Source organism: Palaemon carinicauda, unplaced genomic scaffold (genome assembly GCF_036898095.1).
Source record: "Palaemon carinicauda isolate YSFRI2023 unplaced genomic scaffold, ASM3689809v2 scaffold674, whole genome shotgun sequence".
Taxonomy (NCBI): Eukaryota; Metazoa; Arthropoda; class Malacostraca; order Decapoda; family Palaemonidae; genus Palaemon; species Palaemon carinicauda.
In genome coordinates this window covers 22104-90000 of record NW_027171954.1, presented here as the reverse complement: position 1 = coordinate 90000, position 67897 = coordinate 22104, and the positions used below count along the sequence as shown (strand labels likewise).

General features: G+C 42.1%; 1 long non-coding RNA gene across 1 annotated transcript; it reads right to left on the bottom strand.

Annotated features, from left to right (window-relative positions):
• Positions 1–11474: 11474 nt before the first annotated feature.
• LOC137637351 (uncharacterized) lies at positions 11475–39440 on the bottom strand. Its single transcript, XR_011043582.1, has 3 exons — positions 39039–39440; positions 13905–14007; positions 11475–13081 (listed from the first exon to the last, which is right to left on the bottom strand). It is a non-coding gene; the product is annotated as an uncharacterized lncRNA (long non-coding RNA).
• Between the last annotated feature and the right edge of the window lie 28457 nt (positions 39441–67897).

Sequence of the window (67897 nt, the reverse complement as noted above, 5' to 3'; positions counted from 1 at the left end):
GTTTCCTGTTCCTCGATAGTCACAAGGTGCAGGGCTCTGCAATTTCTAGAAAGTTCATTGTCAATAGTTACCTCGTATATAAAAATTTGATAAGTATCAAATTGTATCCTAAGTAGCAGTAATAAAATAATGTTTAAAAAGCCCTATACATAAACTACCAATGAGTTAAATGGAAGTATAAGTTACATAAAGCATCGAAATTTTAAATGTTAGGGATTAGATTTGTGAATTAATACGAACGAAAACGTAAATAAGGTTATATTAAACAAGCATGGGAGAGAATTTGGTACTAATACTGAATATATGGAGACGGATTGGTAATAAATACACGGGTTTAAAATTCAGGTCCAACATAAAAAAATACTTCGTTAATGTTGCTCCCAAACTCTGGTAAAAAAGGACATTTTAACATTCCTCTCTCTCTCTCTCTCCTCTCTCCTCATCTCTCCTCTCTCTCTCTCTTCTCTCTCTCTCTCTCTCTCTCTCTCTCTCTCTCTCTCTAAGTGTTGAATATGGGGAAGGGATCGAGGACTGCAAACTGTTTTTTTGGATTTAATTCCATGACAAAATCATGAAAAGTTGCATTTTTTAGCTTTCAAAGGGACCATCTCTGTCTGTCTGTCTGTCTGTCTGTCTGTCTGTCACTCACTCTCTCTCTCTCTCTCATCTCTCTCTCTCTCTCTCTCTCTCTCTCTCTCTCATCTCTCTCTCTCTCTCTCTATCGTTTTCTAGACCATCTGGCTTGGGTGAGTTACTATTCCCCCACCTTACGTAGGCCACAGGCTCTTGCATTGCCAGCCCGTGAAAAAACCTATCTAATAAACCCTCTCATTAATCTATAACGACCACCTATGAAAGTGAAAACTGTATTAACAATCGTATTTTGTAATTTTGAACTCATGAAAATTAATATTAAGATGAATATCATGATTAGCTTGACTGAAATACTAAAAATCTTAAAAGGGAATTATTGGCAAAAGATAGAGTTATGTTGAGGTCACTTAATGAGGTGAGAGAGAGAGAGAGAGAGAGATGAGAGAGAGAGGAGAGTAGAGAGAGAGAGAGAGAGAGAGAGAGAGAGAGAGAGAGAGAGAGAGAGAGAGAGTTATATAATAAGTGTTAATACAACCTTAATAAACCAATCATTAACTCAAATTTAACGACTACATTCTTAGGCAAACCAAAGCAACTATGTAACAGCCAACGATAGTGTGCTTGGGATAGTCGAATCCCTTCATTTATATCTTGCATGCAATCTTAGGTTTCCTGGATATTGCAAATGACTAATAATAACTTTAACCTTGATTAGTTTCTTCTCAAAATCCAACTTATAAACCTCTTTCCTTGATTAAGAGTTTTCTGGCATCTTGTTTTGAAGTAGTCATCGAGATTTTTAAAAGTGCTATTGATTATCAAGACTTACGTACACGCACAAACCTATTTCGAAACTATGCTTCAGGGCTAAAAAGGCTAGAATATATCATTCTTGAACTACTAGTTAATCCTTTGTGAAAAATGTAAACATTGCCGGATAATCAGTCACTATACAGATAATTATATTCTACAGAGAAAATTATATGCAGTATTTCAAATATGATTTACTTGCTATAGAGGATGACGACAGATGTGGTTGTTTTCTGGGTCCTATCACACAAATATTACTCATTACAGGACCTAGAAGATTAGTTTGTTATATGAATTATTTAGTATATGAAAACTATTTGTTTGACGCTTGACGGCTGTTTTTCCAGCCCCATACAGCAGGGGAACCCTACTCTCTACAGGACCTCCACAGTCATTTTGTCTTGTTCGTTCAGAGTATTCAACATTGCATATCACGTATTACACATTTACTGTTAATTCGTCCCAATCTCTGTATAAAGCCAATTTTGAACGCAGTTGGGTCAAAATCACAACTGTTATACGATAACAAATGCAGCCGTTTCTAATCCACTGCAAGACAAAGGCCTCAGACATATCAATTTATGTCTGGGGTTTGGCCATTTTTCTGGGTGGGAAATTTAGCTCTGGTCACTCACAGCAAATCAACCTAGTATGGGTGGCCCTGACTAGTACAGCTTTGCTCATCATGGCAATATACAAACCATTTCACCACGTCAAGGCCTCGCCACTCAGAAATGGTATAACTGTTATTAACATCTCAACAAAGACTTCGAATTAAAACAACAGAAGTACTGGTCCTTCAAAACTACCCTTAGCAAAGTCAAAATACTTTCATTTCTGATTATTGTAGATCAATTAAAGTAATATATTTCCTTACATAGAAAATAGCTTAGTGGCAAGTATCAACCTATTTATAAACACTACCATTTCCCACAGTCATAAAATTAACAAATATCTAAACTAGTTACAGATGAAATGTATTATTATTATTATTATTACTTACTAAGCTACAACCCTAGTTGGAAAAGCAGTATGCTATAAGCCCAGGGGCTCCAACAGGGAAAATAGCTCAGTGCGGAAAGGAAAAAAGGAAAATAAAATATTCTAAGAAAAGTAACAACAATAAATATCTCCGATATAAACTATAAAAACTTTAACAAAACAAGAGGAAGAGAAATAAGATAGGAGAGTGTGCTCGAGTGTACCCTCAAGCAAGAGAACTCTAACCCAGGACAGTGAAAGACCATGGTATAGAGGCTATGATACTACCTAAGACTAGAGAACAATGGTTTGATTTTGGAGTGTCCTTCTCCTAGAAGAGCTGCTTACCATAGCTAAAGAGTCTCTTCTACCCTTACCAAGAGGAAAGTGGCACTGAACAATTACAGTGCAGTAACCCCTTGGGTGATGAAGAATTGTTTGGTAATCTGTGTTGTCAGGTGTATGAGGATAGAGGAGAGTATGTAAAGAATATGCCAGACTATTCAGTGTGTATGTAGGCAAAGGGAAAATGAACCGTAACCAGAGAGGAGGATCCAATGTAGTACTGTCTGGCCAGTCAAAAGACCCCATAACTCTCTAGCGGTAGTATCTCAACGGGTGGCTGGTACATATAAAAAGTTTATAGTCACGCCTTTGGTTAAAGTTGCTTAGTCCACGAAGTATCAAGGACAGTATTGACGCTTTTTGCAATCTTGTTGATCACTAATAATCAGTTTTGTTTCATCAAAATGACATTGCCTTCGGAAATTTCTACATGAAACTATTCTTCAGTTATTAATTCAAAAGTTAATACATTCAAAACAAAATTAACTAAATAAGACTTCATATTTTTGGATTAAAAAACAATTTAAAAAATCACTGACACCCAGTAGGCTCGTCTTCTTAACGAAGAGCAAATTTGTTGAAATTCACTTTTGCCTGACTGGTCGAAAAACAGACTAGGGACCTCTCCACCCCCTTTACAATAAGAGTTTAGTCATTAACTAATGCTTTGATTACGTCTGCCTACTAGTGAATGATAGAAAAATATTGATGAAGGTTTAATACACAATAAGACGTATCAATAAATGCTTTCCCAAAAATATTTTCTCAAGAAATCCGTCCTAACTTCTTACGATTCTGTAACCAACATGTGAAAACTAATAGTAAATATCTACATGAAAATAAATCTAGGATAAATACTAAATTAAATATTACCTGTTTCAAAACGAAAGCATTTGGTAATAAACACTACATGTGTTGTGTGATATAAGAGAAACCTTAGAATATACACGATGGACTGATATTGTAGCCTTAGGCCATGTGTGACAGGACCAGAAAAACAGCCCTCTACGTAAAGTTCATGTATGGACCCCTACTGTATGAGAAGCCATTTACTGTCGCTGGATAAATACATTCTCACCACACACAAAAACATTACCCATACACAAGATACATTAATATTAATATTTAAGAAAAGTCTTGATTATTGATAGATGAGCAACTCATACAAGAGTGTCTATGTCACCTAGAAAGGCAAAAATAATGTAAAAAAGAAGTAATTTGGAATTTGATAAGTAAATTGTAACTTTGAATAAAGATTCCCACAGCTGTATGACGTTACAGTCTACATTACACGATTGTGAAACCAATGCTCAACCATTTTGAGTCATTCTTTACCACAATTTCAAATGTGAACAATTAAGTTAAGAATATATACGCTGTTAGATTAAAATTATAATTGCAGTAGCATCTCCATTAACTTTATAGTTGTTAAAAAACAAAACACTGATCATTTAACATATACAGTTCTGCATTTTTTTCTGCTAATTATTACAGAGTTAAAGTCACACCTTCGATTCAAATTGCCTAATCCACAAAGAATGTCTTTCAGTATTGAAGATTTAGGCAACCATGTGGTTCACTAATAAAAAGGTTTTGATATCAAAATGATAATGTCGCCTATAATTTCCCCATAAAGATAATCACTTAGTAACAAAATTAATTCAACTTTTTACCTTGATACTGAACAAAGCCCGTTGGTATTAATTACTAAATAAGGCTTCCAATTTTCAGATTAAAAACTGATGTTTTTGAGAATTCACAGTTCACTGACAACGGGTAGACCGCCCTCTTAAACGAAGACCAAATATGCAGAAAACCAGTTCTGTCTGGTTGGTCGAAAAATAGGCAAGGAACCCCACCCCCTTACAGTAAGAGTTAATTGGTCATTAACTAAAAGGTAATTAAACGTCTGCTATTAGAATGAGAAAAAACACGAGTTGCATACAAAATAAATCGTTTTTATAAAGGTTTTCCCAAAAATATTTTTCTAAAAATCTAGATAAAAAGCCATGTTTCAACTTGGGCTTTTATCACGGTAATTTCCTACTTTAATTTAAACTTGAATTTCAACGTATTAGTGGTAGAGTTCCTTAAAGATCAAAATTAAGCCTTTATTCTACCAACCACTTACTTGAGAGAGAGAGAGAGAGAGAGAGAGGAGAGAGGAGAGAGAGAGAGAGAGAGAGAGAGAGAGAGAGAGAGAGAGAGAGAGAGAGAGAGAGAGAGAGAGAGAGAGAGAGAGAGAGAAACTATAATAGAATATTGGCAATATCTCTATTTTGTCGAAATTATATTTGCTCAAACGGTTTTACATTTTTTTCGACTATTTCTAAAGTCTTGTTTCGTTAATTGGTGTATGAAATTCCTCCTCTCGTTTCTGGGCATCGATTCCTGACCAAAGGCACCTTTATAATTGAGTGTTCCTTCCAGGCATTTCAGTTTGTAATAAACTACTCTTAACTCTTTTTACGCATTTTCTCACTGCAAATCTTTCCACCGAAACAAGTTTAGTTAAATATATTCTTTACCAGCAAATCCAAATAATTTTAGTAGGTCTTTAAACCCACATGAGTATGTTAAGTATACTTGTTCCTCGTATATCATAGATTCGATATCATTGGAATGTATTTAATAATATATTTATTAAGCAATCTTTTATTATCCCATCAAGAAGTCTTGAAATAAATCATATACTTCACTTACTTTCCCCTGATATTTTCGAGGTTTGAGTCTTTTATAAGAAAACAAGGTTTTTGAGTCGGATTTTGAGGAAAACTAATCAAGATTAATGTAATGTTAATAACTTAACCTATCCAGAAAACCTGAGATTGCATACAAGAAACAAAGGAAGGGATTCAACTATCCGAAGCTATTTTACGTTGGCTGTTACATAGCCAACGTGATTACAGTGGGCCCAATTGGAATTCAAACCACACAGCTACAATTATACACCATCCTATTGTTAATCGAAAAGTTAAAAAGTCACATCTAGAAAAAAACTCATCTAATAACTTTTCACATGTTCACTGACTATTGAATCACCACCACACGCTAAAAAGAGCATTTTGGAGAACGCCTTTTCATAAAAATTTCTTCGCCAATAAAAGACCTCTAAAAAAATTCGATGGTTAACTATCAATCATGGAAACCTACAACACATATTATATTAGAATCAAAAGTATTGTAAGTAATAAAACAATAGCGAGAACATAATAACAAGAAATAAACCTTGTAAAATGTGTCTTTCCTTACCCCTTAAATCCTTCATTCTTCACAGAATCACAAGTTAAAAGACACGAGACACTTACTTCCTGTGTGTGTGTGTGTGTGTGTGTGTGTGTGTGTGTGTGTGTCTGAGACAGAAATGAACCTTCTTCTACAGTCTACACACTCAGGAACTTCCCTAGACCCTAAACGATCCCTAGACCAGAAGTAATTTCTCCAGGCATTTTTCAACACAATTAAGTTTGTAGCCTACTAAATACTGTACTATGTACTCCTGTATCTTATATGATTATAATATATTCTGTATTTACTTTTAATTATAGTATTTGTGAAACAAAAAGCAGTAAGATTTAGTTTTTTAATCATGAACCCATGTTCTGATTTCAATATGTGCTCTGAAAGATATATTAATCAAATTATAATTGTAATGAATGTCGTACCACAGGAAAACAATAAAACGCAATTAAGTCATTATAAATCTTATTGAAGAGTGAATTATTCATGAGTATTTACAGTAGAGTGTTTTTTTTTCAGTTACCAGACGTATGGGAATTCACCCACTTCATATCCCCCAAAAAACTAAAAATTCCGAGATTTGGGGACAAATTCTCAACAAGTTGTCCCCCTGGCTAAAGAATTGCTTTATCCAATCAGAGACCTCCACCATAGTCTGCGTTTTATATAATGACTTTTCATTGGCTAAAATTATAGTATTTTGCTTAGGATATACTTAAAATGTTCTTCCAATAGATTAATTTAATTATGATAGGAGTTCGGAAGATATTTGATTTTAGATAATCTAATATTTAATGTATATAAACGAGGGAAATGTATAAGCAAGTTACCCCTAATTTAGTGGGTTTGAAGAAAAGAAAACGATACAACTTTTTATTTAGAGAAAACTATATTTAAGGGTAACTATGATATATTTAACGATAACGAAAAAACGTTTTCTTTTTGTTATAAAGATATCTTAGCAAATTTATGAGTTAATACCCATAGGAATATTATCTTCCATAATTTATACTGTATAGCTGTATGGTACAAAATTAGTAAGATTCACTTAAGATTAGTTAAACTATCACCAAAAACTAAAATCTACGATTTATAGGGGGTGTATGTATGATAGCGGCCACCTGTATGTAGGATGATGGCCAAGAATATAGCAGTATAAGGGGAATCAGAGGGGGAGGAACCCCTATTAGGCAACCAAGGACATGGCATGTAGGTTAGGTTAGGGGGTAGGAAGTTTAGGTTAGCCGGTATCCATTCTTATACACATGGGAGGAACTGGCCGCTAATGTACAAAGGCTCCATTTATAGTTAGCCTATAGACTTCATGTAAACCAGTATTAGCCTATGTTTGTTTAACTATCTTTACAAACATTTATCTTTTAAATGAAGGGAGATGTTATGTAAATACCCTTATAATAGTTTTGACGGATTAAAGAAGCAGTTAAACGATGTAACTATATCCTTTGTGATGTATTTGTTGCCAAGTTCACACTGGGTGAATGGAGGGGGTTTTGAAATGAAGGCATTATTATTATTATTATTATTATTATTATTATTATTATTATTATTATTATTATTATTATTATTAAATGCTAAGCTACAACCCTAGTTGAAAAGCAGGATGGTATAAGCCCAGGGGCCCCAACAGGGAAAATAGCCCAGTGAGGAAAGGAAACAAGGAAAACTAAAATATTTTAAGAGTAATAACATTACATTAAATTTCTTCCACATAAACTATAAAAAACTTTAACAAAACAAGAGGACGAGAAACTAGATAAAACAGTATGCCCGAGTGTACCCTCAAGCAAGAAAACTCTAACCCAAGCCAGTGGAAGAAGACCATGGTACAGAGGCTATGGCACTACCCAAGACCAGAGAACAATGGTTTTATTTTAGAATGCTCTTCTCCTAGAAGAGTTGCATAATACACATGATGCCAATATAACAAATGTCACTTAAATATAGATTGACGTATTGCTATAATTGTGAACGTAGCATTTGATAATGATAGCTGGCAAACACAAGATGAACCTCAAACTTCATTAGAATAGTTAATTTCAATTTTGGACATTAAGAATTGTGCCACATCAGCAGATACAGTAGGCCTTAAGTAGCCTAATGGCAGAAGAGGTTACAAAGTTCTCTTGCCTGAGTATACACTCGGGCAAACTATAATCTTATTTCTCTTCTAGTTTTTTTTCTAGCTTTAATAGTTTATATATGAAAGATGTTTTTTTTATTTTGTTACTGTTTTTAAAATATATCATATTAATTGTTACTTACTTATCTTGTAGTTTATTTATTTTCTTGTTTCCTTTCCTCACTGGGCTAATTTCCTTGTTGGAGCCCTTCGGCTTATAGAATCCGGCTTTTCCAACTGGGGTTGTAGCATAGCTAATAACAATAATAATAATACTAATAATAATATTAATAGGTGGACTTAACACTAAGGAAGCAGTATTAATAAAGAAGACAAGATTGAATATGATAGATTTAATAATTAAAGAAAAAGGACATCCAAATACATAGGGTACGGACATGCATCAGGTAACATGTAAATCGCATTGCTAACTCTCTTAACTTTGGTATTTTCTTCACATTCAAAATGAATTCCAAGAATAAACGACATCCACTGGAATGAGGTCAACTACTGGACATTAAACATCACCCCCAAAAGACTTAGAATTTCAAAACTCCTCATGTATATCAGTAGGCCTAGACATTTTTAAATACCTATATGATTAAAAATGTGAATGATTTAGGAAGGTTGACGGCTGTACCTTGCATTGAACAAGAGAACACTATCTGTTGATGAATCTACTCACCGTTATACCTAAAGCTTGTGTGAATCATAACAGAAAATGTTGCAGACACCAGCATTGAGCGATGGTTTGATGGCTACTGTTCTTTAAAGGTCGCTCATGAATGGCAGAGGTATGGCACAGTGACAATGCCCTAGAGACTGATCTTATATACATATCATTAGTGACCTAACCCCATCTCCACCATAGCTAGGACATTGGAGGGTCAGACAATGGCTGCTGATAACACAACAGGCAAAACATAGTATAGTCTTCATTTTAGATTCAAGAAACACTGTAATAAAACTGCCAAGAACAAGGAAAAAGGAAGAATAAGATACATTACCAAAGGATGGTACAAATAATATTCTACAGTATGGGACAACTTGCGGCACCTGCTCTTTCCGATGTGAGAACGAGCAGAGATAAAAGATTAAGTGTGAGCACCCAGCTACTTTCTCCAAGTTGCATGTACCCATGTTTATTACTGCCAGGAACAACTCTCGGTACTTACTGCACTTCTTTGATGACATCTTCACTAGTTCTTCTCGAAGTTTCAGTGATCTCTAATGAAAGTGAGGCAGGGGAGAAACAAGAGTCATGCAGATTAATGACTACGCTCTTATTGTTAAAGTGACCAAAACAGCACAACCACGTGTTGAGTCCTTGGTGCCTTTCCTCGGTCGGTAGAAGAACTATCATCCCTCTAATGGAGCATCAGCGATATTTAAGGAAAACTAATTTCCTTAAGTTCATATTATTGTAGTCATTGTAAGGCAACAGTCATCCCACCTGGCAGGAGCAAGTATGCTGGATAACAGTAGGTACCACCAAAAACTCTCAATTATAGTTACCAGGGAAAGAATTGCAACGTACATGTATTGTACTGTACATCAATCTTTTGTATAGCCTTGACTACTTCCATTGAAAATCTTTTCAAATATGATATTTATAATCATTACAGTGATGACAATGTTGGTATTCGAAATAATGTATTGATATTGGTAGCAGTTATTAAATAAACACAAATGATATATACTGCATATAAGACGAGAATTCATAATATCTTTTGGAAAAATAAGTTCTACAACTTGCATCACTGCAATATTAAAATACTCTCTTCCCTGCAGACATTTAAAAGTCAGCCAATTCAAGAATCCAATCACTCGGAACCCTTAACAAAATAAATGCCTTCACTTCCTAAAAAGATATATAGAAATACTTATTTCAAACCATATTTTTCAATAACTACTAATGAAATTCTTCATGTGTTGCATAGTAAACATTTCCAAATGCATTAACCCTTTTACCCCCAAAGGACGTAGTGGTACGTTTCACAAAAGCCATCCCTTTACCCCTATGCAAAAAAATGCTATAAAATTTTTTTTTTCATATTTTTGATATTTTTTTGAGAAAATTCAGGCATTTTCCAAGAGAATGAGACCAACCTGACCTCTCTATGACAAAAATTAAGGCTGTTAGAGCAATTTAAAAAAAATATACACCAAAATGTGTTGGGAAAAAAATAACCCCTTGGGGGTTAAGGGTTGGAAATTTCCAAATAGCCTGGGGGTAAAAGGAATAAATTATGCAACACTATCTTATGCTTTTATCTAAACAAAATTCTAGTTAAAACCAAAATACATCCCGATACTTTTGTCCAAAGAAATCTTGACTCTCAAGGCCGGCCAAAAAGGTTAAAAACTATTCAACCATGTTGAGCATTCAAGATTTAAAATTTTGATGAATAAAACTAAATAAAGTTTAATCAAATTTAAGGATTGGTTTAGTAAATTGATATACAGTATGTCTGTTGTTTAGTAATCACTTCATCCATGAACTTAAAATAAAATTAAGCGATATAGCACTCCACGTACCCCTAGTTCGAAAATAAACATTTCTTGTGAAACCTCTTTCAAAAGAACGTTCTCACCAAAATACTTGTGGATACTTCCAGAATTCATAAGCCCTAAACTACAATAATAGTTCATTTCCATTTAACCCTTTTACCCCCAAAGGACGTACTGGTACGTTTCACAGAAGCCATCCCTTTACCCCCATGGACGTACCGGTACGTCCTTGCAAAATAATGCTATATAAATTAATTTTTCATATTTTTTCTATAATTTTTTGAGAAAATTCAGGCATTTTCCAAGAGAATGAGACCAACCTGGCCTCTCTATGACAAAAATTAAGGCTGCTAAAGCAATTTAAGAAAAATATACTGCAAAATATGATGGGAAAACAATAACCCCTTGGGGGTTAAGGGTTGGAAATTTCCAAATACCACGGGGGTAAAAGGGTTAATACTACACACGCACTAGAATTCAATCTCATATTTCACGACTGTTTTCTACAATACAAATTTACATTCTTTTCTTTTAAGCTTTTAAACTTATTTTCCACTGAGGTTTCCCATACCTATTCATGACTTCCCTTGGATAAGACCTCCCATTGGCCTTTTATTGAAATAAAAGTATATAACTTATTTGTTTTATTGGAATTTTTATCAACTTTAAAGCACGTATATACAATAGTCATATGATTTTTCTAATCTAATACACTTATAAGTCACACATTTCAAGTTTTCATACACATATTATGTACAGGATTTCCTCCGATATTCGTTCATTTAAGTATTTCCTAATCACATAAAAGTTTGTAGTATGGAACAAATCCTACAGATTTTGTAGTAGATTTGAGAACAAAGCCCTGCAGAAGAATATTGGGAGTTAAATGGTAGAACAGGATTAGAAACGAAACTGTTGAGACAGATTAATTGGGTGCCACATACAGACGAGATCATGGCGAGGGGTAGATGGAGATGGTTTGCACTCCCCAAGAGAGATTAGCGCACCTAACTTTCAGTTGGACTCCACAAGGCACTAAAAAAGTTGGAAGACCCAGGTCTACATGGCCGCGAGGCCTATGAAACGTGAAGTAGGTGGTGATGAATGGAGAGGTATGGATTAAAATCTCAAGATACAGACGACTGGCAAAATCTAACCGAGGCCCTTTGCATCAATAGGCGGGGAGGAGATGATGATGATCATGGAGCACTATGTGAAAAGAGAAACATGGCCACTGATAATAAAAATATTAAGATACAATGAACCCTCGTATATCGCGGTAGATAGGTTCCAGACCCGGCCGCGATAGGTGAAAATCCGCGAAGTAGTGACACCATATTTACCTATTTATTTAACATGTATATTCAGACTTTTAAAACCTTCCCTTGTACGTAGTACTGTTAACAAACTACCCTTTAATGTACAGAACACTTAATGCATGTACTACAGTACCCTAAACTAAAACAGGCACAAATATTAAAGGCGATTTTATATCATGCGTTTCCTAAACACGCCAAAAAGCACGATAAAAAATGGCAACCAATGTTTTGTTTATGTTTCTCTGATCATAATGAAGAAACAAACGGATTTACTGTACACATCTGTGTATAGGTTAGTTTTTGCATCGATTATATTGATTATTCAGTACAGTATGATGATTTTGTTATTACCAATATGTATATATATATGGGTTATGAAAAAAATCCGCAAGTGGTGAATCCGCGAAGTAGCGAGGGTTCACTGTATATATAAAAAGGTACGAGCTAAAATGCAAACGTTAGACATTGTGACTGTAGTAAAAGCAAAAGATGTGGAATTCCAATAATTATACACTATATAACCACACTCCATGCATAACGTCAATGCCGTATATAAAAGTCCTCCTAATCGGGTAGTTGAATCAGTAGAACTTCAAGAGTTCAAAGTTGGAGCAAATGTTTTTATGTTGACCAGGCTGACATGAGTCTTTTTATAGTTTATATATGACATATCTGTTTTGGACGTTGTTAATAGTTTAAATAGGACATATCTCTTTTGACACTGTTACTGTTTTTAGAATGATTTATTGTTAATTTATTCTCATCATTTATATATTTCCTTATTTCCTTTCCTCACTGGGCTATTTTTCCCTATTGGAGCCCATCAGGTGTGCAGGAGTAGGGTAAACTACACAAAACTCTCATATCTCATATCTACATGAAAAAAAAAATTATTCATAACTGTACCTAAAAAATGACAAAAACCAAAGTATAATTTGTCACAAGGGGCTAGCTAGCATTTTTTCTTTCTAAACACCGCTAAGGGTTAGACAAGTGTGATTTCTATATTAAAAAGATTTTTCGTGCATCTATGAATCTCGCATGGCTTGAAATTGAAGAAGGTTTTCTCTTGAGCAGACTTTCAAACAACAAGATTCTTGTCTTGAAAGTGATAATTCACAGGCTGGGTTGGGGCAGCCACCTGAAAATTGCAACGAACGCAGTGAGTTTAGATGTAAAAAAAATTATGGCAATGATACTATAATCAGATGTCAATTATTTTGAAAATAACCATAACAACAGACATTCAAAAAAGGGCTGAGCCCATCATATATTTTTCCCACACAAGGGTTGTGTAAGACTGGAAAAGTTCCAACTAATATTAAATTACAGTGACCCTACTATAATTAGGATACCCTTATCAATAATCTTAAAAATCAACTCTAGACTTAAAAACAGTACTATACCCATCATATTTTTCCCAATACAAAAGTTGGTAAGAATAAAAAGTTCCAACTAATATTAAATTAATTCTAAGGTTAGTAATTTAAACAACTAAACCTCAGAGGCTGAAAAGGAAGGTTTGCCTAAGTCTTAAGACGACACTTATGTTGTCTGATATAGAAATTGAGTAACTTTGCTTACACAATGCTAGGTTCCAATCTAATAACTTTGAGAATAACACAAGATTAAAATGAACACAGTTTAAATTCAAGTCACGATGAGGGGACAGGAACTCAAGGGACAGTTTAAGACCAAAAAAAGGCCCCATTTCAAATTGTGAATTTGGGATATGAGGTTCAACAATGGAGCCTGGGAGTACATTCATCACCCATGTATAGAGAAAGGTTAAAAATTAAGCATAGCTACTGGCCCAAAAAGATACTGTACAGACAAGTAACGCACTGATGGTGATACCCACCTTAGTCGAGATTAAATTCTTTGGACATCCTTTCGTAAGGAGTTTCAAATACTGGACTATAAAATAATAACTTCCAATACTCTGGTACATTTTCCATATTTACCTCTTATCACATTGTTGATCTCCTTATAATGGCAATCAAGACTCGAGAAAGCTCTTCTTTACGGAAGCTATGTACACAAATGCGCTATAGCCATAACGGTAACCTGCAAATAATTATAGTTTATCAGATTATGAAAAATTTATTAAAAATTTACTTAAGTGCAAATAAATGCTACAAACAGACAAATTTACTTGGTGCAATAAACCATACCAAAACTACAATGCAAAACGCATAGATCTTTATTGGCTCTCTAAAAAGTCCCCAATTTTGCGGGGTTTTACAGCAGTACACAGTGCTGAATCTAACACTTACATGGACCTTCACTCGTGTCGACATTTTTTTAAAGATTTATTTTAAGTCTTTTTGACAGTATATTAACCCTTTTACCCCCAAAGGACGTACTGGTACGTTTCACAAAAGCCATCCCTTAACCCCCATGGACGTACCGGTACGTCCTTGCAAGAAAATGCTATAAAAATTATTTTTTTCATATTTTTGATTATTTTTTTGAGAAAATTCGAGCATTTTCCAAGAGAATGAGACCAACCTGACCTCTCTATGACAAAAATTAAGGGATTTTGACGAAGGAAAAATCTATTTCTGGGGAGAGACCTGTGACGCCCGGCGAAAAAGTCCTTCTTTGTACTTTTTCTGATATAAATCTTCCAAATATACCAGAGAAAATTAAAAGCATGGAATGCAGAGGTTACAACCCTCGCGCGAGCACCTTGTTGGTGTCGTATATCTAACAAGGGCGTTTGTAAAACACTATTCACAGGCTGTCTTCCATTTAGATAATCCCTTCATCAAAGGGGGAGGGCCGTGACAGGCCCTAGAGAATACAGTTGGGTTACCCTACCGACACCCACCACTCGCGCTCACTAGGTCATCCTTCTGCAAGAACATATGGCTTGGCAAGGAAAGGGTGGGTCCGTACAAAAATCATCGGGAAGGGTTTCGCCGGGCGTCACAGGTCTCTCCCCAGAAATAGATTTTTCCTTCGTCAAAATCCCTTTTCTGGGTCGAACCTGTGACGGCCGGCGAAAAAGTACCAGAGAATGCCTTCCAAGCCCAATAAATTAATAACATAATGAGGAGAATACAATCACCATGTACGACAATACTATGATATAATAAAGTAATCGTCCAATTACCAACCAGCCAAATGACATAGGGAACGTAAGGTTAAATAATAATGACGACAAGGAACCAACTGAGTGTCGAATCGCAAAAGGCATCAAACCTTACATGTCTAAGTATATCTAAACATTAAAGGAACGGTAACTACAATAACAGTTAAACCATAGGAATTAAACATGGCAAATATCATATGGCTAACGAACTACCAAGGAGAGCGGCGACGTGGTGTGAGTGGCGGGTAGGAGGGAGAAGAGAAGAGATGGAAGAAAGGAAGAAGAGGAGATTAATGGGGAGAGATAAGGCTCCCCTCTGCCATCGTTGGGTATTTAAGGGCCTGTAAGATCTTTAGATATTGGCGTTTGACAACCATAGGGGATTTCCAACCCGTATATTTTTTAAAATCATCAAAGTCCCTGTTCTGGAAATCATTGTTGGAGGCATCTACTGTCCGTATATCATGAGCCTGGGGAAATGATTCCGGATTAGTATGTTTAATGAAGTAGAGGATTTGTTGCCTGATACCGTGAATGGAAATAGTACCTCCTTGTTCCCTGATAACCAAGGAGCCAGACGAGCGGGTGGCAGTTCTAGCTAAAAAGGGGCTTGAGAGTGTGACTGTACACGGAGAAAAATCCTGGGGATGAAGAATAATCTTCCGAGAGGAGCACCTATTTTGCGGATCCTCATTTTTTAGCTAGGGAAGCTTTGTCTGGAAAGGAGTACTTCGGCTGAAGGGAGGAAATCTATGTTTTCCGGGTTTCGTGAGAGCTGCTAGTTCTGATGTTCCATCACCTGAAGCTATAGCCGTTAGAAATAAAGTCTTCCTAAGAAGAGTGATATAAGAGCAGGATTCATTGTCCGTGTCCATCGCAAGTTTGAGAACACCGTTCAGAGACCAAGAGTCCTTTTGTGGCCGAACCGAAGGTAGAAGCCTAGCACATGTTTTTGGGGTTGATGAGAAATAGGAATCAGCTAGGTTAATGTTGAACCCAACAAGGTAGATCTTCTTCAAAGCTGACTTGATGGTGGTTAAAGTGCTAACTGTTAGGCCTTTGTCAAATAGGAACCTCAAGAAAGAGATGGCTAAATGCGGGGACATACGAGTATGGTCTGCACTCTTAGGGGACCTACTAGTTGTTAACGGCCGAATCATATTGGCGAATTGTCGAGTCCCTTTTTGTCCCATTCGATGAAGAGATCGTTTCCGGTTTAATGTTCGCATCTCTACGAGCTGCCAACTTCCTGTAGTCCACAAAGTTAGAGTTTTGGCTATCCTTGAGTAATCTGACACAGTGAGTTTGGATACTCGGGTCAGTTTGAGGAACGGGATCCGGATGGGACTGAGTTTCAACTCGAGGAGGAGAGGAAACCAACTGTTCTTGGCCAGTGAGGTGGTACTAAAGCCACTGCGCCCGGGAAGGAGCGTAGTTTGTGTAAAAGTTTTTAGAAGATTCCCTGGGGGAGATGGGGAAATCTTCTTCTAATGGTTCCAATCCCGGGGTAATGCGTCCATGGCATAAGCCCGAGGGTCCAGGGTCGGGGTCACATAACAAGGAAGTTAGTGATTCATCTGAGTTGCGAATAGATCTACCTGGAGGCCTGGAACGAGCCTGAGTATCCACCGGAATGAAATTATGTCTAGAGACCATTCTGACTCCAGTGGATCCGTCCTGGATAGTGAGTCCGCTCTCACATTCTGGCCTCCCGCTAGGTGAGGTGCTGACAGGAACCAGTTCTCTTCTGTTGCCCAGGCGAAGATAGTGACCAGGATCTGATTCAGGTTGGGTGACTTGGATCCTCCCCTGTTGACGTAGTGTACTGCGTCTGTGCTGTCTGACACTACTCTGATGTGGGTCGACCTCGGAGGAGAGTCTCTCTTCAGGGTCAAGAACACTGCCATGGCTTTGAGAACAATGATATGGGACTGTTTCATGGAGAGTGACCAAGAACCTGAAACATCTGATGTTCGGAGTAATCCCCCCCATCCACTTAGAGACGCGGCTGTATGGAATGTCACTTGTGGAGGTGGGAATTGTAGAGGAACCGATTTGGAGAGGTCCTTCGGTTCGGACCATGGGTGTAGTCTCATTTTCAAGACAGAGGGGATCTTCGAGACCATGTCTCTTATAGGTACTGTAGCTCTCTTTCTCCAAACTCGATTGATGTCTTTGAGTTTGGCTTTTATTAGATCTGTTACTGAAGTGAATTGGAAAAGTCCGAGGATACTTTCTAAGGCTCTTCGGACACCTGTTTGTGTTTGAGAAAATTTTTTGATCTTGGAAACTATTCCTCTTACCTTTTGGAAGGGAGAGACAACGTGTGCTTCGAAAGGTCCCACTGAATGGCTAACCATTCTAAGCGGACTGATGGTTGCAGGCGAGATTTTTTGGAGATTGACCCGAAATCACAGGTTGTCGAGAAATTGGAATAATTCCTTCGTAGCTCTGTTGCCTTCTATGACCGGCCGGGCCCAAATGAGCCAACCGGCCAGATAAGCAATGATCTGTATCTCTTGGTTCCTGAGTTGTTCTAACACTCTCTCTCCTAGTTTTGTGAATATCCTGGGATCAATGTTGAGGCCAGAGGGCATGTCTTGAACACAAAGGCTTTCCTGCTTAGGCGGAAACCCAGATAAGAAGAGAAGTTTCGAGCTAAAGGCGCAAGATAATAGTCGTCGGTAAGATCGACAGAGGTGGTGACGGTCCTACGGGGAAGTAAGGTCCGTACCTGAGAGATAGTCAACATCCGGAACTTGTCGCAGAGAATGTAAGAGTTTAGCTTGACAAGTCCAGGTCCACTCTCAATGCCGCCAAGCCTTTCTTCGGAATTGTGAACAGGTGGCTTTGGAACTTCAGTGATCGATCCCGTTTGATTGCTTCTTCTTGAGTAACCCTGTGGTGTACTCTTCCAGGATGGGAGTGGATTTCTGGGAGAAGGTCACTGGTGGAGGAGGAGGACCTTGTGACCATTTTCACCTCAAACCTTTAGAGATTATGCTATGAGCCCACAGACCGAAGGTCCAATGGTCTCGAAAGTGGTAAAGTCTACCCCCTACCGGGACCACCGCGTTGTGAGGGGGTGAATCTAGGTACTTTCCTTCTCCGAGCCCCCTTTTTTCTAGGTCCGTCTCGATGGCGAGACTGTCTTCTACTCCTGTAGCTTCCTCTCTGGTGTCCACGAGAGGAGCCTGAGGGTTCGGATCTAGGGCTGTATGCAGGTAAAACATCCCAACGGGGTTGGGCTGTGTACCTGGGGAATCAGTGAGGTAGACCACCTGATGAGGGGGATTTGGATGCATAGACGTCGAATCGGAGGGAGGCTGTGATGACGAGTGGGTAACCGACTATCGATTCCTGTCTGATAGAGGCCTCAGACAGAACGTATTTCCCACAACTAACCCGATCAGACCATCAAACGTGTAGGTCGAATTGGAAGGGCAGATCTTGGAATTATCGTAACCCCCAGACTGACAACATCCTGGTCCAGACAGATCGGGCCTGCCCTTTAGGAAATAATACTGTTACCTTCGGTACCTTGTCTAACCTAACCAAGGCAATCTCTTTCAATCGAATGAATCCGTTGAACGGGAATTCTAGTACCTGGGAGTAAATTCTAGGTCCCCCAGAGGGAGGATGTCTATGCCATCCAGATTTATGGTACCATCTATATATGGAACATGTAAGGCAAATCTCTATGCGTTGTTTTTATCGAAGGAGGTTACTTCGATATGCCTGGGGCTGTAGGGGGAAACTTCTGAGTTCCTGAACGGATCTGACTCACTACCATACTTTTGAGCTCCGTCATAGCCCCTTGGTTTTCCCTAGAATGTGTTGCTTTTAGCAGTCACGGTTTATGCAGGGTAACATGAACATCAGGATCCATTAAGGGTCCTAGGTCGGTGACGTAGGTAATTGCAAAGCTGAAGGCTCAAAATTCATCCCCACCTACCTGCCCGTCCATGGGGTCGTCGTCCAACCTTAGAGAGGACACTCTGAGGAGATAGGGACCTCTAGATGGAGCATTTCTTCCCAACCTTGATAACCAAGGGCGGAGAGCCTCTCTTGCAGGCCAGAGAGATTCATCATCATCCTGACGGGAACCATGTAGGCGAACCTTCTGTAAAAGAAAGGGGACATAAGTCTGGATGTTCCTTGAACTTTGGTTAGTGATCCTATTCACAGGCTGGGATCAACTGTACAACTCATAAAAATAATTTTTAAAGAAAAATCATTTAATGTACTATCTTTTGGGGTATAGTTCGACACTTGTATTCATGAAATGTGACACTGTTGGCGCATCCGCCACAGGTTGGCCACCCCTGACTCAGACGTTCAGAACCGGGTCTAACATTATTTACTGGCTATTAGTATTCTATTGATTCATCTGTTCACTGACCAGAGTTTCAAGGAACAGTAGATAGCCTCTCATGGCATGGTTAGTCTCGACCCGGCCCTTCATTAGAAGGGGCCAACGTTTGGTTCCCAGTACTGAGTGGAAACTTATTTCTATTTGAACACTATGTTGTATGGATATTTATTCATATTTAGGCATAGTTAGAATTGAATATGTATAAATATAGGCATAATCAATTTATTTCTATTTGAACACGATGTTGTATGAATATTTATTCATATTTAGGTATAGTTAGAATTGAATATGCACAAATATAGGCACAATCAATTTATTTCTATTTGAACACTATGTTGTATGGATATTTATTCATATTTAGGCATAGTTAGAATTGAAAATGCATAAATATAGGCATAATCAATTTATTTCTATTTGAACACGATGTTGTATGGATATTTATCCATATTTATACATAGTTAGAATTAAATATATGCATAAATATAGGCATAGTTATGTTCATATATTTTTATTTGGACTTTCAAGAATAACTAATGAATATTACCAACGCAAATTCAAAGTGTCATTAAAGTAAGTACAGTTTACTTTGTATTCATGTTAAATCCTTTCCTTTACAGCAAAACAAGAGATTGGCCACCCGTGGTCTGAGTGAGCTCTGTCTGTAACGGAGCTCCGGTAACAATCCCCGGTACAAAGGTCCGTCATAGTGACAACGTGAACACCAGAGGAAAACTAATATTAACCTCAATGCTGATCGCCTGTACGATATCCGGTTAAGCCGGAGATTCGATGAAAAGGAACGTAATAACGATATTGTGATTATTTATGAAAAAGGGGTTCATACCCTGATTCTGATCGTCTGATTGATCTCTGTTTGTAACGGAGAACTAGTGACAAAGGTCCGTCATCGTGAAAACGTGATCCTTAGCGGTATGATAACATTCTCTAATACTGAATGTTTGTGTTATCTCCAGTGAAGCCGGAGATTCGATGAAAAAGGGACCGTAATAATGAAACTGTGAAGTCTTCATCGGTATCACATTGTTAACTCCGGTTCTGGCCGTCTGCTTGATCTCTGTTTGTACCGGAGATCCGGTAGCAAAGGCCCGTCACCGTGATATCGTGACCGTTCCCGGTACGATAACATTAACCTCAATGAATGATTGTGTTATCTCCCGTGAAGCCGGCCGTAACGGTGTAATTATGATCAAACATGACAAAGGTTCGTGTGTAAAAGGCTTCAGCCGGAGTCCGAGTGCCGGATTACACCGTTGCACTCCAAAATCTGCTCCTGAACGTTAACTAGTTCTCACCCAATGAGTATCCATATAGCGGAGCATAACTCAAGGCGGAGCTAAGCATAACTTCGGAGCTAAGGGTGTCGGTATAAAACGACCCCAATTAATGACTCATACACTAACGTACCTATTAATATTGTTAGCTATATTAACAGTAACCACATCAATAAAAACGTTTATAATATTAAACGTACTATCATCAACTCTGATACTAAGAGGAGGCTTGAATAACTCGTGATCGTATAAAAACGGAGAACGGGAAATTCACCTCTCTTACTCGAGCTAACAAAGAAAACGAGAGAAGGAATAACTCATATCTGTAGAACAGGGAACGAGCAGTCTCTGTTTTCGCTCTCAAGGTTACATAATAAAAAACTAACATCACACAATAAAACAAGAACATTAATAAAATTGATTGCTTTTCTTAGTAATAACCAAGAACGAAGAATAACGTAACAAAAAAACAAGGATATAGTCTAAATCGAAGCCTCTGAGGCGAGAACAAACTAACAGACTAAATCGCTAAACTTTAATTCGCTATTCTTTAAATCGCTATTCTTCGTAGGTCCAAATTGGACTTGCAAGCAAATAAATACCATAGCAAAAATTAATGATAACAATAAAAGGCCATAAAACGTAAGTGATATAACCAAGATGACAGAGTACCAGATGGGCAAAATTAACTAGAATATTTACCGAAGCGAACATAACCCAAAATGGCTGCCGATACCTCGGCAAGACAATCGCTTCCAAAACTAAAAACCACCATATTGGAAACAGAACAAATGCCCGGTACTGTCAAAAGCTGCCAAAACAAACTATGGTACTTAACATTGGTAAGGGTGAAGTATCAACGTCAGTCATGTTGAATAAACGACAATCACTTCGAAAAACACTGGGCAAAACACTTATAAACTTTGCTGGCAAGTCCAACACAGAAGGATGACCTAGTGAGCGCGAGTGGTGGGTGTCGGTAGGGTAACCCAACTGTATTCTCTAGGGCCTGTCACGGCCCTCCCCCTTTGATGAAGGGATTATCTAAATGGAAGACAGCCTGTGAATAGTGTTTTACAAACGCCCTTGTTAGATATACGACACCAACAAGGTGCTCACGCGAGGGTTGTAACCTCTGCATTCCATGCTTTTAATTTTCTCTGGTATATTTGGAAGATTTATATCAGAAAAAGTACAAAGAAGGACTTTTTCGCCGGCCGTCACAGGTTCGACCCAGAAAAGGCTGTTAGAGCAATTTAAAAAAAATATACTGCAAAATGTGCTGGGAAAAAAATAAGGGTTGAAAATTTCCAAATAGCCTGGTGGTAAAAGGGTTAAGGACTCACATTGGTTCCAAAAATCATATTTTAGTATTATGGTATATATATATTAACATGAATTTAATATCTAAGAATGAAAATGTTGGAGATGAGATGGTGGGAACTGTTAGAGGAAGGGTTTTAGATACAGTAAGATATGATTTCGTGTAGGAGAAGTATTGTTGGAGGGAAGCTATGGTGAGAAGAGAGCTGAGAGAAAAATATTTTCAAAGAATTTTAGTCAGAGAGAAATTTAATTTTGTTAAAAGAGAGCATTGGTATCATTAACTAGTTACATTTATTTAGATAGAGATTGGGGTTTTTTCTTCAAATATTTTGACTACAGTATAGGTGTAACAGCTGTTCTATAAAACTAGTCTAGAGGTCAGTCTGAAGCTAAAACTGCGTTATCACAGTACTGTATAAGTGAATGTATGTAACTGTACATGTGTACGAACAGAATGGAATCAAATATAAAACGAGTAGGAAGAGCAATCAGAGATTGTCAACATTTTACTCGAGCCTATGGACCAAGCTTTCCCTTTTACACAAGTTAACCTTGAATGAATCTACCGTATCAAATACCTGCAAAAACTTGATGGGTTTCTTCCTATCCGCTGTTCGCTGTTAAAATTTGAGAAGTCTGACATAACACTACTAAGACAAACATAAATAAACAGGTTATTTTATAACCTCGTCGGTGAAGGTAATTTGTATATGTGTATCTTTATTTTGGTCCATAGTACTCCAAACTCAACAGCTTCATCCTGACAATCAGCTTTAAAAGGACCAAACAAAAACAGAATATACCATAAGTTACAACATTGCTATTGTATACTAACCCCCATGGAGGCACAAACAGTAACAGACTAGAGGGGGCCACTTATGCCATCCAACAAAGACCACCAACATTGCCTTTTATCTATTTTCAAGAATACAGAAAGGGAAAACATGGCGCTGCTCTCAACAGGGAAATATCTCACATGGAATGGAGTTTGAGAGGAAGGAGAATCAAGAAAGCAAAACCGACAAAGCATCAAGATGGTAACGGGGAAGAAACGTTAGCAGAAAAAGGGTGAATGACACGTGAAACAAATACAGCAGGTATCACTTTTATCACTACAAGAGACGCTTGTGGTTACGAAATCCAAATGTGCAGGGATCTTTGGGGTTAGAAAGATGTGGGAACATTACGCAAGAAGTAGACAAAGAAACAAATAATTTTGTGGTGCAAGAGCCACCCTTCAAAAGTGCGCGACATATCCGCTCCCTCAGATACAAAGCATTGCACCAAAGCAATAAAGTATTAAGCTACAAAAGCATGGACGAAATGAAAAGATTGCTAAACTAAACTAGTAAATGAGTACCTTATAACTTAACATAAAATCGTGAGTACTGTAGTGTAGTCTAAAGATCTCTTCTACTGTAAAGACTAAAATCTTGTAAACAATAAGGAAGATCTTCTACAAAAATGCCTAAAAGGACTAAGATCAATATCCAAAGATCACAGTATCAATGAGAAGGCTGGGGGAATGCTATATGCTGTTCCCTGGGCTAGAAAAACAAACTTGAGGAAAAATGAATCAAAGAGACCATTAGTTATAGTAGTACATCATCATCATCATCATCATCTACCAAGGAAATTGAGGGGTAGCCGACCTCTAACAAATGAAACAAAAAAGGGGACCTTTCCTCTCTACGTTCCTCCCAGCCTGACAAGGGAGTCAACCGAATTCGGCTGTGTACTGCTAGGGGTGCCACAGCCCACCCTCCCCCGTTATCCACCACAGATGAAGCTTCATAACGCTGAATCCCCTACTGCTGCTACCTCCGAAGTCAGAGTAGTATATACATAAAGGCAAAAGGACGGATGAAAAAGCAAAGGAAAATTTATAGATTAAGATCTACTTAATAGAAATTTCAGCAGTAAATATATCCAGTCGTGGCGATAAAGCGATAACCAGAAGCACTTTAATTTCTCGGAATGTTACACCACGGTTAATGTCCTTAGCATTAGGGGCCAAAGCAAAGTCTATGCATCGGTAAGATCGATGGAGGTGGTGACGGCCCCACGGGGAAGCAAGGTTCGCACCTGCGAGACGGTAAGCATGTGAAACCTGTCGCATTGAATGGACAAGTTTAGTCGAGACAGATCGAGGATGACCCTTCGGCTGTCGGAGTCTTTCTTCGGAACGCTGAATAAGCGACCTTGAAACTTCAGATATTTCGTTTCCTTGATCGCGTTCTTGCGAAGAAGATCTTGGGTAAACAGAAGTAGGTCCGGTGTCGAGGGTTGATGGAATTTGTTCGGTGGGGGAGGCCCTTCTATCCAACTCCACCCCAGGCCCTTGGAGATTATGCTGAAGGCCCAAGGACTGAACCTCTAGCGACTCCGGAACATATAAAGTCTCCCTCCTACCTGAAGACCGTCAGTAGTTGGGGGTTTTACCGCCTCGGCCACCACGTGACCCTTTTCCACGGGAGAAATATCTCCCTTTGCTTCTGTTCTGAAAAGAACCCCTCGGACCAGGACCCCTGCCTCGTTGGTATCCTTGGGAGGAAAACCGGGACTCATAAACCGGGTTATAAACAGGAGAGGTAAACGAGTTCGAGGCCACTTGGCTTTCAGGGACGAGGACATACTTCACTTGGGGCTGAGACTTGGAGGTAGAGGGTTGGATGCCCTGAGAGACCGGGGCCGACTGGACTACTTGAAGAGGTTGGCGGAATTGAGTAGAGCTATAAGGGCGTAGCCTCTTTCTGCCCCGGGAGTGAATGCTCGATTGTTCGAACTTCCGTTTGGGAGTGAGACCCCAACGGACTTTGAGGCTCTGGTTCACTCTGGCAGCTTCGCTCAATACCGAGTTGACCATGTCCTCTGGGAATAGGTCCGGACCCCAAGCAGAGGCTTTAATGAGCTTATTTGGCTCATGGCGGATAGTAGCTTCAGATAAGACATGCCTACGGCAACGTCTTTTGGCCACCAAGAAGTCGTAGCAATCTGCTAACAAAGATTGCAGGGTGGCTTTAGTCATAACTTTAAAGGAGTGTTCTTCGTCATAGGTAAGAGAAAACATCTCCGCCATAGTCGAGACGTTGAGGCTCCGGCTAAACCTAGACCGGGACTCGAACTCAAGTCGGATTAAGGTTTCAGGTAGTCTTGGGAGGCGTTCACTGAATTGCGTCGATGCACAGTCAGCGGATAGCTTACCAGAAGTGAATGTCGATTGAATGTTGAGCCAACATTCATTATCTGATGGGAACAGCAGAGATGTAGGATCTGTCTCCCGGAGTTGTGGCAAAGGTTTATCTTCGTTCACTGCCTGAAGGGCTAATTCAACCATTTTGGTAACGCAAGGAGTGGGGGTCTGTTCGTTCACAAGAAACATGGTGTAAGTACTCTTGTGGGGGGTCAGCATGGTGTTTGTACAACCCCACTCATTCAAGGTTCTAACCCAAACAGACTGAGCCTGTTCCTTCGGAAAGATAACGGTCTCTTTAGGGACCTTATCTAGCCGGACAAGAGCCTCTTCCGTAAGCCGGGCGAAGCCGGGGAAAGGAAATTGAAGGCCGGGAGGGAAGAACTCAAAATCTTCAATGGGCCGGGTCCCAAAACCCTCGATGGTCAACATTCCGTCCGTGAAAGGACAGTGGAGCGCCATTTTCCACGGGTTGTTCTTCGTGAAGGGTGGAAGTTTTGAGGCGTCCGGGATGAGGAACTGCTGTTGTTGAGGCAGTCCACCTTCCAGGGTATCTAGTCTTCTGGTGACGGAAGAAAGTATAGAGCTAATCTGCTCTGTAACGACCCTCGTCATCATATTGGTGAGGGCCACCGGGTCGAAGTTGGTCGTGGTAATTAAGGGGGATGATGACTGCACTCCCGGGTCCTGAGACATAGGGGCAGTTCTAGTCGAGCCGCTAGGAGCTCCGGGGAGGGGAGCCTCCTTGGGCTTCGATGATCCAGGTAGTGTAGGATTCTTACGAGTCCTCACCAAAGGTCTCTTCTGAGATTTGACCTTGGGAGGGACCGAGAGCGATCTCGGGGAGGATTCGCGGTTCCCTTCAAAACCTAGAAAGGAAGAATTATTAGAAGTTGAAGAAAAAGAGGGGCTAAGAAGAGAGGTCTTAGCGCCAGAGCCACCTGCCTCACTTACCACCCTACCTGTTTCTGGTTCGTCGAAAACCATGGGCTCTATGTCTAAGTTCAGAGCCGTAACATTGTCTTCAATGGGGTCCGGGTCGTCAGGGATGTCTGTATCCTGGACGAGATTGAGTTCTACGGTTTCCGCAATGTCGGCAATTATAGGAGCTGCCACTTGCCTAGGCACTGCTGCCGAAGATTTCGCGTTCGGGTAGATAAGACTACAATAATCTTCTGAGAGGACGTAGGGCTTCCTGGCCTTTACGTTACGGGCGAAGCCGCCTACCCACAATTTCAAAGTGGCCCTTGCTGAAGTTTTAACCGCCTGGGAACTCTGAAAGAACGGGGATAAGGTTAGCAAACCCGAGGGACAAACTGATGAATGAACCCGAAGATTCATAACAGAAGTCAATGAGTATGTATCATATTGATGCCGCCCAGTGAAGGGAGTGTAAATACAAAAATGGCTGAAAGAGGCTCACCGAATCTGAAGCGAGGGTGGAGATAAGGTCATAACAGATAAGGCAGTTGTCAGGGTGCCATACCACAATATCGTCCATCTGGATCCCACAGTCCGCGTGGGACCGACAGACAGCATGTCCGCAAGGCTGGTTAAGGACGTCCGCGCAGGCTGTCATCCGGCAACGGACCACCTGTAAAAGGAATAGTCCGTGAGCATCTACTAGTTTCTCTATAAGGGGTCCCGGAGGGTCCGGGACCTGCCAGTTAATAAAATAAATGTATAGCCTTAGATTAAACATGCAGAGAACTGAGACTATTCCAAGAGCAATCCGGCAGAGCCGGGGATGAAAAGGGATGCAAAAAACCGTGATGAATATATAATCATAACAAGTTCCGGGGCCCCCGGGGCCGGGGAACAGGGTTGGTAAGTAAACTTAAAGTAACTTAAAGTAAACTTAAAGTAACTAAGATACATCCTTAAAATACATAAATAGAGAACGCCAATTATGATCTGAAACTAATGTCTGTAATGAATAGGGCTCCCGGAGGGAGGATATTAATCAAAACCGTGTCAGTGTCAACCGATTGTAGTTAAGAGCCCGGCGGCTCCGATGTCTGATAACGGGAGGGTACAACGGGAGAGCGCGGGGGGAGCCAATGGAACCCCCACTACCCTACCGGAGGTACCGGGACAAAGGTAATGATTCATGTAGAATATAATATAATGATATGGGATATTAATAAGTCCTATACGGACGAAAATAGCAGGAGGTACCGTAGGTGGGGACACTCCTAATATAAGTGCTCATTCTAACAACCGTAGCTAAAAGCAAGGTTACACCAAGGTGCAGTTACACCGACTAATCACGTGTGATAGTCCCGGTGGTCCCGGCCCTCCCCCTCCCCGACCGATGGCCAATCGGGGCGACGGGAGGGGGGGAGACGAGACCGCCCGGTATGAATGAATGAGACTAAGTCATACCCCGTTGGTATACTCAGTCCTCAATATGTCGGAAAGTTGAGGGAAGACTGAGGAACAAGCATATTTGACCCGTATTTCATAACCAACAACCATCGAGTGAGAGGAAGGGTGTACACTGGAGGGGGGGGATGGAATAGCCTCCCCAACTTGTGGGAGGGGGGTTAATGGTACCGGGGAATCACCAGTGCGTAGTGGTAGACAGGGCTACCAACTGGAGATCCCCTCAATATGACATGAAAATCCCAAAAATATGATCATAACGGAGTAAAGCAATAAATATAAAATCAGTGCACAAATACATAAAAATAATTGATGAATTAAAAGCGAAATCACGTAAGTAAGGTTAGGCATGCAGAAAAAATATGGCGAGAGAGGGACTCGGGCGAGTGGTAAGGGAGGAGCATGACGCCATCAGGAGATGGAAAGCAGGGGTACCAACCTAGTTACTGAAGCGGTAGAACGAACAGTAAAAAACAACAAAATACGCGAGAGTCCCACTCGAACCAAATGTAAAACTAGGTGGAGCGTAATAAAACAAAAAGGTTTAATAATAATAAGTGAGATGGTCGATATTAACGCTCCTAGAAGTAGCGAAACAATCTCAATGGTGACGCTATCCACCAACATGCACGAATGCTGGCATACCAACATAACCTACTCCTGATGAAACGCTAACACCGATATCATAGGATAACATAAAATAAATGCTATATGAAAGCATAAAGTCGGTGTACTATATGATTAAAAGGAAAAACTCCTAAAGGTTCGAACGAATATAATGACGGACGAACTAATGAGACAAAGGGCAGAGGCGAAAGTAAGAACGGGGACGCCGCTCATATATAAACACTTCTCAATAATAAAAACAAAGTTTACCCTGCCCAATCTCGCTAAAACTCATGGATAAAGTACTTAACTTCGATGGGGTATCTTGGGAATCGGCCATCGAGAGAAAGTTGATGATAAATCCAATGGAAAACACGAGAAAAAAAATACGTTGGACTTACATGAATCAGGTGCTTGAAAGGAGTGATGGGCAAGCGTGGGTTGAGTTAGTAGTACTGGTCTGCGGGGCAGAGGAGGTTAAACTGCACCTCACTATTGAGGGATTTCGAAGAGGAGAAATCTAAATGGTACGAGACCTCTGGTATTTCACCCCAGTCTATACCGACACCATTAGGTGAGCGAGCTAGTTCAACCTAGCATTCCTTTACATTTTTTCTCTGGTAATATTAGCAGTTATATTCCTTTGAAATGGTGCATAAGGAGCATTTCACTGGGCGGCACAGGGATTGAGCCCAGAAAAAGGGTATTTCATTAGGTACATGTAATGTAATAGCCACAATACAGTTACTAAATTCTTTTCTTACTATTGCACCCACAAAAATATGTAAATGAGGCCTATAAATACAAAAATATAGATTAGAAATCTCAGCATTTTCTTTGATATAAGTCTCTTGCAAAATAAAAATTCTCTACAAGCACATATTTAAACCTTATCACACATACCATTCTGAAACATGTTTATTTTCAACTGATTCAAGCTCAGGCAGTTTTTTTAATAACCCTCCCAGGTAGTGTTCCCCCTTAAAGAATTTATGGCGCATAGCCAACCAAAGTGAACTTTTAGATATCAAAAGGACATAATAAAATCAATACAAATTTCAAAAGAAACTTGAACTTTTCCTAGCTACGCAAACATGAGTCCTTTAAAATAGGATATGTCTTCAACTTTACTGGAACAGCCGTTAACAAGGTAGTTATCGACAAGTGGACCTCATTAGAAAACAGGTGGTATGCGTGGGCGAATAGCTTTTCCCACCTGTTGGTTAGACTTTTTGTCTTTTAGAATAGGTAGACTCACTAATTGGTGGGCAGGAAGTTCCCTTAAAACCAAACTGATTGGTTATTTTCCTCCCTGGAGGCGTCGGTCTGTTCTAGATGATAGCAAGGGAGAAGATTCCACCTTATTATTTGCCCATCATGAGGAATCCTTTCCCCTGAAGGGGATAGCAGTATGGGCATGTGATGTTCAATGGGTAGGTACATAATCAGCTACCCTCCCTCTTGTCAAGGGAGGACAAGGGAGATACTTCATTAGATTCTAAGAATAGAGCTTGGAAGGAATAGTACAATACCTGCATCGAGTCACGGCTTGACTGCTTCATCCCCGAGAGAGGGAAAAGAAAGACTATTATGCATTACTATAGAGAATATGATTCCTATCGTGACGGTCACCATCAACGTTATTATCATTATTAAGATTGTTAAAATTATCATCACCATCGTTGTTATCAAAATATTAAAATAATTAAAACAAACAAAAATTATTATCGTCGTCGTCATCTGTGGGGGAGCTGAGATAACTACATAACTAATTGAACAGCCAGTACAGGACCATGAATTAAAGTGTTGTGGCGGGATGTAAACAAAAACAAACCCCCACACCCTTGATCACTCAGACAAACAAATTGTCTCACAACACAAACCTTCCCCTGACTTTTACGTCAACTGGACTATTGCACAAAGGGAACAGTAAAACAAAACATAACCTTAAAACTATATTGCTTACAAATTAAACACAACCAAAAAATCACACATCACTAAACATAGACTTGACACTAAAACAGACAAAAATAACAAGTCTATTTTATATATATGGTATAACAGTGCATGTGGGTACACAGAACTCACCAATAATCAGAAAACAATATCCCTTTTCTAACCCAACACCAACAGTCCACACACAGTACCAAAAAAAACTCTTAAAAACTAAAATAAAACCCTAAACACTAAGCCTTCAACCATATGCCATAAAGCAGCAACAATTAATTACACCAACATAAGCGAAAACACTTAAGTACTAAATATATAAGTGTGAGTGGTCACCGTCGTCCACATACGCATAACAGCCCTAGCCCACTGCTACAACTTCCTGGCAAAGAGTATTACCCTACGGCCAATTCCACCGCGTAATCGCTTAACTTTATACTCACGGAGTATCATATCCATATCCACGCCAAACCAGTGTCGTCATCATCATCATCCGGAACTTATATTAAGCTTGGTCATCAAGAGTTATCCAAAAGCGGTCTACAGTGAACCCTCGTTTATTGCGGCAGATAGGTTCCAGACCCGGCCGCGATAGGTGAAAATCCGCGAAGTAGTGACACCATATTTACCTATTTATTTAACATGTATATTCAGACTTTTAAAACCTTCCCTTGTACGTAGTACTGTTAACAAACTACCCTTTAATGTACAGAACACTTAAAGCATGTACTACAGTACCCTAAACTAAAACAGGCACAAATATTAAAGGCGATTTTATATCATGCGTTTCCTAAACACGCCAAAAAGCACGATAAAAAATGGCAACCAATGTTTTGTTTACGTTTCTCTGATCATAATGAAGAAACAAACGCATTTACTGTACACATCTGTGTATAGGTTAGTTTTTGCATCCATTATATTGATTATTCAGTACAGTATGTTGATTTTGTTATAACCAATATGTATATATATATGGGTTATGAAAAAAATCTGCGAAGTGGTGAATCCGCGATGGTCGAACCGCGAAGTAGCGAGGGTTCACTGTATATCTAAATCAACAAATGATCAAACGTACGGGGTCGTCATCAATCTATCTATAAATGTGCGGAAGGCAACCAACAGTCCATGGACAAACAAAAACTCCAAAGGAGTCCAAAGGAGGAATTACGTCCTGCAAATACAAAAAAGAAAAACTTACAAACACTCCCAGCTAACTGAACTATCGCACTATAATCAAAGATAAATAATAAACTTTTTATCATTCACGATCGCGCCCAACAAAGATAAATGAAAACACTGTACTTACGCTAATACAAAAAAATCACTTCCAAGGCGGCTGGTTGATGAAAAAAAATGATAATATTCCAGCATTCAGGACACAACCGACTCCTGCTGCTGTCAAATAAAAATTGCATTCGCCCAAGACATTCATCACCGCCCTAACCTTGCTAAAAAATGTAAACAAACAACCTCAATTATACCAACAGTCTTTCCCACTACAAACAATTATTGCACTAAATACCCCTCGTTTGGTGGCGCGCACCGCAGACACACACACGCAAACATATGCATACTCGCACCCGCTCTCTCTCTCTCTCTCTCTCTCTCTCTCTCTCTCTCTCTCTCTCTCTCTCTCTCTGTCTCTCTGTCTGTCTCTCTCTCGCGCATGTGCGCGATTTGGCAAAACCAAAGCAAATAAAATTAATCCTCCACAGTGTCTAGAGATCTTTGGACTCCTTAAACCTTTTACCTCGCGAACGAGACAAGTACGTTCGATAGTTTGTACTCGTGTAGGAACAAACCACAGCAAGGACAAAGGAGAAAAGGAATAAATAGAAGGGGCAAGTTAATAAACAATAGGACTCATCCTTGCCTAATAAAGCATAATTTTATGGTTGTTAATACTGTATGCATATTGTCCAAATTTCTTGTAAGAATTATGAATTTCGAAATTTGTATTTTTCCTAGCTATAAAAACCTACAGCTCTTTTCATAGGAGTATTTATTTTGGAGGAACTGAAACTAGAGTTTAAAACTTTTGCAAGGTGTTACTACCCTACGCTAGTTAACGGATGGGGGAGTAGTTGGGTAGTCTAGCCACCCCGCTCACACCAGCACTAGGGACTGACCGTCGCTTTGCCGTTGCGGCAGGACTTCTCAAGGGTAGACGATGGCAGACCCAGTATGTGTACAGAGCTCCAGGTTTATATACCAAGAAGAAATAAAAATGATTTCCAAAATTGTCATTGGTTCCACCACAACACAAAAATCTTCTTCCGCTCTTCACAACTTGCAGGTAGTGGACGATGAATGTTACTCGTTTCCCACACGCCAACTAGCAAGACCTGTGTCACTGAAATTCTTACAAATGCCAGGGATGTACATATACTTGACATCGTGTGCACAGGGACATCAATCAGAAGTGAGAGGTCATTTGGAATGGCCTTTTCGATGACCTGTCTGATCCAGAAAGAAACTAAACATCTCATGGTCTTCCTTTTGGTTCTTCCTTTGCTTACAAAGAACCCGCTGATCTGACGATGGGTTTTTTTCCGTTCTTTTTACGTATTTCCTCAGTACTCTTACATGGCAGAGTAATCATTGATTAGGCTCATTTGCTACCCACCGGGGACTCTCATTCCAGAAGGGCCCGAATCTAGGATCCGTTACAGCCGGATTTTGAATCGTGGCTATAAACTCAGGGATGAAGCTGTGTCATTTTTACTCCCATACATGCAGCTCACCGACTCTCCTGCCAGAGGACAGAATCTAGAAGGAAGACAGTCTCAGTCAGAGGCGTGACGAAGAGGCCCATAAAAGGCTGTTTTCAGAGAACGTAAGACTTTGACAACGTTCCACGGAGGCGGGGGTTTGACTTCCGAGTGAGGGAACGTGCGCTCAAAGTTCCGTATGATGACGGAAAATTCCATCAAGAAGGAAATGTTAATTCCGTTCAGCTTAAAGACTTCCAAGTGAGGGAACGTGAGCTCAAAGTTCCGTATGATGACGGAAAATTCCATCAAGAAGGAAATGTTAATTCCGTTTAGCTTAAAGACTTCCGAGTGAGGGCAGGCGCACTCAAAATTCTGTGTGAGGAGAGAGAATTTGGTCAAGAAGGGAATGTTACCTACATTCAGCTTGAAGACTAGCTCCAAAGACTTTCACCGCCGACACCAAACAGTTTTCCTACCTGATATTTAATAAGAATTCTACTCTGCTATTGTTGGTCTAAAGGCACTGTATGTAGAGATACTCTGTCCACGACACCCAACACAAACAACTCATTACTTTGCCTGATAGATTGTGGAAGAACACTACTGGAGATAACCTGGCATGTGCTTCGCAACTGGCTTCAAAAAGTCTCTCTTTGCGAGCAGCTACTGGATAATCCCAGGATGTGAGGTCAAAGCGATTATATCGCTCGATGGAAACTTTACATGTGGTTGTCCGAGTATTTCGGGAAGAGGAGGGATCTCACTTGGGGCCTCTGTGAGCAGTTATATAAGATCAGGGAACCATCACTTGATCTTGCGATGCCCTAACTTGTTCGATAGCCTCCTTACTAGACAGGAGGGAAGGAACGCAAAGACGTCTATTCTGTCCCGTGACTTTGAAAAGCGTCCTCTCAGAACGCCCGGGGATCTGGTACTGAAGATTCAGAACTATAAAAAAAAAATCAGTCGTATAGTAAAATTTAACACCAATGATCCCTATCTGTGATACTTGCCTTCAAAATGTTAGAACCACGTAAGAACCTATTTTCTCCCATCAGATGTGTCTTCTCAAAACATCCATCTCTCTTGTTGGAGAACCCGTTGGGTAGATAGAATAGAATAAGAAATTCTAAAGGCATTTTTCCTTTCAAAGCGACAACGAACACCATCATCTGCAAAAGCCTGCTGTAGAATCCTGGGGATGGTTCCTGGACGGGCTGTAGAGCTCCCTTGCTCAAAATGGCTGCCACTTCCCCTTACAGGGCTGCTCTCTTCTCGGTGTCCTTGGGTGCCAACCATTCTGCTTGATGTTCGGGGATCAGAGGGGGCGGTTCTGACAGGAAGAGAATTCTGTATCTCTCCCTGAGGACTGTCACCGTCCAGGGATCCGCACCGTTGTCTCACCATGCTTGCCAATGTTTGAGGCATCCCCTGACCTGAGGCGTGGGAAGGTGTGGGGGGCCCCTCTCCCTATCTCCTTCTGGGGAGACGGTTAGAACGGCCTCTCCTTGAGCCGGAACATTTAGGTCTACAGGAGGCCTGGGCTGGGGCACCGCTCCTGCGGGAGGGCCGTGGGGATTGATGCAAGGAAGGGGAGGCGGCCTCCTGCCTAGCCGGAGGCACGGGCGGGTAGGCCCCGTCCGCTGATGATCTCCTGTGTGAGGGCCGCCTTGTTGCCGGCTGCCTGGGCTCAGACGAACTTCAATTTTCCCACTCTTTCTAGCGTCTCCGCCACCGCCTGAAGGGTGAACACGGTCTCGCCCCAGACCGGGGCATTCCTCAGGAATTTAGCTTCCCGCTCAGGGAGTCTACGGGGAAGTCTGTTCAGCACTGTGTCCCTCCTCCTCAGAACCATGTTCGCTGTCTGGGTAAGGGACAGGAAGGTGAGAAACTTCATCCCCCCCCCCGAACGGATCAGTTCTTGTAAGAGGGCCTGGTTCTCTGGGACCGATAGGTCGTGCGCCAGTTGAAATCCTGCTAAGGTGCACGCCCACCAGTCCAGCCATGAAGTCACGTTAACTATGTCCTGAGCGGTGTCCTCCATCATGGCGGCCTCTGCTTGAGAGAAAACCACTGGTGCATTAAGGCTCCGCTCATCTGTGTTGCCCTGGTTCAGGGTAGTGATGGCTTCTTCCATTGTGCGGGGCCCTGAGAGCCGCCCGTCTGGCACATAAAATGTCTTTTGGGTCTTCAGTCCCGGTAGGAGCTTAAAGGAACCATGGGCTCTCAGGGAGTTCTTAGGGCCCGACACAAACTGATCAACGTGCTCCATCCCCAGGGCAACGTCAGGCGTTAAGGTCAGGGATGGCTTCTGTTGTACAGGATTGTCAACCATCCTGCCCAGACATAACAGCCAAGCTTGTTCCGAAGACGGCTGTGGTTCGTCCAGCCTATGGTGGTGGCGAATGAGGGGCAGAATTTTTCTGTACGAAGGCTCCTCGTCCGGGGAGCACTCGCCGGTGTCTAGCAACTCCTCCACTACTTGCACCTCCGTGTCGGAAGCATCTTCGAAGACGGAGGGATCCGTGGGCGCGGAGGTATCCCTTCCCTCTTGACGGGTTGGTGGAGCGGCTATCTCCGTCACGGCTGGAGCCGCCAGGGTGGGGGTAGCCGTCATGGGTCTACCCCCTCCAGGGGAGAACCGAATGGAGCTGCTTGAAGGTCGCGATAGCGGCAGGTTCCGTAACTTGGACGGAGCTGGTGCGACGAACCGGCTGGGGCCCGAGCTTCTGTGAGCGGATGGAGCCGATGATTTGCCAGGCAAGGGAAGGTGTGCCAATGACTGCACCCGACAGGCGGGCGGAGCCGAAGAGACACTGGGCAAGGTCGCGGAAGCGGCTCCAGCGGCCACCGAGGCAGGCACTGGTGCGGCAGCCGTCCTGCTCGACCCGCGAGGGTGAAAAGCCACTCTTACAAACCTCCCCGTCGGGAACTCTTTTTCTTACTCCTTCTCCTCGAGGACTTCGCCTTCTTCCTTGCCGGGCTTGCGTGGGAGCTAGCCCTCCTTCTTCTGGACCTCTTCCTCTTCTTCCTGGTGTCCCAGTCACTGGAGTCCTCCTCCGACGAAAAGTTGGAGGTCGAGGAATGAATGATTTAAAGTTTTCAGGCATCCTGACATCTAAGGTCATTGACGCCGGTAACATTTAATTTATGTATACAAAAGTAAAAAATGAAATAAAATAAAAAATTAAAGAGTATTTAATAAAAATGCCACTTGCATGGTAGGACACATCATTTCCAAGAATCTTGGCAAGGATGAACCTGCCACCCTCACCTCGAGCCTCAAACAAATATCTATTCCGCAAGATGTTGTAATTGGGGCATTCGGTCAACAAATGCCTTACTGTTAGAGGTACTAAACAGTTGTCACAATACGGTTGGTGTTGGCCCTTCAGCAGAAACTCATGTGTCAACCGAGTGTGACCAATACGGAGACGACAAAGAGACGTCTCCCATTTTCGGGGCATCATATTATACCTCCAAGGAGATATGTCATTTGTTACTTCCCTCATTTTATTGCCATCTTGACTATCCCATTGCTGTTGCCATTTATTGCAAACCAATTTCTTGATGTCAGGTAAGAAATCATTACAGGGAATGGGATACTGTACCTTCTTGGCAGCAACTCGGATGCAGCCTCCTTAGCCAGTGAATCTGCCTTCTCATTCCCGGACACACCTACATGTGCTGGAACCCAACAAAATTGAACTGTTATACCTCTCCGTCCAATAATGAAAAGCCATTCTAAAATCTTTAAAACTAGAGGGTTATTAGAATTAAAAACTTCCATAGCTTGAAGGACACTCCTTGCATCACTAAAAATTGTAAAATTACCCTCCTTCTCCAACGCTATTTTCTCAATAGCGGTTAATATGCCATACAGTTCGGCAGTAAATATGGAAGCGGTCAGAGGAAGTGCACCTCTACAATTAAAACCATTACTATGTACTCCAAATCCAACGCCAGCATCAGATTTGGAGCCATCAGTATAGATAAAAGTTGATCCTCTATGCTCTTTAACATGTTCATTAAAAAGAGATCTGGCTTCTAGGTCTGACATATTCTTCTTATCTCCAATAAAATATTTACAAAAAGATATCTCTGGTAACTTCCATGGAGGCGTTGATGATACCTTGAATGGAAGTACCTTATTTCTAATTATATCCAGACTATTTAATAATCGTTTCACCTGAAAGCCATAAGGTTGAGGAGATTTTGGGTGCAACTCAAAGTATAATGCGTGTCTTACAAGGCTTGCAGTCTGAAAGGCTAGAGAGTTAGGGAGTCTTTGCAATCTAAACCAATACCGAAGAATGGAAGACATTCGGTAAAGGTCTAGAGATAACTCTCCAGCATCAACAAGGAGAGTTGGGTTAGGCGAGGTTTTAAAAGCTCCAGTAGACAATCTAATACCTGCATGATGTATCGAATCTAATATTAGCTGTCCAAGGAGGAAGACGAGGCGGAGGAGCTGTCGGAATCTTCTGTCTCTACCACAAGCCTTCTAGGGGCCCTCGGTCTGGATACCGGGGTCAAGGGCTCCATAAAGTCTGGATCAAGCGTTGCTGAGGGCGCCGGGGGCATGCGAATAGCGGCTCGAGAGGCAAACCAGCCCTCAAACTCCTCTTCCTGCCGCATGGGGGACCTGAAAGGCATCCTAGGCTCTGTCCAAACAATGGAGTCGGGGTCCGAAGAACACGTGGTCCTCCTTTCTTTGTCCCGACCGCCCCCGGAACCCGCTGAACCTGAAAAACACTGCCACGATGGGGGGGTTAGGAGCTGTTTCGGGCTTCCCCCACACCGGGTCTTCACTTGAGACGGGTCCTGCGGGCACCAGGACTTCGTCCACAACACATACTTCCGCCACACTAGCAGACCCCCACCCGTCTGCGTAGGCCCCACATTAACAGAATCCCCGATATCAGACTCATGGGGACCAGCAATAGGCTGTTTCCCCGCAACGGACTTACCTCGTCCCCTACTCTGGGTAGGGCAAGGCGAAGGAGAACCTCTCTCTCCGAAGGCGCTGAGGGCGACGTCAACGGCGAGATGAGACCCGCCTTCTTGGGAGATCATTTGGGCGCCTTTTTCTTCTTAGTGGCAAACAGGGTCCACTGAAGCTCTGGCCAGGACTCGCACTCCGGGCACGTGGAGGAAGGGGAGCACTTATTTCCTCGACACGAGGCGCACAGCGTCTGCGGGTTGACATCCGGCCTGGAAAACCAGGCCCCGCAAGACTTACCAGCTTGGGGCCCGGGACGACGCTGGGATTCCATAATAAGGAAACGCGGACACAAAAGCAACACAAGAACACAAGGGAAAGGGTAAAAAACACAAAGGGAACACGTGGTGCACAAGGGATGAGGAACACAAAGTAACACGTGGTACATAAGGTGGATCGGACGGGATAAGTGAGAGAGAGCAGCGAGATGATATCTACGCTGCGACCAGACGCTTACTGACGACTCAGACCTAGCAGCGCTGCCTCGCGCGCTGACCCCGGGTCGCCCCGGGGCGAGTATCCTTCCGCCCTAGAGCGCCCCAACAAGGTGACGGAGAGAGGGGGGAACTACGCAAAATTCTTGGTCGGATAATGAGGAGATCCCAGATCCTCCTAAGAAAGTAGTTTGAGGTAAGTACTCCGTGTTGGAACAAAGAATATTTCATTAAGGACAAGTAATGTAAAGCTACTATACTGTATCTAAATTATTTTCTTCCTACAATACCCACAGAGATATATACTTAATGCCCTATAAAAACAAATATAAATACATTTGAAATCACCCCATTTTCTTTGATCCAAAAGTCTCTTGCACAGCAAAATAAAACTTCTCCGCAAAAATTACATTTGAACCCTATCATATACCATCCTGAAACATGTTTTTTTTTTCAACTGATTCAAGTTCAGGCACTTTTTTTTAATAACCCCTTCCAGATAGTGTTCCTCTCGTTAGACTCGACTTTTGAAGTTTGACTCGGGACTGAGAATACATAAGACTCGCTAATTGATGGACAGGAAGTTCCCCTAGAACTGAATTGATTTGTTATTTTTCTCCCTAGAGGCATCAGTCTGTTCTAGATGAGAGCAAAGAAGATGGCTGTTGGTCTAGAGGAACTGTGTGGATAGATACTCCGTCCACAACATCCACCACAAACAACTTACCACTTCGCCTGATACACTGAAGCAGATGACTCATGGAGCTATCCTGCCGTGTGCTTCGCATCTGGCTTCGAAAAGCCTCTCTTTGCAAGAGGCTGCTGGATGTACAAGATCTGGGAATCATTCTGCATGTTGCCGAAGCAGAGCTATGAAGATCATCGCTCGATCTTGCAATACCCTAAACTTATCTGATAGCCTCCTTACTGGGCAGACGGGGAAGAACGCATAGATACCCTTTCTGTCCCGTGATGTTGAAAAGTGTCCTGCCTGGAATCACGGGCGTTTTTCCTTTCAAAGCAACGACGTACACCATTATCTGCAAAAGAATATTTCATTAAGTACAAATTATGTAATAGCTACTATACTGTATCTGAATTATTTTCTTAATACTGTACCCACAGATACATATCAATGAGGCCCTATAAATATGATAAATTCGTAGATGATTTGTATTTTTCCTAATTATACAAACCTTAGCTATTTATTAGGGGTTATACTTTCAGCGGAGCTGAAATGACGAGCCATTAGAATTTTGCGAGGGTTAACTACCCACACCACTAGTTAGCGGGGTGGTAGAGGGGTAGCTTCCTACCACTCCCGTTCACACACCTGTGATTTAGCCCACTTTCCTTGGAGGTAGGACTTCAAGGGGGATAGGGCTGGCGGGCAAGCTTGCATAAATAGCTAAGGTTTGTATAGTTAGGAAAAATACATATTATCTACGAATTTGTCATTTGTTCCGTAACTGGAATACAAACCAAGCTCTATATTAAGGGTGACTCACCCATTAGGAAGGGTGGACCTCCCTGCCAATCTGGCTTTTGGTTCTACCCGGGGGCTCCTTATCTGAGTATGTTAGTACTCAAAAACAAGGAGTGCCTGCCCTCGCTAAAACCTTGTTATGCAAGGTCCGCGGCCTACGCAAGCTGTGTGTTGAGACATGCAGAAGTGCGACTATCTAGGTAAAGTTATTCAGAGTCAATTGTAGGAAAAAACTGATGTAACCAAGAATTTCCCAATACCACGTCGCCAGGGTATGGGGACGCAACAGTATTAGCTTAATACTAGGTACACAAGGGAGCAGGGTTTACCTGCAGTGGTTTGAGGTCAGCTTATGCAGAAAACCCAGGATGCTGCTTTCCCCACGAGAGGGGAGGATGAAGAAAAGAATAAGAGCCAGCCAAATCTTTTCATTCACGTAGACTAAAACCAAGTAACAGTGCCCTCAACCTTCTGCTACTTGTCCAATAAGGAGCTTGAGGTATACAACCAGCTGTTGTGCAGCCACCACAGGACCAATAGAGATCGTATCGAGTTCCTGTGGGTCACGTCTTGCAGGAGAAAGGTTGTGAAAGTCACCTGGAGCATTTACACCCTTGCTTGTACAACCTGCGTCACAGAGTAATCTGCATAGGTATGCCCCTGACCCGTTAGAAGGGTCAGGGGCATACCTATGCCCCTGACATCATGGGTCGACGTGTTGGATAAGGATCTGGATTCACAGTGTAGTTGATGACTCAGTGAATCCAACAGAAATGATGTTTTGGTGATCATCCTCTCGTCCCTCCAAGTGCTGACGACAAGAGAACGATGGTGCCAAAGATTAATATCAAGATCAGGAATAAGAAATTTAATAGTCCGTAAGTTTCTGTCCAACAAATTAAGATGAGAGTCAGCATCTGAAGACCAGAAAGGAGAACAATACTCAAAACAAGGTTGAATGAAAGAATTTAAACACTTCTTCAGAATAGATTGATCATCAAAAATCTTACAAGACTCTGAAAGAAAAAGGACTTTTTATAAGGCTTTATGCCGGTTGCTTTTAATCATAAAGTTAAAAGGCTTTGGCGGGACAAAGAATACGTCTTTACAGAGCCGAAATAAAAAGTGACCAGCAGAGGGTAGTTATACCTTGCATTCAACGGCTAGTTTCACTTCGCCAAAATAAATACCCCTACATAAAGACCCCTACATAAAGACCGAAAGGTTTCTATGTTGCGCTGGAATAAATAAATTTTAACCAATGACTGATGGACATGATATACTGTACATCCTCAAATATATATGACAAATTCGTAGATAATTTGTTTTTTTCTAACTATACAAACCTTAACTATTTACATAGGGTAATTACTTCGGCATAGCTGAATGACGAGCCATAAGAATTTTAAAGAGCGTTTACTACCCCACCGCTAGTTAGGGAGGGGTAGCTTGCAAACCCCGCCCCCCCCCCTCACACACACTAGTGAGTGCTTCACTTTGCTTAGAGGTAGGACTTATCCCGGGGGACAGGGCTGGCGGGCACATATGTGTAAATAGCTAAGGTTTGTATAGTTAGGAAGAATACAAATTATCTACAAATTTTTCATTTGTTCCATAACTGAAATACAAACCACCCTATTTACATAGGGTGACTCAACCCTTAGGAAGGGCGGTAAGTCCCTGCCATACTGGCTTTGGCTTTGCCCGGGGACTTCATATTCGAGTGTTTACGTACTCAGAAAATAAGGAGTCCCTGCTCCTCGCTAGCATGCTGTGAAACTGCTGCCACCTACGTAAGCTGTGTGCGAAGATGAAGAAGTGACTCATCCTAGGAAGTTGACCTGGAGTTCTTCAGATGGAAATCTAGGCTAGGACTCTCCCAATACCTCGTCAGGGTATGGGGACATGACAGTATTACACTTAATACTAGGAACACAAGGAAGCATGGTTTACCTGCAGTGGTTTGAGGTCAGCTGTGCAGAGAACCCAGGATGCTGCTTTCTCCAAGGGAGGAGTGAATGACGAAAAGAATAAGGGCCAGACATACCTTTTCATTTACGCAGACTAAAACCGGGTAACAATTCCCTCAACCTTCTGCTACTTGTCCAGTAAGGAGCCTGAGGTTAGACCAGCTGTTGTGCAGCCACCACAGGGCCGATAGAAAACGTATCGAGCCTCCTGTGTGTCACGTCTTGCAGGTAGTGGGCTGTGAAGGTGGTCTGACGCTTCCACACCCCAGCTGGCAGGACCTGCGTCGGTGAATAATTTTTCTTGAGGGCCAGGGACGTAGCTATGCCCCTGACATCATGCGCTCTAGGGCGACGTGACGGAGAAGGGTCAGGATTCAAGGCTAGGTGTATTACCTTGCGAATCCAGGCTGAGATGGTATTCCTGGTGACCCTTCTTTTCGTTTTCCCAGTGCTAACGAACAAGACTTGCACCTGGGGACGAACTGCAGCTGTTCTTTTAAGATACAACCTCAGACTCCTTACTGGGCACAGTAGGAGATGGTCTGGGTCATCTGTTACAGAACGAAGACTCGAAACCTGGAAAGAGTCGAACCGAGGGTCCAGCACTCCCGGATTCTGAGTCTTGGCAACAAACTCAGTGATGAATCTGAACGTTACCTCCCCCCATCCCCTTGAATGGGCGACGTCGTATGAGAGACCATGTAATTCGCTGACTCGCTTGGCCAAAGCCAAAGCTTGCAGGAACACCGTCTTCCAAGTAAGGTGGCAATCTGAAGCCTGGCGTAATGGTTCGTAGGGAGGTCTCTTTAGAGACCTGAGAACTCGAACGACGTTCCATGGAGGTGGTCTCACTTCTGACTGAAGGCAGGTAAGTTCATAACTTCGCATGAGTAAAGAAAGTTCCCGCGAGGAAGAAATGTCCACTCCTTTGAGCCTGAAGGCAAGACTTAAGGCTGAGCGATAGCCTTTCACTGCCGAGACTGTAAGGCGCATTTGCTCCCGCAACTATACGAGGAACTCCGCTATTGCTGGAATAGTGGCATCGAGTGGAGAGATACCCCTTCCACGACACCAACCACAGAAAACTCGCCACTTCGCCTGGTAGACCCCTGCGGATGACCTGCGCAGGTGGCCAGACATCCTGTTTTGCTATGGATTTTCCCTTAACGAACTCACAAAGGCGATTTTAAAAGAAATCATTTGAGCTCGCAACTCCACATACCGCAACGCCACTGACGGACTCGTTACGGCGCAAAACATTTTGCGTTCTGGCGTTTCCAAAAGCAGTTTTGCAATGGCAATTAGCTATTACTCAGCTGCTTGGAATTCCTACTCTGTTAGTGGACTAAATACGGCTCACTACTGAGTTTCGGAGTGTGAGGTCAGCTGACAGATTCAGACGTCTACCGTAACTCGCCCCTCGCAACCGAAGAGCATGGCGCGATATTCACACAAGTAACGCAAACAGTTACACAGATGTCGATGGGACAGAAGTTACAGCTCCCTCCATTCACACCGGACGCAGCAAAGGTATGGTTTCAGCGTGCCTAGTCAAACTTCAGGTTGGCAAACATCACCGATGAAATAAGAAAATCAGACATGGTGATGGTAATGCTGACACCAGACGCACTTAAAAGAATTTCCTCCTGGCTGAAACAGAGGCCAGGACACATGAGGTACAGCGACCTGAAGAAGAAATTGACGAAGATCTACGACCTCCCGGTACACGAGAGCCCAGCGCGCCCCCGACCTGATGACAATGCCCCTCGACGACATTCGTCCCTTAACAGCCTGGGATGAACTGATGGACATCCTCCAGCTGAACGATCTCGACAGTGATGGGCGGCCCAAGGAGATAAGCCTGTCAAGGTAGATCTTCCTTCATCGCCTTCCCAAAAGCATCCCCGCCCCGTAGGAGGGTGCCAAGGACTTGGACGTGCCATTGTTGGTCGTGAAGGCCGATAAACTCCACCTGGCAACCCAGGCTGCCATCCGTCAAAGCCGTCACGGAGGAGACAGAAGAGTACTCACAGAGCCAGAAGAGGTAGGGGTCAATGCGATCCACAGCAGGAGAACCAAATAATCCTTCCCACGGCTCCCGCGCATGGACAACAGCAGCATCGCCAGCAGCGCTGTAGTGGTTTGCAGACTGTGTCCAGAGGTAGCACCAAAACTGCCTAGTGTCCGAATGCCGACCACACTCTTAACGTTCACTAAACAAAAAGGTAAAACGCTGGAATACCCAAAAATCTAAGTAACAGGCCAAGAGAACGGAGCACTGGGCACCACCCCTTGACTTTATACTGGACAAGGGGACCCAGCTAATAAGGTAACTGCATATTATTATTCGGAGGTAAGCCGATTTCAGGTTATGTAAGTACTAAATACTTATTGAGGAAACAAAAAAAAACAATGATACTGAGAAAAAAAGAAGAAAAAACTTAGTTTCTAAGAAAAAGCAGGAGCAACAGCAAGCACCACCGAGTCTGGGGGAAAGGGGAGCGAAGGTGTGTCCAACCATGCGCCCATCCAAAAAAAACTAGGTGGGCAACCATGGAGCAGGCGAGGCCCGATCACACGGGCTTCTACATCCTCGACGTAAACTCAGGAAAAAGGTTCTTAGCGGATACAGGCTCTACAGTGTCAACGTTCCCACCTTCAAAGAATGACCTAGGCCTCCAATCAGACGAAAGGGCCGCCCTGGTTGCCACGAACGGCAGCCCCATCACCTGTTACGGGACAAGGACACTGAGGATATCCATCATGGGCCCGGAATTACAGCTGGCCTTTCCTGATCGCAGACGTCAAGGTGCCCCTCCTGGGAGCCGACTTCCTCGCTCACCACGGACTGCTGGTAGACGTGCGTCGCAAACGACTAGTCGACCAGAGGACCTACCAGTTCCACCACCTCTCCAACGGGCCCAGCCTTCCCAGGGTGTGCTCAGTCACGCCCCATGAATACGGCTGCCTGCCGCAGGAATTCCTGGAGGTCTTCAAACCCGAGCTCCACCAACTGAAGGGGTTCCCTGCCAAGCATGGGATATTCCACCATATCTCAACGACATTATTATTATTATTAAAAGAAGGAGTTTTACCAGCCCAATGAGTCAAGCTTGACTCTCACAAGGTTGGCCCGAAAAAAAATCGGGATATAAAGAAATATAAGATTACCAAAAATTCAATTGATAAGGAAAAAAAAATAAATAAATGAAAAAAAAGAATTATATATATGTATATACAGTATATACAGTGATACCTCGGTACTCGACCATAATCCGTTCGAGATCCGTGTTCGACCTCCGATTTGTTCGAGTACCGAATTTTTTTTCCCCATAAGAAATAATGGTATATATTCTATTCCGTTCCCAAGCACTCGAACAGGCCCAAAATATTAATAAAACGTGTACCTAAACAACAATAATTATCTAAATGTGTATGAAATTGGTCAGAAAATCCTATAAAACAATTTTAAACCATTTACTGATCTAAAATAAAACAATTTTAAACCATTTTCTGTACTGTAGTGAACATACCTTTGAGCAGCGGTTCGATGGCATACAGGGATGGATGTGGAGAGGATGGAAGGGGGAGGTTACTGCTTGGAAGGAGAGTCCCCTTCCATGATGTGGCGGGGTAGTTCTCCTTCAGGAGTTGTTTCTCTCTCCAATGAAAGGGTGGGCAGATCTATTTCAGGGGTTTCTTCTCTTCTTTGTCTCTTCTTTGGAGGAGAAACAGGCTTTGATGTAGCAGCTTTCTTTTCTTTTGTGAAAAACTGGTCTATTGTTAATTGTTTCTTCCTCCTCTGCAGTATTCTTCGAAAATGATACATGACACTATCATTAAACATATGCACTGCCCGGTTTGCTACTGCAATTTCTGGGTGGTATTTTTCAGCAAAAGCCTGCACATCTGCCCACTTGGAACAAATTTCATTGATGAGAGAACTTGGAACATCCTCCCTTACCTCATCCTCTTCTGAAGATTCCTGCTCCACAATCAGATCCTGCTGCTGTTGTTGTTGCAGGTGCAACAATTCCTCCACAGTCAACTCGGTAGAATGGCTTTCTACAAGCTCATCAATATCATCCTTGTCGACCTCAAGCCCCAAACTCCTGCCCATGACAACAATTTCCTCAACGACATCAGTGTCATCAGAAATTACAGGGGTAGCAGTGCTTGGACCCGCCTCTGGTTGGAAACCTTCAAACTCCCTCTCTGTGACACATGATGGCCACAGCTTACGCCAGGCAGAGTTCAATGTCCTATAGGTCACACCTCGCCAAGCTTGGTCAATCATGTTAACAGAGTTGAGGATGCTGAAGTGTTCCTTCCAGAATTCCTTTAAGGTCAACTTCGTGTCACTGGTCACTTCAAAACACTTTCTGAAAAGGGCCTTGGTATAGAGTTTTTTGAAGTTTGAAATGACCTGTTGGTCCATGGGCTGGAGTATGGGAGTAGTATTGGGGGGCAAGAATTTGATTTTGATAAAGCTGTATTCTTCTTTCAAGTCATCCTCGAGACCTGGAGGATGTGCAGGAGCATTGTCCATAACCAGAAGACATTTCATTGGCAAGCTCTTTTCAATGAGGTAAGCCTTAACCTGGGGGGCAAACACTTCGTTTATCCACTCAGTAAAGAATTGTCTTGTGACCCAAGATTTAGTGTTCGAGCGCCACATAACTGGTAGTGCACTTTTACAAATATTATTTCGTTTGAACACCCGGGGGTTGTCCGAGTGGTACACTAACAAGGGTTTGATCTTGCAATCGCCACTTGCATTTGCACACAGCAACAATGTTAGCCTATCTTTCATTGGCTTGTGACCTGGCATCTTCGTCTCGTCCTTGGTAATGTACGTATTGGCTGGCATTTTCTTCCAAAATAACCCAGTCTCATCACAATTAAAGACTTGTTGTGCGATCAAATTTTGTTCATTTATGTACCGATCGAATTCCCCCACGTATTTATCGGCTGCAATTTGATCCGAACTAGCTGCCTCCCCATGCCTAGTAACACGATGAATACCTGTTCTATTACGAAACTTTTCAAACCAACCCCTGCTCGCTTTAAATGTAAATGAATCACTTTCACTGGTACTCGGACTTTTCTTCACTAATTCTTCATAGATATGCAACGCTTTTTCACAAATGAACGCTTCACTAACACTTTCCCCGGCCAACTGTTTTTCTTTAATAAATATTAAAAGCAACTTTTCCATCTCCTCAATCACTTGTGGCCTTTGCTTAGTTACCGCCGTAACTCCCGTTGCAACATTCGCCTTCTTAATCATTTCTTTATGCTTTAAAAACGTAGAAATGGTCGACTTCGCCATTCCGTATTCTACCGCTAAATCGGACACTCGTACACCATTCTCATATTTCGCTATAATTTCCTTCTTCAACTCGATCGTTGTTCGCACTGTTTTCCTCTTCTCCTTCCCCTTAACACTCATTACTTTCTTGGGACTCATTATGAAAGCTAAAAAAGCAATTAAAAGCACTGAAAATCACTAAATCACAACGAATGCTGATCGCGCGTTGTCTGAGTGACGCTCTCGAGAGAACTGATGCTTCCCGAACAAGCGAGAGTGGCCGAGATGGCGCGATCATCACAAAGCCCATGCGGTCGTCACGTGTTCGGCTGGTCGAGTACCGAATTTTTGGTCGAGCACCGCAGCAAAAATTTCTCGAAAATTTTGGTCGAACTCCGAATTGTTCGAGTATAGAGTCGTTCGACTACCGAGGTATCACTGTACTTAAAATCTTTAAATATTCTAAATATGGGTGAATAGATGGAATAAATAAATATATATATATATGAAATCTGAGTGATGAAAATAATTAACAATATATTAAATCTATGTAATTTAAAATGAATTAGTAAAAAAACTTAGGTAAAAATTTAGATTCTATCAATAATACGTGAGTTCCTTAAAAAGGTTAAAATTCTAGAAACAGAAAAATTACTTGATTCAGTTAAAATTTCAGAAAAAGTTTTCTGACCAAAACATATCTCTCTCTCTCGCTGGAAAACTTTACAAACCGAAAATATATGTTTAATAGATAAAAAAGTATCACACTCACTGCACATTGGAACAGTGCCGTGAGGTGTACTCATTAAAAATTCATGGGTTAATCTCGAGTGCCCAATTCGTAATCTGGTTAAAATTACTTCTGTTCTCTTGTTCTTTTGTGTCGAGGAATCCCAAGGAGCAACCTTCTGTTTAATTTGCCTTAATTTATTATTTTCTGGCACATTATTCCAAACATTCTGCCATTTTTCCAATATGAAATGCCTTAATAATGTAATCAAATCTCCAACTTGGAGGTCAATGTTTTGTTGTGGTAATTTAATGGCTTCTTTAGCAACAGTATCCGCCTTTTCATTACCAACAACTCCAACATGAGCCGGTATCCAACATAACTCGACACTTACACATTGAGAAGATAATTTACTTATAAGGTCTTTAATTCTTAGGATCAAGTGGTTCCTATGAGTATAGTTTTTAAGGGCCACTATGGCACTTTGAGAATCTGAATAGATGACAAATTTAAAATTCTTTCTGTCTTCAATGGTTTTAATCATATTGATTGCTTGTAAAATGGCATATAACTCTGATGTAAGTACTGATGATTCTTTTGGCAACGATAATTGTTGTGTTCCATCTAAAGATACTGCAGCACATCCAGTACACATTGGGGATTTAGAACCATCAGTATATATTGCATAGTGAGGACCTTTTCTCTGAATATGTTCTATGGTAATTTGCTTGTGGTGACTCGGAGTATAAGAGAATTTTTTTGATAAATAAAACAGATGAGAACAGATTCTTGTCCTTGTCATAATCCAAGGTGGGGGAAATAAAGATGGTTGGATAAGATTCACTTTAACGTTTGTTGATTGTAACAGTCTGTTTGCCCTAATTGGGAATGGTGGTTCATGGTTGTTTATAAATATGTCCCTCTCATTAAAAAGCTTTTTTGTTGGAGAATTAGTGGATATAATTTTCAATGCACTCCGCATTGTTACAAAATCCCGATGCAAAGACAATGGGGGTTCTCCAATTTCACATAAAACTGAGAGATTTGGGGATGATCTAAATGCTCCGCTACAAATTCTCAGGCCTCGAGTGTGTATTGGATCTAAAGATTTCAAAGTTGCTTCTGATCCTGAACCATAAATTGGGCTACCATAATCAATTCTTGATAATACTAATGCTTTATACATCATTAGTAAAGTTGATCTCCTTGCATCCCAGGTTGTGAGATAATTTCCTCATTAAATTAAGAGCACTGTTACATTTGGATTTGATGTATGATACATGTGCTTTCCAATTCAAATGGGTGTCAAAAATTAGTCCCAAAAACTTTACCTTATCTTGAAATTGGATTTGTACGTTGCCCAATGTTAGATTGATATCTTGGTTTTGCTTCCATCTACTGTTTTTATAAAACATTATGGCTTGAGTTTTTTCTGCCGAAAGTCTAAAACCAACAGATGCAGTCCACGCTAGTATTTTTCTAGTGGCACTATTTAGAATCCTTTGTAAATGACGCAGGCTATTGGAGGAATAGTAAATTGCAAAGTCATCAACATATAGACTACTTTGCACTCCTTGTGGCATTTGATTAACAATGTCATTAATTGCCAATGCAAAAAGAGTCCCGCTTAAAACACTGCCTTGCGGTACACCACTGTCAAGATTAAAAGATTCGGAGTAAATGTTATCAGTACGAGTTTGAAACGTTCTTCCACCAATAAAATTTCTAATAAAAATAGGAAGGTGTCCTCGAAAACCATTCTGATGTAAGGATTTTAGTATCAAGTGTCTCCACGTTGTATCATATGCCTTTTGAATATCAAAAAATATGGCTATTGTGATCTGTTTTCGTTCAAAGCCTCTGCGTATATAATTTTCTAAGTGTGAAAGTGAATCCAAAGAAGATCGTTCTGATTGTGAGCCAAATTGAGAAGTTGATAGAATATTATTGCGACGTAAACACCAATTTAGTCTATAATTTACCATTTTTTCCAGTAATTTACATATGCAACTGGTTAATGAAATTGGTCTGTAATTGTTTGGATTACTTGGATCTTTCCCTGCCTTTACTATTGGTATTACTATTGCATGTTTCCATGCCTTTGGAAATAGGTGTTTGGTCCAAAGATGATTGTAAAAATCCAATAGATATGCTTTAGCTAAAGGGGCTAGATTTCTAATCATATCGAAATTTATCTTATCTTTACCCGGGGCTGTTGACCTACAATTAGATAAGGCAAATTCCAACTCCTCTTCAGTGAATCTTTTATTGTAATAGATATCCTCCATAGCATCAAAGTTCAATGGTGTTGCTTCTTCTCTTCTTTTAATGGCTCGAAAGTGGGCATCTAAATTATCAATGCTGCTTATATTTTCAATATTATGGCCGATAATATTAGAGATTGTCTGAGTATCATGTATTAACGAGCCGTTAAGCCTTAATGCGTGTCTCGCTGGTTTGCTGTAAGAGCCATTAATCTTCCTAAACTTCTGCCACACCTTCTGCACAGAAGTATTATCCGATATGCTTGACACGTATTTTTGCCATGAAATTATCTTGCCTTTAATTACTTCCTTTCTGAATTTAGCAGAAACCCTATTAAAATATGGTTTCAACACACTAATTTCTATTGATATGTCAACCAGTTTGTTTATTTTATTCCCTAACATTAGGGGACCAGTGCTCAAATGTTTGAATCTTTTATTTAGGGTTTCTAATTTTCTTCCAACTGCATGCTTTTCGTTTATAAGCTGGGTTAATGTCTCTGACCACCATGGGACTGAATGTTTTAACTGTCGGGTGCCAGTCAGAGGTATCGATTTATCAGCCGCTTGTGTGATAAAATTCACAACGTCATCATTTGTTTTATCATGATCTTGGGAGTAATCAAAGGGAGGCACTTGCTTAGTGTAAAACTTGAACTTATCCCAGTCAGCTCTATCTGTATTATATCGTTGAATCGAAGAAGTTGGTGTATGTCCTAATATGGTAATCAAAATAGGAAAATGATCACTGGTAAACAGGTCGTCTAAGACATTCCATTCGAACCTATCAACAATATTATTGGAACACAGAGTTAAATCTATTGACGAATAGGTTCCATGAGCTTTTGAATAGTAAGTGCTACTCTCTGCCTCATTTAATATACAGAGGTTATGATCATTCATCATCTGTTCAACCTTTGAACCATTTATGTCAACATCAACACAATTGGTGTCCCATATGGAGTTATGGGAGTTGAAGTCTCCTAGTAATAGTATATCCTCTTGCATATTTGGGAGTACTTTAGGTAGATTTTGTATATCATAGTTGAAAGAGGGTTGATTGTACATCATATAGATATTAAAGGTGTTGTTATTTAGATGTAATCTAACTCCAGATAATTGAAATTCTGATGTGTTGAATATTGAATCATCATAAGTTACTTTATTATGAACATATACTGCAGTCCCTAAAGCATTGGGAGAAGGGATTGAGCGAGATGCTAAATTGTAGTTTCCTATTGAAGGAACAGTATCATTAGTATGTTGTAAGCATATTGCAATAGGGTTATAATTTTTCAATAGTCTTTGGATTTCCCTTAGATGTAAACGGGTTTTAAGACCATTAATATTCCACTGAATTATGTAAGGGTTGAACGTTACGGCAAAGAAGATAAATTTCCACTGGGTCAGGCATTATTTCTGCTTATTCTATTGGAGACGGGTTTCTGCTTGACTACGCTAGATGTAGTTTTTGAATCAAGATTTGGTTCCTTGGGTATGGCTCCCTGGGTTTTACCCTTGTTTGTATTAGCTTCCTGAGTGTCATTTGGATTAAGGTTAAGTTTCTCTATAAATTTTTCCAGTTGGAGGGTGCCTGTTGCACGTTTCTTTATTAGATGGTCAACACACATACAACCAGCATTGTGGCTTTCTAATTTGCCATACTGGTTTTTGTTTTTGTTCTTAGTAAAATTATCTATTATATTATTCATCTTATGTACATTTAGATTTTTAGGGTCATTAAATTCTGCCATGAAGCAATCATTACAACCACATGAAACTTTGTGTGTTGTATTTTCTGCCATTGTTTCACGTGAAAGCATTAATTTTCCAGTCATACCTAGAACTGGAGAAGGGCTTATTTCTTTAATGGGTGCATTATTATTTGACTTGCTTTCACTTCCTTGAGGGTCATTGGGATTCCTATGGACTTCAACGTTTATCACTTGTTTAGTGATGTGGTTATTGACTGTGTTAGGTTCGGGTCCAGAGGTTGGGAGTTCTAGTAATTTTTCGATATCCATTTCAATTGCATCTGGTATAAATTCTATATTATTTGTTTTTTTGGGTTTGGGTGGTGTTGTATCTTCAATTACTCTTTTCTTGCTTACGCATTTTGATTTATGGGGCTCGATATCAACCATCTCTATTTCTCCTATGTTTTCTATAGCCTTGCTGGCACTGTCTGTGGCAAGTGTGTTGAAACGGTTTTGCAGTGGAATACGGTCTTCTTGCTTTAAAGGATCATTTTGGCCTACTTTGTTATTTGGTTTTTTGTTTATTCTACTGCTATTATTGTTTTCCAGAATAGCTGGAACTGGATGAAAGTTCTGTGGCTTGCTGGAATTATTGGAAATCTTGTCGGGCCTTGAGGGATTTGTTGATGAAGAAGGTGAAATCTCAGGATATTTAGATCCAGCAGTAACTGTGGGGTAAGTATTCCTTGAATTATTATTTAACTTTACGGGATTGGACAAAACTCTGGCATATGTTGGATTAGAACCATTAAGTTTTTTCCTTGCTGCACCAAAAGTTATATGCTCATTATTGGCAGTCTCAATTATTGATTGCTCCAGTTTGTACTGAGGACACAGTTTAGAATTGGGAGAGTGAGCTCCCTCACAATGGAAACAAAACTTTTCATGAGTAAAATCGGCGGAGGTATCGTGGAATTCGTTGGGATCATGAAATTCGGAACAAATATAACATCTTTTCTTATTAGTACACTTTACATTAATGTGGCCATACTCGTAACACTTATAACATTGCATTGGTCGTAGGTGGAATTTCTTGACCGGAATGTTTAAGTGTCTGATCTTGATGTAATCTGGTTGGTAATGTGATGAAAAGATTAAACAAATTGCATTATTATTCCCTTTTAGTTTTTTAGCTTTAAGAACGGTAGCTGGGCATCTTTTCAGTATATCTTCATCAGAAAATTCACTTAGATCCCTACTATAAATAATTCCTCTTGCGTGGTTGTAAGAGTGGTGAGGAGAGACTCTCTGGATTATATCTGACGAGGAAGCTTTAAAATTATTCAATAATACAGCTTGAGATTCGTTACCTGCTTTAATAAGCAGACAACGGCCATAGCGTGTTAAATTTCCCTGTGGAATACAGCCTACCTTTTTTTCAATACATTCATACCCCTTTATCAGATCATTACATCCCTCCTTGTATGAAGCAACATACCAGACTGGTTCTGGTACTATTCTGGTATTTTCCAGAACTTCTTCATGCAAGGCAGAGCATTTGGGTATAAAGTCATATTCAGAGTCTAAAACATTTTTTATACTATGCAATTTCACTCGACAAGAAAGGTCAGAAACTTTACCATTTCTTATTTCATGAAAAGCATTTGTAGCTTGTAATGTGTTACTAAAAGTGACAAAAGCCTCAAATTCTTGTTTATCTTTGGAGAGCTGCAGTTTCATTCTTGTTAGATCTCTAAACTTTTTCAGAACATCAAATAATTCTTCATAATTCCCATTGCGAGTAATTCCCTCACAATATAGGACCCTTAAATATTCATTTAAACTGCCAGAGTTTTTATTTCTCTGGCATCTGGGGGAAGTTGGAATGAAAGGTTCCAGAGTAATAACACTGGATGAATGCGAGTCCATCGAGTGAACTATTTCCCTGGAAGAGTCAACCAGAGAGGAAGCGGATTGGTCGTCAACGGGTTTCGGTGGGTTCGCCATAATGACGAGAAGATTAATATCGTCTGGATATTCCCCCCACCCACCAAGGAGCCACACTTAGAGGACGGGTTCATCCCTACAATTAGGGCCGCCCTAGGGGCAATATCCAGAGATACACCCCGCCCTCAGCACTTGAGGCGTCATGACGGCCGTCAACGTCAGACCCAGCACTGAGGGAAAGGTTTGACATAAAACTTTCCCCTCGCTCGGTCACGTCAGGTACTCGAGTTCTTTTGAGATGGCATGCCGTCCATCCCACCTGCGTCAAATCCAAAGAGGCAGCCAAACCATAATCAAACATAAGCCAAAGTCAATAACAAGTCCATGTCCAAGAGTTGGAGATGGGAGAAAAGAGGAAAAAACAAAAGGAAAAGAGAAAGTGCTGACTAATTTAGTTGGATCAACAGCTTGGCACTAAGGACCAGTGGGGAAGCAATTCCCACCAAACATCGGAACCCAGCTGCTAATCCCTAAGCCCCCCATCCACATCAAGGCTTCAGCATCTGGGGGGGGAACACGTGGTGCACAAGGGATGAGGAACACAAAGTAACACGTGGTACATAAGGTGGATCGGACGGGATAAGTGAGAGAGCGCGGCGAGATGATATCTACGCTGCGACCAGACGCTTACTGACGACTCAGACCTAGCAGCGCTGCCTCGCGCGCTGACCCCGGGTCGCCCCGGGGCGAGTATTCTTCCGCCCTAGAGCGCCCCAACAAGGTGACGGAGAGAGGGGGGGAACTACGCAAAATTCTTGGTCGGTTAATGAGGAGATCCCAGATCCTCCTAAGAAAGTAGTTTGAGGTCAGTACTCCGTGTTGGAACAAAGAATATTTCATTAAGGACAAGTAATGTAAAGCTACTATACTGTATCTAAATTATTTTCTCCCTACAATACCCACAGAGATATATACTTAATGCCCTATAAAAATAAATATAAATACATTTGAAATCACCCCATTTTCTTTGATCCAAAAGTCTCTTGCACAGCAAAATAAAACTTCTCCGCAAAAATTACATTTGAACCCTATCATATACCATCCTGAAACATGTTTTTTTTTCAACTGGTTCAAGTTCAGGCACTTTTTGTTAATAACCCCTTCCAGATAGTGTTCCTCTCGTTAGACTCGACTTTTGAAGTTTGACTCGGGACTGAGAAGACATAAGACTCGCTAATTGATGGACAGGAAGTTCCCCTAGAACTGAACTGATTTGTTATTTTTCTCCCTAGAGGTGTCAGCCTGTTCTAGATGAGAGCAAAGAAGATGGCTGTTGGTCTAGAGGAACTGTGTGGATAGATACTCCGTCCACAACATCCACCACAAACAACTTCCCACTTCGCCTGATACACTGAAGCAGATGACTCATGGAGCTATCCTGCCGTGTGCTTCGCATCTGGCTTCGAAAAGCCTCTCTTTGCAAGAAGCTGCTGGATAATCTCGTGATGCGAGGTCGTAGCGATAGTATCACTCAATGGAAAATCTTCACGGGTGGTCGGGAAGTGGAGGGAGCTCCCTCGGGGCCTCTGTGAGCAGTTGTACAAGATCTGGGAATCATTCTGCATGTTGCCGAAGCAGAGCTATGAAGATCATCGCTCGATCTTGCAATGCCCTAAACTTATCTGATAGCCTCCTTTCTGGGCAGAGGGGGGAAGAACGCATAGATACCCTTTCTGTCCCGTGATGTTGAAAAGTGTCCTGCCTGGACGCACGGGCGTTTCTCCTTTCAAAGAACGACGTACACCATTATCTGCAAAAGAATATTTCATTAAGTACAAATAATGTAATAGCTACTATACTGTATCTGAATTATTTTCTTAATACTGTACCCATAGATACATATCAATGAGGCCCTATAAATATGATAAATTTGTAGATGATTTGTATTTTTCCTAACTATACAAACCTTAGCTATTTATTAGGGGTTATACTTTCAGCGGAGCTGAAATGACGAGCCATTAGAATTTTGCGAGGGTTAACTACCCACACCGCTAGTTAGCGGGGTGGTAGGGGGGTAGCTTCCTACCACTCCCGTTCACACACCTGTGATTTAGCCCACTTTCCTTGGAGGTAGGACTTCAAGGGGGATAGGGCTGGCGGGCAAGCTTGCATAAATAGCTAAGGTTTGTATAGTTAGGAAAAATACACATTATCTACGAATTTGTCATTTGTTCCGTAACTGGAATACAAACCAATCTCTATATTAGGGGTGACTCACCCATTAGGAAGGGTGGACATCCCTGCCAATCTGGCTTCTGGCTCTACCCGGGGGCTCCTTATCTGAGTATGTTAGTACTCAAAAATAAGGAGTCCCTGCCCTCGCTAAAACCTTGTTATGCAAGGTCCGCGGCCTACACAAGCTGTGTGTTGAGACATGCAGAAGTGCGACTATCTAGGTAAAGTTATTCAGAGTCAATTGTAGGAAAAAACTGATGTAACCAAGAATTTCCCAATACCACGTCGCCAGGGTATGGGGACGCAACAGTATTAGCTTAATACTAGGTACACAAGGGAGCATGGTTTACCTGCAGTGGTTTGAGGTCAGCTTATGCAGAGAAACCAGGATGCTGCTTTCCCCACGAGAGGGGAGGATGAAGAAAAGAATAAGAGCCAGTCAAATCTTTTCATTCACGCAGACTAAATCCGGGTAACGGTGCCCTCAACCTTCTGCTACTTGTCCAATAAGGAGCTTGAGGTATACAACCAGCTGTTGTGCAGCCACCACAGGACCAATAGAGATCGTATCGAGTTCCTGTGGGTCACGTCTTGCAGGAGAAAGGTTGTGAAAGTCACCTGGAGCATTTACACCCTTGCTTGTACAACCTGCGTCACAGAGTAATATGCTTAGAAGGGTCAGGAGCATACCTATGCCCCTGACATCATGGGTCGACGTGTTGGATGAGGATCTGGATTCACAGCGTAGTTAATGACTCAGTGAATCCAACAGAGATAATGTTTTGGTGATCCTCCTCTCGTCCCTCCAAGTGCTGACGACAAGAGAACGATGGCACCAAAGATTAACATCTAAATCAGGAATAAGAAATTTAATAGACCGTAAGTTTCTGTCCAACAAATTAAGATGAGAGTCAGCAGCTGAAGACCAGAAAGGAGATTAATACTCAAAACAAGGTTGAATGAGAGAATTAAAACACTTCTTCAGAATAGATTGATCACCGAAAATCTTACAAGACACTGAAAGAAAAAGGACTTTTTATAAGTCTTTATGCACGTTGCCTTTAATCATAAAGTTAAAAGGCTTTGGCGGGACAAAGAATACGTCTTTACAGAGCCGAAATAAAAAGTGTCTAGCAGAGGGTTGTTATACCTTGCATTCAACGGCTAGTTTCAGCTTCGCTGAAGGTTTCTATGTTGCGCTGGAATAAAGGGATTTTGACGAAGGAAAAATCTATTTCTGGGCGAGAGACCTGTGCCGCCCAGTGAAATGCTCCTTATGCACCATTTGAAAGGAATATAACTACTAATATTACCAGAGAAAAAATGTAAAGGAATGCTAGGTTGAACTAGCTCGCTCACCTAATGGTGTCGGTATAGACTGGGGCGAAATACCAGAGGTCTCGTACCATTTAGACTTCTCCTCTTCGAAATCCCTCAATAGTGAGGTGCAGTTCAACCTCCCCTGCCTCGCAGACCAGTACTACTAACTCAACCCACGCTTGCCCATCACTCCTTACAGCACCCTTAAGTTTGGGGTCTGATCAGGGGGGGAGCAAATAGGGTGGGTTCACTGGGCGGCACAGGTCTCTCGTCCAGAAATAGATTTTTCCTTCGTCAAAATCCCTTTTCTGGGCTCAATCCCTGTGCCGCCCAGTGAAATAGTACCAGAGAAAACGAACCCAAACTTCATTAACTATACGGGAACGAATTAAAATCAACATAACAAACAGTGGTTTAATCAAAAGTTAACGTAGAAGACGGTCGTCTTTAATAACATCAGCATGATAAGGTATAATATCCCAGGAAGGGAAGACAAAAGAACATTAACTTAAAATAAAACCAATTAAGGTCAAACACTGGAACAAATTACATACACTTGAACACTAAAGAAATACAGTTCGTATGGTAAGAATAAATTGAACAATGATAATAAAATAGCAATGTTACGAACTAGGAACACCCATGGGTGTGATACAACAAACCGAACTCAGGTAGGAACTGTAAGTGAGGCAGGTAAGAGGAAGAAGGTGGAAGATATAGGATTCAGGAATTAGTTAGAAGGAATTTGTCCGGGGGATACCACGCTCCCTGCAGCTACAGTAGCGAGTTGAAGGGCCTCTAATTGTTTAAGATAGTGCCGCTTGAACACTGAGGGGGATTTCCATCCGGTATATTTAGAGAGATCTGTAAAGTTCATATGATGGAAAAAATTTATTGAGGTCGCTACCGCCCGAATGTCGTGGACGTGAGGAAAAGACTCTGGATTGGCCTGTTTAATGAAATACAAGATCTGTTGTCTGATCCCTTTCAAAGTTATAGTCCCTCCCCGCTCCCTGATGAGTGAGGGTCCCGAGGTCTTATAGGAAGTCCTTGATAGAAAGGACTTTAGAGTGGTAACCGGGCATAGGGAAGGATCCTGAAGGAGAGGGATAATTTTCCAGGAGGACCATCTATTCTGAGGGTCTTCATTTTTGGCCAAGAAGACCTTGTCTGGGGAGAGGAGGACCTCTCCTGACGGAAGGAACTCTATGTGGCCTGGATCCCTTGATAAGGCAGCTAATTCCGAAATCCTGGCGCCAGATGCTAAACTCACGAGAAAGAGAGTTTTCCTGAGTAGAGGGATATACTCACATGAATCGTTGACGGTTTCTGACGCTAGTTTAAGAACATCATTGAGAAACCAGGAAATCGGGCTAGGACGAGAAGATGGTCTCAGTCTGGCACAGGCTCTTGGGATCGAAGCTAGCAATGAATCTGTTAGATCTATATTAAAGCCGATTAGAAAAATCTTCTTCAAGGCAGACTTGATGGTAGTAATAGTGTTAGCTGCTAAGCCCGACTCAAACAAGGTTCTAAAAAAGGTTACAGTTAGGTTTAGTGTCATAAAGTCAGTACTAGAATCTTTCAAAAAACTTAGCTAGTTTTTTGACCGCTGAGTCATATTGACGAAGAGTGGAGTCTCTCTTGTCAGATTCTAAAAATAAAGTATTCTGGGGGTCTATGTTAGCCCCTTTGTGTGCCGCAAACTTCATGAAGTCCATAAAGTTAGGGTGGTCTGAATGTTTGAGGAAGCGAACACAGTGCACGTTTGTACTATCTGGGTCAAAGTCGGGTTGGGAATCTGGTGAGGGTGGAGATTCAGCTCCAGTAAAAGAGGAAACCAATTGCTCTTGGGCCAATTGGGGGCCACCAGGGCTACTTGACCTTTGAAGGTTCGAAGTTTGTCCAGCACTTTCATCAGTAGGTTCACCGGTGGGAAAAGGTAAATCCTTTCCCAGGCGTTCCAGTCGAGAGACATGGCATCCGTGGCGTAAGCCCGAGGGTCCAGGTTGGGGGCCACATAACATTTCAGCTTGTGGTTGGATTCCGTCGCGAAGAGGTCTACCTGGAGATCCGGCACTTGGAAGAGGATCCATTGAAAGGATTTGCGATCTAGTGACCATTCTGACTCCAACGGTACCGTCCTGGAGAGTGCGTCTGCCACAACGTTCCGAACTCCAGCCAGATGGACGGCGGATAGGTGCCATTGGTTTGAGGCCGCCAGGGAGAAGATTGCCACCATCACGTGATTGATGGGACCTGACTTGGAGCCCCCTCTGTTTAGACAACGGACTATGACTTCGCTGTCGAGGACTATCCTCAGATGTTGTTTCTTGGCCGAGGAAAGACGTTTCAAGGTTAGTAAGACAGCCATGGCCTCCAGGACGTTTATGTGAAATTGTTGGAACATTGTGGACCAAAGGCCCTGAACCTTCCTGTGTTGGGAGTAGCCTCCCAACCTGATAGGGAGGCATCCGTGTGGATAACTATCCTTGGAGGGGGGTACTGCAACGGAACCGACTTTGATAGGCTCTTGGCGGTTGTCCATGGGAGAAGCCTCTTCCGAAGAATGGGAGGAAGGCGTGTCTTCTTGTCCCGACGTTTGTTGTTCGCTCTGGAGCGCCAAACTCGGTTGATGTCTTTCAGTTTCGCTTTCAGAAGGAGGTCTGTCACTGAAGCGAATTGTAGGGACCCTAGAATCCTCTCCTGGTTCCTTCTGGAAGATGTTATTTTGATAATAAAAAAAATTTTTGAATATACTTACCCGGTGATTATAATAGCTGCAACTGTTGCTCGACAGAAAAACTCTACGTAAAAATTCGCCAGCGATCGCTACACAGGTAGGGGATGTACTCAACAGCGCCATCTGTCGTTCAGATACCCATTACTCATTGTAAACAAAGAACTCAATTTTCTCCTCGGTCCACTGTGTCTCTATTGGGGAGGAAGGGAGGGTCCTTTAATTTATAATCACCGGGTAAGTATATTCAAAAATTTATTTTATTATCAAAATAACATTTTTCAATATTTAACTTAGCCGGTGATTATAATAGCTGATTCACACCCAGGGGGGTGGGTAGAGACCAGCAAAATATGTTTACATCATATGAGCTAAGAATTTTTATTTCATTTTAGAAGTTATCAAAATAACTAAACAAAATAAATAGGTACCTGGTAAGGAAGTCGACTTGAACAATTACTCTGCCTTTTTAAGTACGTCTTCCTTACGGAGCCTCGCGATCCTCTTAGGATGCTGAGCGACCCCTAGGAGCTGAAGTATCAAGGGTTGCAACCCATACAACAGGATCTCATCAAAACCTCTAATCTAGGCGCTTCTCAAGAAATGACTTTGACCACCCGCCAAATCAACTAGGATGCGAAAGGCTTCTTAGCCTTCCGGACAACCCAAAAACAATAAAAACATTTCAAGAGAAAGATTAAAAAGGTTATGGAATTAGGGAATTGTAGTGGTTGAGCCCTCACCCACTACTGCATTCGTTGCTACGAATGGTCCCAGAGTGTAGCAGTTCTCGTAAAGAGACTGGACATCCTTAAGATAAAAAGACGCGAACACTGACTTGCTTTTCCAATAGGTTGCGTCGATTATACTTCGCAGAGATCTATTTTGTTTAAAGGCCACGGAAGTTGCGACAGCTCTAACTTCGTGTGTCCTTACCTTCAGCAAAGCTTGGTCTTCCTCATTCAGATGGGAATGAGCTTCTCGTATTAACAGTCTGATAAAATAGGATAAAGCATTCTTTGACATAGGCAAAGATGGTTTCTTAACTGAACACCATAAAGCTTCAGACGGGCCTCGTAAAGGTTTAGTTCGTTTTGAATAGAACTTAAGAGCTCTTACAGGGCATAAGACTCTTTCTAGTTCATTTCCAACCATACGATAAGCTTGGAATATCGAACGATTTTGGCCAAGGTCGAGAAGGCAGCTCGTTTTTGGCTAGAAAACCAAGTTGTAGAGAACATATACGTTTCAGATGAGAATCCGATGTTCTTGCTGAAGGCATGAATCTCACTGACTCTTTTAGCTGTGGCTAAGCATACCAGGAAAAGAGTCTTTAAGGTGAGATCTTTCAGGGAGGCTGATTGTAGCGACTCGAACCTGTCTGACATAAGGAATCTTAGTACCACGTCTAAATTCCAACCAGGTGTAACCAAACGACGCTCCTTCGTGGTCTCAAAAGACTTAAGGAGGTCCTGTATATCTTTATTGTTTGAAAGATCTAAGCCTCTGTGACGGAAGACTGATTCCAACATGCTTCTGTAACCCTTGATAGTGGGAGCTGAAAGAGATCGTTCTTTCCTCAGATATAAGAGGAAGTCAGCTATTTGAGTTACAGAGGTACTGGTCGAGGATACGGATACTGACTTGCACCAGTTTCGGAAGATTTCCCACTTCGATTGGTAGACTCTAAGGGTGGATGTTCTCCTTGCTCTAGCAATCGCTCTGGCTGCCTCCTTCGAAAAGCCTCTAGCTCTCGAGAGTCTTTCGATAGTCTGAAGGCAGTCAGACGAAGAGCGTGGAGGCCTTGGTGTACCTTCTTTACGTGTGGCTGACGTAGAAGGTCCACCCTTAGGGGAAGTGTTCTGGGAACGTCTACTAGCCATCGAAGTACCTCGGTGAACCATTCTCTCGCGGGCCAGAGGGGAGCAACTAGCGTCAACCTTGTCCCTTCGTGAGAGGCGAACTTCTGCAGTACCTTGTTGACAATCTTGAACGGAGGGAATGCATATAGATCTAGATGTGACCAATCTAGGAGAAAGGCATCTATTTGAACTGCTGCTGGGTCCGGGATTGGAGAGCAAAATATTGGGAGCCTCTTGGTCATCGAGGTTGCGAAGAGATCTATGGTTGGCTGGCCCCAGGTGGCCCAAAGTCTCTTGCATACATCCTTGTGGAGGGTCCATTCTGTTGGAATTATTTGTCCCTTCCGACTGAGACAATCTGCCATGACATTCAAGTTGCCTTGGATGAACCTCGTTACTAGTGATATGTTTAGACCTTTTGACCAGGTGAGGAGGTCCCTTGCGATCTCGTACAACGTCAGAGAGTAGGTCCCTCCTTGCTTGGAGATGTACGCCAAAGCCGTGGTGTTGTCCGAGTTCACCTCCACCACTTTGCCTTGAAGGAGAGACCTGAAGCTTTTCAAGGCCAGATGAACTGCCAGTAGCTCCTTGCAGTTGAAATGCATTGTCCTTTGACTCGAGTTCCATATCCCCGAGCATTCCCGACCGTCTAATGTCGCACCCCAGCCTACGTCCGATGCGTCCGAGAAGAGAACGTGGTTGGGAGTCTGAACAGCCAGGGGAAGACCCTCTCTTAGGTTGATATTGTCCTTTCACCAAGTCAGACAAGACTTTATCTTTTCGGAAACCGGGATCGAGACCGCTTCTAGCGTCTTGTCCTTTTTCCAGTGAAAAGCTAGATGGTATTGAAGAGGACGGAGGTGTAGTCTTCCTAGTGACACAAATTGATCCACGGATGACAGTGTCCCTACCAGACTCATCCACAGCCTGACTGAGCAGCGTTCCTTCTTCAGCATCTTCTGGATGGATAGCAGGGCTGGGGGCTGATCATCTTGTTGTTCAGCAACGTCCTCATCAGAGGGTTCCTCATCCGAAACTGATGAGGAAACGGCAACGGAGTGGGCAACGTCTGGCTCGCTAAATCCGGTCGCACTGGTGGATGCGTGACGGAGCCGGACGCAATATCATGGAACTGCTGCACAGTCTGTGAACTGTCAACAACCATGGGTGCGCGAGGAAGCACAGCGTCAACCCGAGACTGTCTAGACAGTCTGGGTTGTGCAGTCAACACCCTACCGGGTTGCTGAGGTTGACGCACTGCGTCAAAACAAGTCACCTCTGCTGGTTGTTGAACGTCCTGAACGTCAAAAACCACCTCCGAGCGTCGCTTAATGTCAACGTGCGGCTGGCAACCCACACTGAGTCGCATCGGTGGAGTAACCACCTCAACTGGCAGACGCGAGTAGGTTACCTCAGCGTCAACAGGGCGCACAACCGACCGGTTGGAAGGTTGTTGGCCAGAAGGTCCTTCTCCGCATTTAAGTCCTCTATCAAGGACGCAAGCTTGGACTGCATGTCTTGCAGCAAAGCCCATTTAGGGTCTACGGGAGCAGGTGTGGCAACAGACGGGGTTAGCGACTGAGGCGGAACCGTTTACCATCCCTGAAAGCCTTGTTATGCGTGACATAATAGTACAGCAAAACTTCAAAGGCTCGACAACAGCTGTGAAGTTGACCTGTAAAATCTTGGAGCGTCTCCTGGCTAGGCGCCAGGGAGAGTCTACCAGAATTGAGAAGTCTATCTGGGCAGAGGCATGAACTCCCAAGCCGAGAACTTCTCTCGTGTCATATCAGACTCTCGCTCTATAAACCAGTTTAAAAGAAGGGAAAGCAAAGGCTGTATCCCCCAAACTCCTCCTGGTGAAAAACCAGTCGCCTAGCCAATGTAACGCTCTCTAGGAGAGCAAGAGAGCACTAGCTTAAAAACAACGGCTTCGAAGTAGCTAGGCCTAGTGTAAGCTCTGACGTTTAGGCGAACGAGGAGCAGCATTTACATAAAGATCCGGACGAAGATCCTTAAAAAAATCATCATGATTTAATTAAAGTCCATAGGAGGCTAAGCAGCTTTAGGCTCCTCTCCATCTGACAGAGTCCTCAAGGGAATATCACTAGGAGGGAGAACAGCAACTTCCTCATCTACAGGAACCTTGTCCGATAAAAGCTGAGTCTCTCACTGGAGCATTAGTAACGGACCAGAACGCAACGTCATGTAACTGCTTGACAGTCTGTGAACTGTCAACAACTGAACTGTCAACCACAACAGGTGCGTTAGGACGCACAGCGTCCACTCGAGACTGCTTTGACTGCCTAGACTGAGCAGTCAAAACAACTCTAGAATGCGGAGGTTGACGCACAGCGTCAAAACAAGTCAACTCCGATTGTTAGTGAACGTCTTGAACGTCAACAGGAGCATCAGCCAGTGGCCTAACGTCCAAATGCGGCTGAAAAACCACACGAGACCGCATCGAGTGTGGTTCTAAACAACCTGACTGACGTGACTAAGCTACGCCAACGTCAACAGTAAGCACAAAGGAACGTTAGGTTGGCTGAAAGCCAGGATATCGATGAGATAAACGGCTAGACTCAACGGACTAATCGGCAGAATAGTCTTCCATAAGGGAGGCAAGCATATACTGCATGTTTTGCCATACAACCCCTTACGGATCAACGGAAATGGTTGTGGTAATAGACGAAGGTAACGTCTGTGACCGCAACACTTTGCCTACAAAAAAAGACTCTCGGAGTCTGTGTTACGCTTTTGTTAGGCGGCGAGCAGTTATCCGATGACTGCATAGGGTCAGAGCTGTCCTAATAGCTGTAACCAGGACGCTGGACCTGTTCTGAAAGGACTGACTTTCGCTTAAGGGCTCCGAAACCTTGTGACAGGTTTCTTATGCGAAAAGCCTACGGATGGCGAGGAGAAACAACGTCTCTCTCGTCTTATGGCAGGGGAGATCTTGGTAAGATACACCCGATACCATAGAGGGAAAAACGTCTGTTCGTTGGTCAAGGCCTCTCGAACCCATAAGTCGTTTGACATTACTTCTCCCCTGGGCTTGGGAACGACAGGCACGAACAGACGAACCCTCGGACGCAACACTGTAACACTTGCGCCTCGGACGCAACACTAACACTTTGCGCATATCACTTTATCACTTCGATTTTCTGTTTTGCACTTATTTCTACCTGAAACACGCAATTCTACCCTTCATTAAAAGGTAGTAATTGCGAAATTAGTCGTATAATGCAAGCTCATAATACCAGCAAAAAACAGAAAACATAAGTTAAGATAAAAAAAAAAAATCAGTGGCTGGGAAAGAGACTAAACACTAGTTCATATAACTACGTTTTCAATCTCTCACCGCACATAGCCTGGGGACGAGAATAAAAACCTAAAAACGTTTTATCCTTCCTCCCCGTACAGCGACTAGGAACGTGAGTAACACGAGAACAACGTTACCCGCTTGAACGGAACGTTTTCTCTCCTCTCTCTCCCTCCGTCTCTATCTCTCTCTCTCTTTCTCTCTTGATTTCGCACCTAAGAGAAGAGCCCAATTATATATCGTCAAAAAAACATGTTATTGACTAAAGGAAAAAACTGAAAGGTTTTTCAAATAAAAAGTTCCTTTAAATTAGAATTTAAAACATTTAAGCTAAGAAAGAATGAACAAAACGTCAGAATCGATTTACTCTTACTGCAAAGTGAAACCGTGATACACTCTCTCTCTATCGTAACGATAGAGCGCATGTTGAACGTCTTGAACGTCAACAACTGCGTAGCATAAAAACTAAACGTTAGTTCATCTTTGAAAACAGTACGAAGACTATCAAAGAAATTCTTTCAAAAAAAATTACATTTAAAAAGTTTTAAATCCTTAGCTCTTTAAAAGCTAAAGACGATATAAAGGGCTCAACGTTGATTAACTTCGGTTTCCAAGTTAGGACCGCCTACTCTCAGGAAAGGTCTATATAAACAAAGCATTAAAATTTATTTTTATATGTTTATAAAAAATGGAAAGTTAATCAAAGAGGCCTAATAAAGGCGGAGAGATATAAAATATATATAGGAAAATCTATAACGTGATAAGATAATTACTAAAAGCCTAAACACACTTCCGTCTAAGGAAAGGGTCGGCCATTTAAAAGTGAAAGAAAGTCCATACTCTCTTTGTCACCCTAATTAAATCTATCCAAAACGAGTTCAAGTTTTAAGATGAAGATAAAACACCTGCATAGCGAAAGCTCAAAACTAGAATAGTGTACTTCACCAAATAGTTGTGAAAACAAATCCAGTTAGCAACAGCGAATTAGTAGGTCTTGCCGGTAGCCCGACAGAGAGAAAATTGAGTTCTTTGTTTACAATGAGTAATGGGTATCTGAACGACAGATGGTGCTGTTGAGTACACCCCCTACCTGTGTAGCGATCGCTGGCGAATTTTTACGTAGAGTTTTTCTGTCGAGCAACAGAGTTGCAGCTATTATAATCACCGGCTAAGTTAAATATTGAAAATTATCTTTTCCCCGAGAAAGCGTTTGGTATTTTTCGCAATCTCTATCCTCTTGGACCTGGGGAGACAGAGTGTGAGAACGTAGGTCCCACCGTAATCCCAGCCACTGAAATTTGGTCTCTGGTGTCAGACGAGACTTTCCGAAGTTTATTTGGAATCCCAGAAACTGAAGATATTGGATCACCTTGTTTGTTGCCTTGAGACAATCCTCGACGTTGTCTGACCAGATTAGCCAATCGTCCAGGTATGCGACGACTTGGATTCCGTGGGATCGGAGTTCCTGAATGACCGATTCCGTCAGTTTCGTGAAGATTCTGGGCGCGATGTTGAGCCCGAAAGGCATCACTTTGAACGTGTAAGCCTTGTCGTCCAGTCTGAATCCTAGGAATGGGCGGAAGTGTCTCGCTATTGGAACGTGATAGTAAGCATCGGTAAGATCGATGGAGGTGGTGACGGCCCCACGGGGAAGCAAGGTTCGCACCTGCGAGACGGTAAGCATGTGAAACCTGTCGCATTGAATGGACAAGTTTAGTCGAGACAGATCGAGGATGACCCTTCGGCTGTCGGAGTCTTTCTTTGGAACGCTGAATAAGCGACCTTGAAACTTCAGATATTTCGTTTCCTTGATCGCGTTCTTGCGAAGAAGATCTTGGGTAAACAAAAGTAGGTCCGGTGTCGATGGTTGATGGAATTTGTTCGGTGGAGGAGGCCCTTCTATCCAACTCCACCCCAGGCCCTTGGAGATTATGCTGAAGGCCCAAGGACTGAATTTCCAGCGACTCCGGAACACATAAAGTCTCCCTCCTACCTGAAGACCGTCAGTAGTTGGAGGTTTTACCGCCTCGGCCACCACGTGACCCTTTTCCACGGGAGAAATATCTCCCTTTGCTTCTGTTCTGAAAAGAACAACTCGAACCGGGGCCCCTGCCTCGTTGGTATCCTTGGGAGGAAAACCGGGACTCATAGACCGGGTTATAAACAGGAGAGGTAAACGAGTTCGAGGCCACTTGGCTTTCAGGGACGAGGACATACTTCACTTGGGGCTGAGACTTGGAGGTGGAGGGTTGGATGCCCTGAGAGACCGGGGCCGACTGGACTACTTGAAGAGGTTGGCGGAATTGGGTAGAGCTATAAGGGCGTAGCCTCTTTCTGCCCCGGGAGTGAATGCTCGATTGTTCGAACTTCCGTTTGGGAGTGAGACCCCAACGGACTTTGAGGCTCTGGTTCACTCTGGCAGCTTCACTCAATACCGAGTTGACCATGTCCTCCGGGAATAGGTCCGGACCCCAAGCAGAGGCTTTAATGAGCTTATTTGGCTCATGGCGGATAGTAGCTTCAGATAAGACATGCCTACGGCAACGTCTTTTGGCCACCAAGAAGTCGTAGCAATCTGCTAACAAAGATTGCAGGGTGGCTTTAGTCATAACTTTAAAGGAGTGTTCCTCGTCATAAGTAAGAGAAAACATCTCCGCCATAGTCGAGACGTTGAGGCTCCGGCTAAACCTAGACCGGGACTC